Consider the following 72,089-nt stretch of genomic DNA (forward strand, 5'->3'; position numbering starts at 1 on the left):
TGTGGCATTTTCCTCTCTCCTAATTGCTCTTATCCATTAACCGCGTAAACATGGGTCCTTTGGAAAGTCGTGGAAACTCAGGTTTGGTTGTTTGCGTTTGCTGTTTGAGCAGAAAGGCTCGCTGCAGTAGCATTTCCTATGCTGCTCCATTTCATCTGTACGTTTTACACGCGCTGTTTACCCTGCTATTTTTTACTTCCGCATTCCCAACCCGGAAATGTGAAAAGGGCCCATAATGGGCTGAGACAGTGGTGCCTTCCTTCCCGAGTGTTACCTTATAAAAAGGGAAGAAAAAAAGAAATAAACAAACAATGACCACCAGCAACACAATTAGTTACGAGTGGGTCGAAATACTCTTAGATTAAACAAGTTAAAGTATTACTACAAAATCTATTAGCAGAGCTATTTCATGGGATAACGATAGATAAAGATAGCTAAGTTAGCTAGTTATAACATCTCAAAGCTAAGTTGGCTAGTTATAACTTACAACTTAAAACTATGTTAGCTAGTTATAACGTATAACTTAAAGCTAGATTAGCTAGTCATAACTTATAACTTAAAACTAGGTTAGCTAGTCATAACTTATAACTTAAAGCTAGGTTATCTAGTCATAACTTATAACTTAAAGCTAGGTTAGCTAGTTATAACTTATAACTTAAAGCTAGGTTATCTAGTCATAACTTATAACTTAAAGCTAGGTTAGCTAGTTATAACTTATAACTTAAAGCTAGGTTAGCTAGTTATAACTTATAACTTAAAGCTAGGTTAGCTAGTTATAACTAATAACTTAAAGCTAGGTTATCTAGTCATAACTTATAACTTAAAGCTAGGTTAGCTAGTTATAACTTATAACTTAAAGCTAGGTTAGCTAGTTATAACTTATAACTTAAAGCTAGGTTAGCTAGTTATAACTTATAACTTAAAGCTAGGTTATCTAGTCATAACTTATAACTTAAAGCTAGGTTAGCTAGTTATAACTTATAACTTAAAGCTAGGTTATCTAGTCATAACTTATAACTTAAAGCTAGGTTAGCTAGTCATAACTTATAACTTATAGCTAGATTAGCTAGTCATAACTTATAACTTAAAGCTAGGTTAGCTAGTTATAACTTATAACTTAAAGCTAGGTTAGCTAGTCATAACTTATAACTTAAAACTAGGTTAGCTAGTTATAACTTATAACTTAAAGCTAGGTTAGCTAGTTATAACTTATAAATTAAAGCTAGGTTAGCTAGTTATAACTTATAAATTAAAGCTAGGTTAGCTAGTGTTAAGAAATAGTAAATATTAATATTAAAGGTATTTTTCAGCTGATCAGACAAAATGACATTTAATCCAAAAACCTGAGTATGATTAAGAGAATGAAGTGTCATGTGAGTGATCTTGTTTGGGCTGACTCAAGTGTCTGAAACTAGTGAGTTGTTTTTGGATATTTGACCTGAACTGTGTATGTGGGTGAGTGTGCAAAGGACAGTTAGGCTGACACCTCAAAACTGAATGGCCAGCATGTAGTATTTAATGCAGAAGTCGGCGCCTAAGCAGCAGAGATGAGGCCGGAGGACACATAGAAAACAGTAGTAATCAATAAATGGTTTAACTCAATCAGTTAGAAACAGTTGCTGAGGAACCGCTTAACTGACCTTTGCTCAGGATGTATGGGTGGGGTTTTGGGGATATAAGGTCTTGCAGATGTAAGGATCATTGAACTTTTTCTACTGAAAAACTGTCTGAGTGGAAGAGGTTCCCAGAGCTCTGTTGTAATAAATGGCTAGTTTGCTGAATATCTAAGTATCCTGTCTCTCTATCAACTCTACTTCGGGCTTCCATCAAAAGAATCAAGGGGAACGCACTGGAGCAGTTGAGGGTAGTGCTGATTTCCCAACACTAGTCATAACTTATAAATTAAAGCTAGGTTAGGTAGTTATAACTTATAACTTAAAACTAGGTTAACTAGTTAACTTAAAGCTAGGTTAGCTGGTAAACTTAAAGCTAGGTTAGCTAGTTAATTTAAAGCTAGGTTAGCTAGTTAATTTAAAGCTAGGTTAGTTAGTTAATTTTAAGATAGGTTAGCTAGTTATAATCTTATAATTTAAAGCTAGCTTAACTAGTTAACTTAAAGCTAGGTTAGTTAGTTGACTTAAAGCTAGGTTAGATATTAAAAATATTAATATTACTCTGAAATGGACTTACATAAATTTGTTTTATCACAAACAAACAAAAAAATATTAAACTCTTGTTGTATAATGACAGATTTACTTCCTTGTATCTCTGTATTAGATTAGGGGGACTCTGGAGAGGTTTTGAACCCTTTGGAGACGCCTGGTGGACACCAGTGTAACTTCTCAGTGCTTACATGTAATTTTTAAAAACTTTGTAATTTGTTAGTCAAGACCCTACTGAATCAGGAAATGTAGAGAATGACTGATTTTTCATGACCAACATCCATACACACATTGTAAACTCCAAATATAACAGGCGCTTTGTGTTTTTTTTTTTTTACATTTTCTTCTGCATTTGATGTTCTCAAATGGAACCTAAATAATGGAAATTAAAGTCTGTGAACTATTGTTTTTAGTTCCAAGTGTTTACTTCAGTTTAAGCCCTAAATGGTCATTGTGCTATATGTAAAACTTAAGATATCCAATGTTATAGTGTAGTTGTCACATATTAGCCTGTGTCTGTCCTGTGTTTTTCCCTCTTTTGGTTTTCTGTGCTCCTGCCCTGTTTTCCTGTCTTGTGTTTCCAGCCATGTGCTTTTTTGAGCACATGGCATTGTTTTGTTATTGTTCTGTCTCCGCCCTAGCCCCGCCCTAGCCCTGCCCAAGCCATTAGTGTTGTCACCTTGTGTCTCATTTGTAACTCCGCCCCCTCATTACTTCCACAGGTGTCCCTAGTGTGTGCCTGTGTATAAATACCTCATGTGATCCATTGTTCTCTGTCGCGCTTTTTGTTTGACCGTGTTCGTTAATCTTTCCAGATCGTGTTTAAATGTTTTGTTTAGCCTCAGACCTGTTGTGTTGTTTGTCCTCAGTGTCTCAGGTTTGCTTTATTTATTTTGTTTCTTTGTTTGCTTAGTTTGCTTGTTTGGTTCAGTATTTTAGTTTATCCTCTGTTTCATAGTGTTTTGTTTTAGTTACCTTTTCTTTTTATACTCCCTAGTGTTCCTTTCTTTGTTAGTTTAAATATGGATAATAAAAAAGACTTGCACTTGCATCCTGCCTCCTCCTCCATGTTACAGTAGTAGTGCAAATCGCATGAAAATGAGCATAAAATTGAATCTGCAGTAAGAGGTTAAAGCTAAGTTAGCAAGTTAAATTAAAGCTAAGATAGCTAGTTATAACATATAACTAAGTCATAACTTAAAGTTTGAGGCCTAAGCAATTTAGCAAGAATGTACACCTCACTATAATTAAATTAAATTGCTAAAAAAAAAAACACTTAGCCTTATTATCAGCATGTGGATCATTTAAACTGTTATGATTAGCTACTGTTTGAATTAAGGACTCACCTTACCTGATAACTGTAGAAGGACTGTGTAGAGGTTTCTTTGGGTCAGAGTAAGTTATCTAGCTGGTTGAAACAAGGATCACTGCATTTTTGTCTGGTCCCTTCGTTCAAGAAAGGAGGGCATAAGTTACCAAAACCTGTACATTTTATTCAGTTAAAGCTCCACTAGGTAGGATTGATATTTTGTGCTTGTGGGCTCCTCCTACAGTTGTAGAGTGTAATAAATATATCAGGCAGATTAGTTTCTCTTTCCATTCTGTCTCTTTCAAGCTTCTGCCAGAGTGTCTGTATGTTAGTTTGTAAAGAATAAACAGTAGTCCTTGTAGAACTGTTAGAACTAAAGGTCGGAAAGCAGGTCGCAGTTCTCGCGAGCGTTGGTCGTTGCCGCCTCGGAAAAAATACAGAGTCTGGTTTGAGCTCAGAGGAGCCCGGCATAGACGCGAGAGCACCGCTATTCCAAATCCTACCTAGTGCTGCTGTAATTCAAACTGAGAGACAATTTTAGCGTCCTTTCCCCCAACATAATCTAAAGAACAGTCCTGTCCTATTGCTCTGTAACTGATACTTGTTTGTCTAAGTCTTCTGTTCTTAAAGTCCAATCACAGATTTTTCCAGGTTTGCGGTATTCCTGCCAAATTTGGCTTGTCTGAAAATCGTGGGTACATTTTTGCTTACTCTTTAAAATGAAAATGTAACACTTCCGATCTAAGAAGAGGCAGGATCTATTCAGCAGGTTTTAACTGAGAGAGAGCACTGTCACGAATGACCCAGGCAGGGAGACGAGGAGACGGACGCAAGTGCAGGTAGGGTGAAATAAATGAAATAATTTAATAAATAAATATAAATAAACAAAGAAACGAGAAACAAGTAAACACTTAAACATAAAACAGGGAGATATATACAAGGAACAAGGGAGTGAACTAAATAAATGAAACTACATAAACAAATAACCAAAAACCAAAACAAACGAGAGAAACCAGAGAACATAAACAAACTAGATAGATACGAACAAACCGGGAGTAAATAAACAAAGAAACAAAGGGACTGAATAAATACAAAACTAAAAACGGCAGGGATATATATACAGGGAAATAACAAGGAACTAAACACTAAGCAGGGAACTGGGGAAACGAGGAAGAAACAAGAAACTAGAAAACTAAACAAGAAATAAACACGGAGCAAGAACTAGGGCTATGAAACGCGGAGAACACAGAGAGACAAAACAACAGAGGTTAGTGCAAAGACCGACGGAGGACAAGTGACAGAGGAGGGCTATTTAACCAAACAGGACACAGAACTACTGTCAGGAGACACAGAGGGGCACAGGTCACGTGGGAATAACACACAGAGACATGAGACAAGACCAGGACGTGACAGATGCCCCCCCCTAAACACGCAGCTCCCGAGGCGCGTAAAAACGAACCCCGGGGGCTGGCGGCAGGGAGAGGCCGGGGAAAACAGGAGTCGAGACCGGGGACTGAAACGGAGACAGGACAGAGGACAGAGACTGGACCGGGCTTGGAAACTGAGCATGAGACTGAGACTGAACAGGGAACTGGACAGTGGACGGAGACTGAGGCTGGTTCGCCTCATTAATAATCACGGAGCACGGCTGGGTCGCCGCGGAGAGAGTCCCAGAGCGAAGCTGGATTGCAGCTGCGGAATCCACCTCTGCAGCCGCCATGAAAGCCAGCTCCTCCGCCTGAGGAGATTGCGCTGCAGCTGCGTGGCTTGAGAGTGCAGGTGCCGCAAAAACCCGGACTGGATTATTACTCTCTCCGGCAGAGTCAAAGTCTCTGGTCGCGGCTCGGCTGCTACCGCAGCAGTCTCGGAGCGCGGTTCGGCTGCCACCGCAGCAGTCTCGGAGCGCAGTTTGGCTGCCACCGCGGTAGTCACGGATGCACGGTTTCACAGCCGCCGCAGAAGTCACAGAGTGTGAGACAAAACCAGGACGTGACAAGCACATTTACAGGAACTATTGTATGTGGTGATATACTGACACTGACCATAGCAAATGTTTTTTTCTTGTTTTTTTTGTATGCCCTTATATACAAAATGAATGATAAAAAACTGTATAAGTGTAATACACCTAAATGTAGTTCTAGTAGTTAATAGTAATTTTTCCATTTATACAGTTTCCTTCAAATGTCTGTGACAAATTTAAGATTTTGACTAGGTTTGTATAATGTATGTAGCATCTGGGCAAAAAAACATACTTGTCAATCTTTGTCTAATTCACATTTTTAATATGCAAACATAATTATGACCGCTTTGAAAAGCAATTGTTGATTATGCAAATGTAAATATATTTTTTTCTTGGGTCTGCAACTGTGGACCTTTATTGGCATATTCAAGATGTATTTTAAATCATGGTATTCTTTTGTCTCTTTTGTGAAATTATTTACTAAGAAGGCAGTTTAGAGATTTTGTCCTTATTGCATTATATGTTTTTATTTTTACCAATATAGAGACATAAATGGTCCATGTATTATTTAACTATAATGTATTATTTAACTATATTTTCCAATATATTGCCATATATTATGGTTTCAAAATCTGTCAGGGTGTAGCGCTCCTGTCTCTCCCTGTCTTCCTACAATCTCAGAACATGCTGATGTCACACATCCACCTGATCTCAGTACACCACCCGGAAGTCTGGAATACTAATTTTTCACAATATATAAAACCCTTTCATACGCACACCCTTACCGAGTATTGTTTGGTTTACCCGTTTTACAAAGCGTATCTATTTTCCCCATGTTTCCTACTTACGACCCCTGGATTGTTTATTCTCGACTCTGATTTTTGCCAACCCTCTGATATTGGATTTTTGGTTATTACTTGGACTGTTTATACCGTTGCTGATTTTTGCCTGCTCTTCACTATTGCCTTGCTGTGTATGACCTCAGGACTATCCCTCGTTTCTGGTATGTATTTTTCTCTCTGGCTGCTGTTCACCCCTGTTGAAACTTTTCTGTATATTGACTACCTGTTTTTTTTCTGTGCTGTATAATACATGTTTTGTATGTGCTGTTTTCTGCATCTGCATTGATGGTATATTGTGGTATATGGGGTACAAAGATAGTGGGGCCATTCTTCATCAATGAAACCATTGTTTTACTTAAAATGTACTTGAAATTATTAAGATGTTTGGTGTGTCGCATGACCCTCTTTCTATTGAAAAACATAAAATTGGATCCAAAATGGCCGACTTCAAAATGGCTGCCATGGTCACCACCCATCCCATATACTAATGTACCACAAACAGAAAGTTAATATCACCAACCATTTCCATTTTATTTAGGTGTATTCATATAAATGGGCCACCCTGTACATACAGAGAGAATGGCTATTTGCATTTGGTTTAATGTTGCATTTGTGTTTAATGATTTACGCCTGTTCTTTTACGTACTGTCTGAGCGGGAAGCCAGAAAAGGCAAAATAAGACAGAGATGAAGAAAACAAGAAATAGATTTTCTCCCCTGTTACAAGATCCTCTTTCATGGCCTGGCAATCACTTTCTTCCCTGGGGACAAAATAATCTGAATTAGTAACAGGGCATTGTCACGTCTATAGACTCTCCTTTCACACTCCCGAACTCCATTTCCCAAGAACTCACTGGCTATGACGTCACCGTCAGCCGCTCACCTTCACCCAATCGCGTTACTCTCCCTCGTTCTGATTCACCTGTGTTCTAAGAAGTTCCGGTTCATTGTAGAAAAAGGGAACTGCAAAGATTTCTAGGATTTGCCAACTTTTATAGACGGTTTATACGTAATTATAGTTCCGTAGTATCTTCACTCACAAATCTGTTGCAACAGAATTCTAAAACTTTTGTAGGGTCAGAACAAGCGCTAGATGCTTTTGCTACCCTTAAAGGGAAGTTCACTTCTGCTCCTCTGCTAAAACACCCAGATCCTACGGAACCTTTTGTTGTAGAGGTTGAAGCTTCCAGCGTAGTGGTAGGTGCTGTACTGTCCCAGAGATTTGGTTTGCCAAGTAAATTACATCCAGTGGCCTATTTCTCCCATAAACTTACTCCAGCAGAACAGAATTATGGTATTGGGGACCACGAACTCTTAGCCATCAAATTAGCCCTAGAAGAATGGAGGCATTGGTTGGAGGGTGCTTTACATGCCTTCATAGTTATTACAGACCACAAGAATTTAGAATTTTTGAAATCTATGAAATGCATGAATTCACGTCAGGCACGATGGTCTTTGTTTTTTGCGTGTTTTAATTTCACTGTAACATATCGACCAGGATCCCGAAACACCAAAGCAGATGCGCTCTCACGTATTTTTGATGAAAATGATTTGGCTCAGTGTAGAGATAAATTAATTACATGGGCTCATACTTCCCCAACTTCTGGACATCCGGGTGAGAATCGCACCTACCAATTATTGGAGGGTCGGTTTTGGTGGGAAACAATGCGCCCTGACATTCACGAGTTTATATCATCCTGTACTGTTTGCGCTCAGTGTAAAACCCCCTCTACTCTACCTGCTGGTAAATTAGTGCCGTTACCAGTCCCAGCTCGACCCTGGTCGCATTTGCCAGTAGATTGTGTTACTGACCTTCCTGATTTCATGGGCAATACAGTCATCATGACTGTCGTTGATTGTTTTTCATGTGTTTTTTCATCCCCTTTGCCAAATTACCCACAGCATTTGAAGCTGCTGAAAGTCTGTTTAATAATTTATTTCATATTTTTGGTATCCCTGAGGATATAGTTTCTGATCGCGGTCCTATATATATCAAATCTCAGGTCTGGTCTGCTTTAATGAATAGGTTGGGCATCTCCGTCAGTTAATCTTCCGGTTGTCATCCCCAGAGTAATGGTCAATGTGAGAGAATGAACCAGGAACTAGGAAAATTCTTACGTATATATTGTTTTAACAACATTCATGATTGGGCCCAATATCTCCCCTGGGCTGAATTGGCTCAAAACTCTTTAGTTAGTTCTTCGACCAAGTTAACACCCTTTCAGTGTTTCCTAGGTTATCAACCCCCTCTCATGCCGTGGTCGGCTGAACCATCTGTTATCCCTGCTGTGGATCAGTGGATGCACCGTAGCGAGGAAGTGTGGGAGGAGACTCACTGACGTATAGAAGCTGTGTTAGAACAACACAAACAGCAAGCTGATCGCCATCGTCGTGAGGCTCCACTTTACTCCCCTGGGGATCGTGTTTGGATATCTACCAGGGATTTCCGGCTCCCTGAGGGAAACAAGAAGCTATCAGTTAATTGGCCCTTTTAAAATCATCAAGAGAATCAATGAGGTTACTTACCTTCTTGAATTGCCTTCTCATTATCGTGTCTGACCCTCCTTCCATGTTTCTTTACTTAAGCCGGTTATCACTGGTCCGCTGGATGAGACCTCGCATGGGGTGCTACCTCCTCTGCCTGTGCTCATGGATGGTGGACCTGTCTACGCGGTGGAACGCCTGTTGGACTCCAGCAGGAGAAGGGGAGCCCTGGAGTACCTGGTAGATTGGGAAGGCTACGGACCTGAGGAGAGAAGCTGGGTTACTGCAGCTGATGTCCTTGACCCGTTATTGGTGGAGGAGTTCCACCGTTCTCACCCATCACGTCCAGCACCACGCCCTAGGGGTCGTCCGAGGAGGAGGTCACCTGACCCTGGAAGGGGTAGGCGCTATGGGTCAGCTGCTACTCGGTCCCTCAAGTCTGGCCGCGGCTCCAGAGGGGGTCGTCCAGGCTATGCCCGCTTCGGGTCCTCGTTTCTGTCGGTCCTCCGGTGTGTCGTCCTCGTCCTTCGGTTCTTTCGGACTCCTCGAGGGGAGTACTGTCACTTCTATAGACTCTCCTTTCACACTCCCGAACTCCATTTCCCAAGAACCCACTGGCTATGAGGTCACCGTCAGCCGCTCACCTTCACCCAATCGCGTTACTCTCCCTCGTTCTGAGTCACCTGTGTTCTAACAAGTTCCGCTGCATTGTAATTCTAGTTTTGTATTGTGGCCGGCAGGGCTGGACCGGGGAAAGACCGCAGGCGCTGACACCAGCTCGCGGCTCCGCTTCCCGCAGGGCTGCACCTCTTCAGCACCAAGGACCGGACAGCGACCAAAACCACGTGTAAGGGGGCGGGTCCTCTAACCAACCACGGCTGGAGCGGGATGATCAGCACGCCGCCACCAGCCAATCGCGGCCGGAGCGTAGCCGCACAAAAGAGCCACCAACACCATTCACCGGCGGGCTGCCAAAGCAAAGGAACTAATGCTGTGTTTCTCTCTCATTTTCCCCCAAATACTCTCTCTATACTACCTCACAGGCTGCTGAGAACCAGTGTGGGCCGCCGGCCGTCGAACCCAGAGCCATGAACCAGCCTGCGCCAGCAGGACGTTACTCAGGAGCTCGCTGGAGGACTGCGCGAATTGACCACAGTCCTGATGTCCACAGTCCTGCCAGATCCCCGGCGCAGCGCCCATCACCTCCTCACCAGGCTACGTCCGAGGGATGATGTGGAGGCCTACTTGTACACCTTCATATGTGTGGTGGAGAGGGAGCTGTGGGATGGCGAGGAGTGGGCCGCGATCATCGCCCCCTTTCTCACAGGGGAAGCCCAGTTGGCGTACTACTCACTACCCCCGGACCAAGCTTCGGATTACGAGGCGCTGAAGAGCAAGATCCTGGTGTGCCTCGGGCTGGGTTCACCACTGGGGTTTTCGGCCACTCCAACCGCCACGACCGCAGATGACCCAACTGCTTCGCGTCGCAGATGACCATGGACCACTTCCTGCGCGCACTCCCGGGTGAGCTCCGAAAAGCTGTGGGATTGCACAAGTAAAACACCTCACTACCTCAGTCTGGCATCCCCAAACGGACGGCTTGGTGGAACGTTTCAATCAAACTCTGAAGAGAATTTTAAAAAGACTAACGAGAGAAGACCCAAGCGACTGGGACCTCCTCCTCCCCCACGCGCTCTTCGCTGTACGGGAGGTTTCCCAGGCCTCCACTGGGTTCTCCCTGTTTGAACTCCTGTATGCCCGGAAGCCCCACGGGCTCCTCGATATAGTGAAGGAAGCCTGGGAGACCCAACCCTCGCCATTCAGGTCAGTGATCGAATATATCCAATCCATGCATGACAAAGTTAATAAAGTGCTTCCTCTCGTCAAAGAACACATGGAGGAGGCCCAGCGAGCCCAGCAGCGCATGTACAACCGCCCCGCCCAACTGAGGGAATTTCAAGTGGGCGACCGCGTCATGGTGCTGATCCCCACCACCGCATGCAAATTCCTCGCGAGCTGGCAGAGACCCTACACCGTGGCTGAAAAGGTAATCCCCTTCAACTACCGCGTGGAGCGTTCAACTACAGCCCCGCACAGCGCCAAGAAGGTGGTCTTCTCCGGGTGAACCCAAGTGATTCACCACCATATCCACACTACTCCCGGCACAGTGGTCAGGCCCTACCGGCTCCCCAAGGCTCGTAGAAAGACGGTGGAGGACGAGGTCGACAAAATGCTCCGCCTAGGGGTGATAGAACCCTCCAGCAGTCCCTGGGCCAGCCCCATTGTCTTCGTCCCAAAGCCAGATGGGTCGTGGCGGTTCTGTAATGACTTCCGCTGCCTGAATGCGGTTTCTCACTTCGACTCCTATCTCATACCGAGGGTGGATGACCTCATAGATGACCTGGGGAAAGCACGCTTCATATCCACCCTCGACCTCACCAAGTGATATTGGCAGGTCCCCCTCACTCCCCAAGACCACGAGAAAACCGCCTTCGCCACGCCCTCTGGCTTATGGCAGTACACGGTGCTACCGTTCGGGGCATATTCCGCCGCATACCATTGTCCACTCAGAGACGTGGGCAGAGCATATTCTCCACCCAGACCGAGTCCTCAACACCATCCATCAGGCCGGTTTAACAGCAAACCCGAAAAAATGCCACCTGGGGCTCACCTAGGCGGCTTACCTGGGGTTTTGCATTGGGCGAGGGACGCTGCGATTCCAAGAAAAAAAGATCCGCGCCGTGAAGCACTGGCCCGTCCCCTGCACCAAAACCGACGTCAGAGCTTTCCTCGGTCTGGCCGGCTATTACCGCCACTTCGTGCCCCACTTCGCATCAATCACCGCGCCTCTCACGTATCTGATTAAGAAAAATGCCCCGGAAATGTTGGTATGGAATACTGAAGCCCAGGCCGCATTTACAGCATTAAAGAACAGGCTGACCTCTGAACCAGTGCTGAAAAACCCGGACTTCGAAAAACTGTTCATTCTGCACACCGACGCCTCCGAGACAGGGCTAGGGGCCGTGTTTGTGCAAGACTTCGATGGGGAAGAGCACCCCATCCTCTACCTAGCCGAAAACTCCTCCCAGCCGAGACCCGTTATGCCGCCCTGGAACGAGAAGCCCTGGAGATAAAGTGGGCCGTCGAGGAGCTCCGGTTCTTCCTCACCGGTAGGACCTTCATGTTAGTTACTGAACCTAGACTCTAATGCACGTGTCACACGCTGGTTTCTGTCCCTACAAGAATTCTCGTTGGTGCGGCATCACCCCGGCTCAGCCCGAGACGCGGATGCCCTGTCCCGGAGGCAGCTGAGGGGGGGCGTTGTGGTCAGCGGAGGCCAGACCGGGGAAAGACCGCAGGCGCTGACACCAGCTCGCAGCTCTTCAGCACCAAGGACCGGACAGCAACCAAAACCACGTGTAAGCGGGCGGGCCCCCTAACCAACCACGGCTGGAGCGAGATGATCAGCATGCCGCCGCCAGCCAATCGTGGCCGGAGCGGAGCAGCACAAAAGAGCCACCAACACCATTCACCGGGGGGCTGCCAAAGCAAAGGAACTAATGCTGCGTTTCTCTCTCATTTTCCCCCAAATACTCACTCTATACTACCTCACAGGCTGCTGAGAACCAGTGTGGGCCGCTGGCCGTCGAAGGCAGAAAGATGCTGCCGCTGAAGCCGAGCCTCCACTACTACCCAGCCGTGCTGCGAGGGTTTTTTCTCTCTTTTTTGTTTTTTTTGCACTTCTCTGTCTAAAAGACAATAAATACCCCCTCGGGGAAGTTTTTGTTCAAGCTCTTGTGTTCTCCGTGGTCCTGTCCGGCCAGTGCGGCTCACAGTATATATAGGTTTCAGTCAGCGTCTGTACTTTGCGAGGTATTGTCGACTCGTGTTGCGTACTGAGCATTTCTCCAAACCCTTTCTAAGCTAATTGTAGTTTAATAAACACAGGCAGCAGTGAGTGGAAATACAGAATAAAATTATTTACATTTGTACAGAAATTCCCCCACAATGCTTAATGTTTTTAAATCTGAGCACTAGAACTTTGAGCTGGTTGAATGCATCATGGGACTGCCTTAAACAAGAAGGATTCCGCTGCATTCAAAATTCGGGTAAAGTAAGGAAGCTGCCCATGAAATCAGCATATGCTGCCCACAGAAAGGGACAGTCTATTTCTCTGGAGTGCACATATGCTGCCTTTAGAATGGAACACATCTGTTATGACTTTCTCTGTTAAAGTAAACCTACCATAAAAAATATTGACTTTTCATGACTGTGTAAGGGGGGTAAACTTTCAAAATCAGCAGGGAATCAAACTATTCTTTTTCCCAATGTATGCAATAAGAAAGAAAATCCAGAAAGGGACAAGTACTTTTGAGTATGCTTTTCATGCACACATAAAAAAAAAACTGCTGCAGTAGGCATCAGTAGGCATCATTTGTTATTTTAAGGCAGCACTGCTAATGTGAACCAATATGACCCTTCCTTTTACATGTATTGATGAGGCATGTTTTCACAATACTGTCTTGTGTGTGGACTTTTTTTTTATGTGTTTTAAAGATGACATCAGCAGAGCTTGGTTTGTTAGAATTTAGCTCCTACATTAGGAGGTGCTCTATCCAATAATTTGAATAAGTTTTATTGTCCTTATCTTTTGTATTACATTGTAATATATAACTCATACTGTATATTGTAAAATGTTCTGAATTTGTTTTTTGCATTTGTATTTTATTTTGATTTGTGATAAACTGTTTTACATTCTACTAAAGGTTCAAATTTCTATTACTATTCTTTCTTACATTTTATGTAAAATTAGTTTTCTTCTGACATGACCTCTGTGGTGTATCTTAACAATGCATAATTTATTCACCCTCCCACATTCTATATCAACGGATTTTACAACATGCCACATGCAAAGTATTATTATATATTTCTGTGCTTTGTGTACGCTGTGACTATTTTAGGTAATTCTTTTATAATGGGCACTATTTACCTGGCTCGTGCTCTTCACACAGCAAAGTATATAGCTGTATTCAATTTGGCAGTGTCTGATTTGTGTGGTAGCTCTGTTCTTATTCCGAGGTATGTAGACATGTTTCTGTTTGATAAACAGTATATATCTTATGGAGAGTGTCTGTCAAGCATGTTTTTTGTTTTTCTCTTTACGTCCATGCAGTCTTTTACTCTGCTCGCTTTGGCCTTTGATAGAGTCATTGCTATATGTTTTCCTCTGAGGTATCATGCTATTGTCACTAAATCTACAATGATGATGATCATTGGGGTTATGTGGGTTTTGTCTGTGTTTCTTGTCACTCTTCTCGTGGCTCTGATCACCAGACTCACCTTCTGTGCATCTATAGCCACAGTAGACAGCTATTTCTGTGATCATGGTCCTGTCATCAGAATTGCATGTAATGACAATTCCATTAATTGGCCTTTGTTTATGCTAATATTGTGATTTTTATTCCATTTATAATAATAGCATTTTCATATGCTTGTATTGGTTTCGCATTGCTTAAGATCTCACATGGTGGTGATCGAATAAAAGCTATGAAAACATGCACTTCTCACATTATTTTAGTGACTATGTTTTATCTACCAATCTTAACCTTATTTCCTTGCTCTTACAACATATTTACATCCAAATACTAGAATACTCAACTCTGTTTTAACACAAACTGTTCCACCTATGTTAAATCCCATCATATATACTCTGAAGACAGAGGAGGTGCTACAGTCTATTAAAGTACTGTACAAAGGAATGAAGGTGAACAATATAAATGACCCTGTGAAAAGAATGAAAAGTTAAACTGATATGATAACCATTTTAATTTGGCCTAAAAAAAAACATAAAACAACAATTCTAAAACCATGATTGTGGGCGTATTGTTTAACTTGGCATATAACCAAATAAAGAAAGAAATGTGCAAGTACTCTTTTGGCTGTTCTTCAGATAACATTTGTTGCCTTATACAGTATATCATCACAGGTTTCATGATAGATGACGATAATCTTTTTTTTTAGTTCAGTTCATGTGGTAAATAAATTACCATTTTATACTAGTTATTTGAATATTGAACAACATATAATTTGCCTTAAAGAGACTTAAAGAGAAATTGTTTTCTTGTATTGCAATATGTAATAATTTTCCCCAAGGTGTTTGAGAGGTTGTCTCATATGGCGCCCTCTGCAAGACCAGTTAGAAGTTCACAGGGCTTTGGCCCATTTGAATTCTGTGTACATGTCACAATGGTTCTCCCCTGCCTGCTCTTTTTGGGTTTTGAGCCATGTGAATTCTATTTTCATGTGGACCATCATACCTCTCAAGCTAATCCAGCTAATCAGCTCTTATGTTCCCCCACAGAGAACAGCCTTATCTTGAGCCTTTATTTTAAAATGTATGACTGGTTGTAGTAGGTAGTAACATGTGATATATTTAATAACTGTATTTCTAATTTTACTTTTACATTATCTTTGCACCTCTGAACAACATTTTGGCTCTTCTTTATTCCCTATCACTGTAATGTGTTATGTTTGGTTTAATGGCTGTTATACACAACAACAAAAAATATTTTTTATCAATGGACTGCCAGAAAAGGCCTGTTTACCAGGAAAGAGATTTTGTCCAGAACTGAATGGGAATGGCTCATTTGAGAAACCCCACATTTGGCTCAGTGGTGGGGTTTCAGTGTTTAATAAAGAACAATTAAACATGCAAAAATGAGGTAATCTTCCTGTTTTCCTACATTGTATTATGTACTGGAAATCCTTTTATAGAAACTACTTGGCTTGCAGTGGCTCAAAAACTAAAGCTTTTTTTGAGACTGTATAAATACATTTTAAAATCGCCTTCATAGTGTAGTAATTAAAACCTTTTCACAGGCAGAGGTTTAGTGTGATTACTGCTATACTCCTGGGGCAGTACGTAATGAGTTTGCTCCTGGTTGTTGCATCAAGGTCAGCCCTCATGCCTCTGTCCCTCCTGCAGAAGAAGCCATGGCCAGCCATCAGCCAAGGTCACATCAGAGAGGCAGCTACTGAACAAGTGGAGTGGTCTATCTATGATTATTTAATTATTTTAACTTCTGGTAAACATGTTTACATCTGGAGACATTTATGATTTTGACTGCCAAACAAATGTTATTAAAAAATTAATATATGACATATGAGCCCATAATCTTCCATATAAGTCTTGCAAAGCATTTCAAAAAAGTTGTGATAGGGGCAAATTATAATAGGGTAAAAAAAAAACTAGTTCAAACTGATGCTGCTGAAAATAATTGCTTTGTGGTCCCCTGTCCTTATAAGACCTTCGTGTTCTTACGTGCTTGCAGACGCGTCCTCTCTCCCCACAACCTCTAGTTTGGTCCTGCCAGTTGCCCAGGGCATAGGCTCCACTTCCGCCATACCTATATGGCAGGATCTGCAAGGACACAGATGCTACGAACCTAAGCTTATGATAGGGCCTTTGCCAAAGACTTTATTACTTACATGCTATTTGTTATAACACACTCTATTATGATTAAAGTGTTGTCTCTAGAGTCTTCCTGCTAGAACTACATTTATAGTGGTGCTTGAAAGTTTGTAAACTCTTTAAAATACACATATTATATATTAATTTATCATTTATTTATTGAAGATCATGATCCTATATTACATATTAGTTCATGGACAGATGTCCTGACATTAATTAGGGTTATTCCACCACATATTTATGTCTGCTCCTAAAAGATCATTATTCTTGTTTCAAAATGAATATAAATGTTTTCTTTGCATTATATAAGGTCTGAAAGCTCTGCATCTTTTTCTTTATCATTTATTATTTTCTGCAAATAAATGCTCCAAATGACAATATTTTTATTTGGAATTTAGATGAAATGTTGTCAGTAGTTTATAGAACGAAACAACAATGTTTATTTACTCAATCATATACCTGTAAATGTTAAAATCAGAGAAACTGATCATTTTGAATTGGGCTCTCAGAGCTGTATGTCGTACCAGGTTGGCACGGTTATGTTAATAATGTTTCATATATTAATATATAACAGCTTAGCACAAGTCATGCTCTCTCACACACTACACTGTATGTGGACATTTTAGCTGCAACTACCTCATCCATGTCTGACACACTGCACATGTTTATATTTAACACATATGGGATATATTAAACTGTAAAATGAATACACTATATTTCTAATTGTATAATATTATAAATCAATTCATATTTTATCTGATTCTATTTTCATTTTATTTTATTCGATTTGTCCCACTCAGGGGTCAGTAAAGTCCTATCTTCGTCTGGGCCAGGCTTTATTTAAAAGGGATAATCTAAATCATAGTCAAAAAGTGGTACAGAATATAGGTGCTGCATATGAAAAAATAGTAAGGCTAAAAATCTGAAAAGAATCCACTTGTTCAGTACTTATACATTTAAACACTTTATGGAAGCAACAATTGACTTTCATAACTACAGTACTAAAAATAATAATATTCAAATGTACAGTGCCCTTCAAAAGGATTGCAACAGGGAGGCCAATCTCTTTATTTTAGCTGTGAACTGTTAATTTTACATTAAAAGATGAATATGAAGAAAGAGATAAACATTTGGGGTTTTTTTTAGATATTTACATGAGGATCAAAAGATAGAACCTTTTATCTGAACCCACCCAATTTTCCCAGGTACAAGATAATGACCCAAAACACTCTGCCTGCAAAAGCATCACAGAAATACTGATGTGAATGTTAGACTGTGAAGTCTTTTACAGTAAGTTAACAGAAAGAAAGTTTCCGTAAAGAATTTAAAAATTAAAGTAATTCACTTTGAAGAAAGATTACAGTATATTACTTTATAATAAATATAGTAATTTACTGTTTACTAATTACAAATTATTACAGTCTTTTTAGAGTATGTTTTAAAATAAATTAATTAATTTGAATGTTGTAATTATTCTTTACAATAATAATATGTAGCAGAAGTGCTGCAAAGTTATTGCTTTGCTTTTCTGAGCCACCATGAAGCCACACTTTGTAGTAAAGAATGGTAACTTGCATTTATTGCCCACCATACTGAGGCCAGGGTCTCACCATTACATAAAACATCACTGAATACACAAGAAAAGGTCGTCCCCGTAGGCAAAAGTCCACACTGATGGTAAGTTAGACATGGGGGACATGCCCATGATGCAAATAAAAGATGTCAGGGGCCAATAGGAAAGATGTAAATTTTATGTAACAAATATTAAATATTTTAGTGTGTCATAGCTGTAAAAATGTAGGTAATATTTACTCAAAATATGGTAGAAACCCTCCCCAAACACAGTCAGAAAGCACGTTGTTGCTTCAAATTTATTGTTACTTTTTACAGTCTATAATTGGGTACAATTTAGAATGCTTTTGCATGTGATAGATGATATGTGTTTTGCATGGTGTTTAGTCTCACTACACAGCAGTTCATTCTTGGGAGAATTTACAAAACACTGTTAAACAGTTATTTAATGTATAATTTTACTGTGCAAAATACAGCTGTTTGTTACAGTGTAGTTCAGTGATGTTTCTTAATGATCTAAACCCCAAGTATTTACTTAGCTTTTTTTCAAATAAGTCAGACTACTTAAAAAAGTCACAGAATTCCCTGTCTACCCTGTCCTCATGGAATAACCCCACACCCTTAATGTCAGTGACATTTTGCACATGACTCCAGTGGTTGCACGAGTTAGTATATGTCATAAAGGTTAAAACACTACATTTAGTACAGATAGAATTCATTTTAAATTTTAAAAAGATAAAAGGATCATGATATGTCATAGTAGCCTGATAAAAATTCATTGAGTAAAAGAAACACTGATTTACTCTATGACTTTCTATAACTTATATCACAAAATGTATAATTACTTATTTATTTTATTAACTATTGTAGATACATATCTACAATATCTATAGTTTTAGGAAGACTTTATCCCAAAACTTTACATATTATATTTTTTTATTTACTAATTTATGTATTTGTATATCTGATGATTATAACATGCCTCATCATGCCTGGGAAAGTCAAGTGTTTTCCCCAATAATTACAGGTGGGGACCCCAGATCCCAGAAGTGGAACACTTGAGCTGATTTCAGTCTAGGTTGACACTGGTAAGATAAGAAGCAAAGACTCTAGGAGTGATTTTATTAGATGAGTGAAAAAATGATGAAATCCTGAACATCCTGCACCCTTCATTTCTCTTTGTAAGTAATGAGTTAAGGATTACAAAATGTGTGTACTATGATGTGCAATTGTACAAAGTGTTTAATAGACAGGAATTTTACTGTTATGTGTATAGCCTTTTTCTGAAGGATGTCAGACAGACTTAACTGCCCTATACCAGTGCTAAGCCTCGCCACTGCCAAGTGAATTTACAGCAGGGCGGGCTGGTGGTTTGGTGTGGTTGTTCCCCCCCTCTCAGCACCGGGCTACTGGGTTTAAGTACGGTTTACTTATAATGCAAATGTCATTCTGCAAAAAAATATATTTAAGAAGGGCATTCATGTTGTTTTAATTACAGTTGTTTCTACAGACATCTTTCAAAACAGTTCCCATACAGTAGTATGAGATATGTGAATAGTGTAAGCCAGCCACTTTCAGTTTCCATAGTAGCTGCACCTTTTGCATTGTTTGATTTACAGCAATAGTCATGTAAAATTAAAATATCATTTAAGAAAGAAGTTATTTTTTATGAAAGTACACTAATGTATTTACTTTAATATATCACACTGAGTAGTCTATAGGGGGTTTGTTTGGGAAGTGTAGTCGTGGATGTATTTGTGGATGACGTAAGCATAGGTTCATTATAAATGTGTTAGATCTTCCTCTCCAGCTGCAGGGAGTATTGGATTAAAGCAGTGTATAGATTTTAACACCTGGCACTACTGGTTTTCCAGGGTTTATATAGAGAGATTAATTTTGTAATTTTGTTACTGAATTGTTGTGTCGGGTCAAATGATCACATTGCTTTTATTTGCATTCAAACTTTAATACTAGTTAGTTACCTTCTACAACTATTCTTTCTCACACTTTAAGTAAGTAATTTAAACATGAATTCTGACAATGTAACATTTATTTTCCATCCAACATTTTACATCAATGGATTTTACAACATGCCACATGCAAATTATTATTATATATTTCTGTGTTTTGTGTACGCTGTGACTATTTTAGGTAATTCTTTAATAATGGGCACTATTTACCTGGCTCGTGCTCTTCACACAGCAAAGTATATAGCTGTGTTCAACCTGGCCCTGTCTGATTTGTGTGGAAGTTCTGCTATTATTCCAAATTACGTGGACATGTTTCTGTTTGATAGGCAGTACATACCTTATAAAAATTGTCTGTCAAGCATGTTTTTTGTTTTTTTCTTTATGGCTATGCAGTCTTTTAATCTGCTTGCTTTGGCCTTTGATAGAGTAATTGCTATATGTTTTCCTCTGAGGTATCATGCTATTGTCACCAAAACTACCATGACTCTTATAGTTGGTTTTATGTGGCTTTTTTCTTTGACTATTAATTCAATCCTTGTTGCTCTGATTACCAGACTGTCTTTCTGTAGATCTACAAAAGTTGACAGCTATTTTTGTGATCATGGCCCTGTCCATAGACTAGCCTGTAGTGATAATTCTCTTAATTATATATGGAGCTATGTTTGCATAGCTGTTGTGCTATGCATTCCATTGATTCTAATAGTTATATCATATGGTTGTATTGGTTTTGCATTGCTTAAGATCTCACATGGTGGTGAACGAATAAAAGCAATGAAAACATGCACTTCCCACCTTATTTTAGTGGCCATATTTTATCTACCTATTACCAGCACTTACATCACTGCTCTTACAACATACATTCATCCAAACACTCGGATAATCAACTCTGTCTTAACACAAACAATTCCACCTATGTTAAACCCCATCCTTTATACTCTAAAGACAGAGGAGGTACTACAGTCTATTAAAGTACTGTACAAACAAATAAAGCTAAAATCTATAAAGGAGACATCTGTAAAAATCATTGTGAAGAATTAAAGTAACAAAAAAATAATTGTAACTTGGCCTAATAGCACAAGGCAGAGAATTCCCTAATGTATTTTGAGTTATAAATATATACACAATGCCTCTTTAGCTGGTGCAACGGTATTTTATGGTTAGTTTAAAATGTCATATTACTGCTTATGCATTAAATACATAATTCTAGCTGATGAATTTTAGTTTTATTTATCCTTAATGTGAATTTTAGAATACTCTAATATGCTAAAGCACTGTAAAAATGTAAATGATTTAGTGATTCCACAACAAAAGAAACGTATAAAGGTGTATTATACATGTGATAATCGAATGTGATTATGTCTATAATGTAATGCAATTTGTCATTTAATGTAAATTATATGAATATGTTTATTCTCTTAAGAACAAAAAATATATATTTTTGTTCCACTGTCATTTATAGTAGCACAGCTGTTGAATTAAAAGTATTTCCGTTAGAATCCAACTTCTATGCTTGTAGCTTGAATTACTTTGTCATTGGTGTGTAACAAACAGGCTACTTTGGAACATGCATACTCTTAAGTCTTCTGAAAATGAAACTTCCAATTGTCTTAATGACTGGGATTGGAGAGAGGGATTTCGGTGGTTTGGCTTAAGCCTTGAATATACTACATAACCTTTAAAACGCAGATTATAAACAGACTGGACATATTAGTGTAACTCCAGCTTTAGCTACAAAGGTGCTAAATCTGATAAAACCAAGTCAAAGTTACAATCTGGTTAAAAGATCCCTGAGAAACCCTTGCTGTCTGTGGGTGAGCTTTATCTTGCTAAAACATGCCAGTTGGAAACCCTGCCATGAGATACATTACATGTGGCCACAGGATGTGCTGTACATATCGCTGAGCTGTTAGTGTTACTTGTATCATAGATCCAGTGGTATGAAAAGGTTTAGGTACCCTTGTTACTTTTCAAGAGTTTATTTTAGAAATCATTAGTTATTCGGATGAGTAAATTTAGTTAAATATTTAATATAGTAGACAAACACAGTGATATTTAATAAGTGAAATTAAGTTTAGAGGATTTGCAGAAAGTGTGCAATAATTCTTTAAAAACCTGGCAGGTGCATAAATTTGGCCGCCCCAACAGGAAAATTACAATAATATATAGTAGATCCTATTTTTGCAGAAATAACAGCCTCTAAACGCTTCCTATAGCTTTCAATGAGGTTTTTGAACCATATATTTTACAAAACATCTCCAGTTTAGTCAGGTTTGATGGTTTCACAGCATAAACCGGAATCTCAATAATATTCAGGTCTGGGGACGGAGCAAGATATGTATACATAGACGCAGCATCGACTGATGCCCTCTATTGGAGCCGGCCACTATATTGGAGGAGTTAACCATGCGCCCTCAGTGTATTTATTAGTACTGTACAAGGTGTGTAATACATCTTTACTAATCACAACTCTACTGATACAGGACGCTCTTACACATTACAAATAATTACTTTCATACTGAAATACTTTGTATTATGCTTTTCAACAAAGATATACATATGATACGGCATATTCATAAGTGTATAAATAAATTAATTTATATTTATATGTACATGCATTATAAATACACATATTATACACACACACGCATATTTTCTTGGTTGTTGATTGGTTGATTGATTCTATGTTTTCGGTCGCTGTCCTGTTGCATAATCCATCCTCTTCAGTTGGCAGACAGATGGTCTTAAGTTTTCATGCAAAATGTCTTGATAAACTTGAGAATTCATTTTTCCATTGATGACGGCAGCAAAGTAACCCAAAACCATGATGCCCCCTCCACCATATTTCACAGTTGGGATGATGTCTTGATGATGGTGTGCTGTGCCTTTTTTCTTCACACATAGCGTTGTGTGTTCCTATGGAAGCCCATTCCCGCCACCTAAAAAAATAAATAATCCAGCATTTTTTTATTATTATTATTATTATTATTATTATTAAGTAAACTGCTATCTCAATATTTTGAGATACTAAGTCAATATTTTGAGATACTAAGTCAATATTTTGAGAGAGTATCTCAATATTTTGAGATACTATTTCAATATTTTGAGATACTAAGTCAATATTTTGAGATACTAAGTCAATATTTTGAGATACTAAGTCAATATTTTGAGAGAGTATCTCAATATTTTGAGATACTATCTCAATATTTTGAAATACTAGTAGGCTGTACACAGACAGAAGCAGGTAAGACAAAGATGCAAAATGGAGACTATCATTGAGGATTACTTCAGACGTGGATTCACAAATCATGAAATATTGGTGCTTTTAGAGGAATCACACAATATCAAAATAGGCCTCCGGATCTTGGACGAGGCTGAAGTTAGCTTCTTATTCGCCAGTGTCTAATTCAGATTTCCGTTCCACCTTAAATGCTGGCTGAACATACATGCGCCTGCCTGTAGATAGCGCATTTTAACAGTAAAAAAACAGCATGTAGACAAAGCGCTGTGCAAACGCTCTGAATAAAGGGGAGAACACAGTGCAAGGGACAGAGTTTAACTCTGAGTGAAATATAATGTAAATAAAATTAGATAATATGAATTAAAACGTTATTGCTCTCACTTTTGGCCTTATTCCCAGGTCATTATCTACAGGCGGCCACATGTATGTTCAGCCAGCATTTAAGGTATCTCAAAATATTGACTTAGTATCTCAAAATATTGAGATAGTATCTCAAAATATTGACTTAGTGTCTCAAAATATTGACTTAGTATCTCAATATATTGACTTAGTAGCTCAAAATATTGAGATAGTATCTCAAAATATTGACTTAGTATCTCAAAATATTGAGATAATATCTCAAATTTTGAGATAATATCTCAAAATATTGAGATAGTATCTCAAAATATTGACTTAGTATCTCAAAATATTGAGATAGCAATTTACTTAATAATAATAAAAGAAAAATTGCTGGAGTATTTTTATTTTTTAGGTGGCGGGAATAAGCTTCCATATGTTCCTTCCAAATAACTCAATTTTTTTTTTATTTGTCCACAGTATATTTTAGAAAGTGGCTTCCTCCGTGGTGTCCTCCCATGAACTTCATGTGCCAGAGATTTCTGTAAGTCTTCAGCTGACACTCTAGGATTCTTCCTCACCTCATGATCATTCTGCGCTGTGCTCTTGCAGTCATCTTTACAGGACAACCACGCCTAGGGAGAGTAGCAACAGTGCTGAACTTTCTCTATTTGTCTGTCTTACCGTGGAAACATGAACATCAATACTTATAGAGATACTTTTGTAACCATTTTCAGCTTCATGTAAGACAACATCTTGAATGTAGGTCTTATGAGAGCTATTTTTTGAGGCATGATTCACATCAAGCAATGCTTCTTAAGAACAGCAAACTCAAAAGGGCAGCTTTAAGCAACATATCCAATCTCATCACATTAGTCTACATACTTTTTCTGCCCTCACTGTGAATGTTAACAAGTGTTCAATAAAACCATGCAAACATATATTTTTGTGTGGTATTAGTTTAAGCAGACTGTGTTTATCTATTGTTGTGACTTAGATGAAGATCAGAACACATTTAATCACCAATTTATTCAGAACTTCACATACTTTTTCTTGCAACTGTATATAACATGTAATGATGTGGGGAGGCATTTCCTTGGAGGGCCGCACAGACAGGATGAGATCCTCAGACCCATTTTGAGACCATATGCTGGTGCAGTGGGCCCTGGGTTCCTTCTGATACAGGACAGTGCTAGACCCCATGTGGCTGAAGTGTGTCAGCAGTTCGTGCATGATGAAGGAAGTGATGCTATGGACTGTCCTGCCCTTTCTCCAGATGTAAATCCAATCCAGCACATCTGGAACATCATGTCTCGCTCCATCCACGCACGCAGCAGAGTGAAAAGCAGGGCGTGTCTGGAGAATGCATGGTCTTTTCATTAGACAAATTGATCCCATGAAATGTGACAGCAGGTTTGGAATGATTTGTAATATTTTTATAATTGTAACGAGTAACGATGCAGCACATGAAAAAAATATTGGAGCATAAGTATTAGTAAACTGGAAGTAGGAGAAAAAAAATAATACCTCAGTAAAGTACAGTTGTGAAGTAGTTCTACTTCGTTACTATACATCTCTGCATCATAGTGATCCCCAAAACACCTCGGCCTTTCCCCACACTTTTGCTTATGGGAGTGTGCACATTTCCATAAGAAAAACTTATCATTACACTACACTACAGACAAGTAAAAAAATAAATGTGCAGAATAAGTGAAAAAAAAATTAATTAAAAGCTCTGAATTCTACACTTTGAAAGCTGAATCACTATTCATGAAAAGACTGGTTGTATCAGTCCTCAACACTGTTCACCTGGCTTCACACAGAGGGCAACAGAACACGTCCTGGTTCGGCATGAAGATCCCTTGTGTAATCATAGGCAGTGTTGGGAGTAACGGCGTTAAAACTTTTTTTCAGTAACGAGTAGTCTAACTAATTACTATGACTGTAACTATAACGCCGTTACCATTTCCGACACCCCCTTACTGCACGTTACTTTAGCAGCTCTATGAACTTTTTTTTTTTTATTTCGCTTTGCCCTGGTTAACCCCTCCTCTGTCCGGTGAACTTGAGCTTCTGGCCGCTGTGCCTGTGGTTTGGCGTGGTGAAGTGAGGCACAATTGTGACGATTTGCGTGCTCTAATCAATTCAGTGATTGCCGTGGACAACCCAAGTTCCGAATTAAGGACGTTAAGCTCTTTTTAGCTGCTCCGGTTTTTGTGGTGCTGCTGCTTTCTATTTTAGAGCTTAGATTCTCTGCCCGAATCCCACCTGACCTGAGGACCGACCCGAAATCAGGCTCCTATTTTTATTTTATATAAAGCTCTGGTGTGATAATCACAATGTTGCTAAGTAACCAATTATTATTGTTCACTAAAGCGAACGAAATAGCGAAAATTGAAAGTGAAAAACATTTGTGTTAACTGAATCTAATAAAAACGGTAATTAAAAGGAAAAACATAACTATCTCGAACTGTATTTTGTGTTTATAAAACTAACTAAAACGAACTGAAATTACTGATAGAATACCCTCATTTTTGTGTTTAATTTATTTATAAGCGCTGTTGTACAGCGGAGTTGTACAGCGGGAGTTGTTGTGCCGAGCGCGCGGCACTCGTGGTCCGTTAGTTCTTGTGTAAAGCGCTCGCGCTAGCAAGCCCACCCTAAAATGAACAGAAAAAATAAAAACAAAATAAAATTAAACTATAATAAAAATGAAAACTGTAATCACGTAGCTCTGGGCGCACGTGAACGCCTCCGCGTTTGACTTGCAGCATTGTGTGTAGCTGTTCTTAAAAATCATTTAAATTAAATAATAGTTCTATGCTTCTATGTTACAGTGTTAATTAACATAATTCTGATTATATTTCGCTCATTCAATCAGCCCGAAAACAGAGTTTATGGGGCGGATCGGGTCAGGCTCATAATGACAGTTTATGGTTCGGGCTTGGGCAGAATGTGCACGGGCTCCGGCTGGGTCGGATTTTTTGGGCATGATCTAAGCTCTATTCTCTTTTGGTGAAGCTGTTATATTAATACCATTTTAACGGGCATTAAATTGTTGTTTTTGTCCATTATTTTGTTTTATATATACATATTTCTTTTGAGTGTGCTTGGTTTGTTAAATTTCATCCCCAGACGCGTTTTTCCGCTTTTTTCAGTATTACAAGTTTTAGTAATTTTCTTTGGTTGTGTGGAGAATTTCGTTTTATTTTTTTGAAATTCGTTAGATTATATTTTTGTCAACATTTTGGGTTTATTTTCGTTTGTTATTTTCTGTTATTTTTCTAATAATAATAGTAAATGCATAATTGATTTCCTTTTTTTGACGGGCGAATAATAAAAAGTAACGCGATAGTTACTTTTACTGGTAACTAATTACTTTTATAGTGGAGTAACTCCGTTAGTAACTCAGTTACTTTTTTGGAGAAGTAACGAGTAACTATAACTAATTACTTTTTCAAAGTAACGTGCCCAACACTGATCATAGGCAGACTCATATATACAATTATATACATATATAAACAAATACAATAATATTTTTCTATATATATATAAAAAATCATTTCTTACTCGATGCTTATGTCTAGTTTTTATATAATTATTTAGCTTTTAATATGTCCATATTGCTACACATCCATTCACAAAATACAAATAAACATGACCTTAGACACAACTAAATTTAAATAGTGACTTGGCGCCACCTAATGGCAAATGCAAAAAAAGAACCTCAGGCCACATGGTGCAGCTAGCTAACAGAGCTAAGATTCACCATTAAACTCTTGAAATGCTCAAAATCAATCAATCAAAATCGAAATACACAAAAATACACAACATCATAGCTTTTCTCTCTGATTTAGCAATGAGTGATATTCACCTTACTCTCAGTATCTCAGATGTAGATATAGCTCTAGATCACTTTTGTAAATCATTCTTAGCAGTTGTAAATAAACATGCCCCCTATAAAAGATAGGTTGAGTCCCTGGTTTACCAGTGAAATCTCCTCATTGCTTCAACAGAGAAATAAAGCTTGGAGTGTTGCAAGACGCACAAAGACTGAAGAGAACTGGCTAGCTTTTAAACAACTGAGAAATAAATGTACTGCTGCAATTAGAAATGCCAAATCCAATTATTATCTCAGTCTGTTCACCAACTCCTCCAGCACCAAATAATTCTGGAAAACAGTAAACTCATTCAAAAACAATACTTCCAGCATACCATCCAAATCCTAGTTGATGACCACAAAATATCTGACCAGAAAGAGCTCTGTCATGTTTTTATGTAGATTTTGGTACAGCTGGTCATATATTTAAGAATGCAAACATAAACATGCCTATGATTGAGTGTGACCTTACCTCTACTGCTAACCAGAACCATGGTGTTTTCAGACTCCAAACCATCTCCCCGTACATAGTGTCTAATGCTCTTGCTACTATTAACCCTGGGAAAATGACAGGTGCGGATGGTTTGGATCCCTACTTCTTGCGTCTTGCAACCTCAGATATTTTAGAGCATATTATGTATATGTTTAACCTTTCTTTTTTTTTGGCAGAATTCCCAGTATCTCGAAAACAGCTAATGTTATTCCTAGAGGTGGCGGACATAAATAATTATAGACCCATCTCAAAACTTTCATGTTTAGCAAAAAATTTAGAATCTTTAGTAAACAGACTACCCAAATCATTTCTTATTAAAAACTTATTGAAAAAATCTTGTTTAATTTCCAGTCTGGTTTTAGAGAAAGACACAGTACCATCTCTGCAACCACACTGGTTTTAAATGACCTGTACACCGCCTTAGACAGAAAGAAGCACTCTGCTGCCATTTTTATTGACCTAACAAAAGCTTCTGACACTGTTGACCACAGTCTTCTTCTGGCACACCTGCAAAAAATGCAATGCAGTGGGCCCAAATTACCTTTTAGATAGAAAACAATGTGTGATTCTGGTTAACCATAAATCTAATTTAACTGCCATTGACAAAGGAGTACCACAAGGTTCAGTCCTGGGTCCAGTTTTATTTAACATATATATAAATGATCTTGCTGCCTCTTCCTCAGACATTGAGGATGTCACAGAGTATAAGTATCTTGACATCTGGCTGGATGAAAAACTCTCATTTAAAACTCATATAAATAATGTTAATAAAGTTATTAAGTTCAGACAGAGACTGGGTTTTCCTTATCGCAATAAATCTTGTCTGCTTATGTTTGTTTGAAAAAGAGTGGTAGAGGCAACTTTACTGTCAGTATTGGACTACGCTGATGTAATTTATAGGCAGGCGTCTGCCAGTGCCCTGAAACCTCTGGATTCAGTATATCATTCTGCTCTAGGGTTCATTACTGGTGATCCTTACACTACTCACCACTGCAGACTGTACCAAAGAGTAGCTTTCATTGTATTACTGTGTTACTGTTGGAAGTTTTTTTGTATTAGTTTTATCCATATAAAATATCTAGTAGAAAATGGAGATAGGACTGAATTTTAGGCCTCAGTAAATAGCAGGAACATCCCAGGTGGAAGAAAACTACTTACGACCTAATGAGAGGCACATCCTGGGGACGAAGACTGGTTACGACCTACCGACCGAACTGTTGTTACCTATATGTGTGTGAAACCATTTGTTGCCTATGTGTGTGTGTCATCTGTGCTGTATAAGAGGCTGGTCCAGAGTTGGCCAAGGAGTTCGACTCTGACAGCTGGCCGAGGTTGATCGAACCGAAATAAACCTGCTTTTCTCTGAAGCTGAACTCAGAAGTATTTGAATTGGTTGATAAAGAATGACAAAAGAAACCACACTGTTGAGGACACCGGCAAAACAAAACCCAACATTACCCTCACTTCTTTTTCCTGATGATCTAATTTTCTGTTTCTGTTTTCCTCCCAAGCTAGCTGCTGTTAAAAGTGTTATTTTTATGGAGGGTTATTTGTGACAATATTATATTGTCACGTCTGCTGCTCCTCTTTCTGCCTCTCCTGTCATTCCCTGTGAGCCAGGGATACATGAAATGTGGGGGCAATACGATATTGAGCAGGAAGTTCTAAGCGATATGATACAGGTTTAACTTGTTGAACAATCTTGAATGGACCAATAAAACGTGGACTTAACTTCTTTGACGGTAGTATGAGCTTTAAGTCCCTGGTGGACAGCCAGACCCTTTGCCCGACTTGAAATTGTGGAGGAGAGCTCCTTCTGCGCGTCAGCTTGCATTTTCATCCTGCGAACTGCTCGTTGTAGTCGGACATGGGCTTCGTCCCAGGTTTGCTGGCTCCTGTTCATCCACTCGTTCACTGTAGGTACATTGCTGGGTTCAGTGTCTGTGGGAATAAATGGGGGTTGGAACCCTAAAACACATTGAAAGGGCGTGAGTCCAGTGGATGAGCTAGTAAGAGAGTTTTGCGCATATTCTGCCCAGGGAAGGAAGGAGCTCCAATCATGCTGATTGCGTTGGCAGTAGGAACGTAAAAAACATCCTATTTCTTGATTCAGTCTTTCAACTTGACCATTTGAATTAGGATGGTAGCCAGAAGTGAGACTCACATGTATGTTGAGTACTTTGCAGAACGGCCTTCACATTTGTGAAGTAAATTGTGGGCTTCGGTCTGACACAATGTCCTCCGGCAATCCATAAAATCTAAACACATTTTCAAATAGTGTCTCTGCCATTTCCCAGGCAGTGGGTAATTTGCAAAAGGGAACCAATCTGCAGGATTTAGAGAATATATTGATTATAACTAGGATGGTCATATAACCTTTAAGGTAAGTCAGTAATGAAGTCAATACCTAGCTGTGAGCAGGTCTAGGTATTTGTAGTGAAACCAGTACCCCAGCAGAAGATGACTTGCTCTGAGCACATACCTCACAGTCTTGCACAAACCGTGTAGCATCCTACATGGAAGTGGGCCACCGGTACTTGCGATGTAACAGATCAATGGTGCATTTTATCCCCAGGTGCCCTGAGCTGGGAGAAGAATGCACCAAATTAAGTATACGGTTACACATGGTCGCTGGTACATAGGTCTTACCCACTTGACAGTTTTGGGGAATGGGGTCACTGTTTTTTCAAGCTGGATTTCGCTGTTAATATCCCACATGACAGGAGCTACTACTCTGAAGGGGGGAAGAATTGGTTCAGGGTCATTAATGTATACATTGTTAGAGACATGTTCATACGAGATATGCATCTGCTTTCCCATTCTTGGATCCAGGTCGATACTTCACTGAGAAGTTGAAACAACTGAAGAACAACAACCACCAAGACCTAATGTACTTAAGGTTGCGATGATCCGTAAAGACCAAAAAAGGATGTCCAGCACCCTCTAAACCAATGCCTCCACTTCTCCAAGGCATACTTCATAGTCAAAAGTTCTCTGTTGCCCACGTCAGCAGGATTCAGCTTGCGAGAGAAGTAGGCACAGGGGTGTAACTTGAGTGGTGTTCCCAACCTCTGAGATAAAATGGCTCCAACACCAGTGTCTGAGGCATCCACTTCTACCTCAAAGGGTAGTTCTGGTTTGGGGTGCTAAAGAATGGGGGCAGTGGTGTACTTGTCATTCAACGCAGTGAAGGCTTGGTCTGCAGTAGTGGACCAATCCAAAACTTTGCTGTTACCCTTGAGTAGCTAGGTGAGGGGAGCTGCTACAGAACTAAACCCTCTGATGAATCAACAATAAAAAATTGCGAAGCCCAAGAAACGTTGTAGTTGCTTTATAGTTCTAGGTCGTGGCCAGTTGACCACAGCATTTATCTTGTCCAAATTCAAACTCCCCCTGGGCTTTTGGTGTACCCTAAAAAGGAGAGTTCCCAGACAAACTCGCATTTTTTCTGACTTGACAAATAACTGATGGTTTAACAGTCTCTGTAGCATGGCTCCTACACAGCTCATGACATGATTCTACAGGGAAGATGAGTAGACCAAGATATCATCCATAAATACAATTACCCATCTGTCTATCATGTCCCTAAGGACTTCATAAACGAAGGCTTGGAAAACAGATGGTGCACAGGACAGGCCATACGACATAACCAAGTATTCATAGAGCCCCCTTGTGGTAACAAAAGCAGTTTTCCATTCATCATCTTCTTTGATCCTGATTAAGTTGTAGGCACTTCTGAGGTCGAGCTTGGTGAACCACTGAGCGTTTCTCAGTTTTTCCAGGGCAGATGGAACTAATGGCAAAGGGTAGGGGTTTTTAACAGAAATGGCATTAAGAGCCCGGTAATCTATACAAGGGTGAAGGACCCGTCTTTCTTTTCCACAAAAAAGAATCCAGCAGCACAGGGTGATGTGGAGGGTCGAATATGGCCCATATCTAAAGCTTCATCAATGTATGTTTCAAGGGCTTGGGTTTAGTTTGAGACAAGGGGTACACTCGGCTGCGTCGGGGTGTGGTGTTAGGGAGAAGGTCAATGGAACAGTCCCAGGGCCTGTGTGGAGGTAACTTTGTGGCACGTTCCTTACTAAATACCTCCATGAGATCCTGATAGCAGACAGGGAAAGAAACTGGGTTAAACTGGTCAGGGCTCTCAACAGTAGTAGAAAGACAAGGCATGGTCAGACAGTAGTTTTGAAAATATTCACTCCATTTAAGAATTTCCCCTTGCTTCCAGGATTTTATGGGATCATGCTGAGCTAACCAACTATAACCTAAAATAACTGGGTGATCAGGGAACTCAATAATAAGGAATGTCAAAGTCTCCTGATGAAAAAGGCCAACCTGCAGAGACACCTCCGTTGTCTGTTTGAATACAGTTCCTTTTCCCAAAGAATGTCCATCCAGAGCTTTAATCTCTTTGACGGCTAGCCAGTCCTGCATCCATAAAATTTCCAGCACAGTTACAAACCCACCTCTTTCCGGCAGCAGGGTGGTCAAACACAGCTTTAAACTGAGCTAAAACTGAGCCTCTGAACGCAAAATCTCACTGTTAGCTGTATCCATGGTCAGGTGACGTCTTATGTTCCAAAACCAGATGTATTTAAACAAGAAACAGAAAAAGTCCAGGCAAACACAGCAGGCAACAAAAAATACAGATCGCTTCGAATTGCAAGTATAAACCAGACAAGACGTCGCAGGTGTCCAGGTGTGGTGTCTATATATACTAACTATATGTGAACTAAAACTGGGGTCAGGGCAACCTCCTGGGGATTGGAGGTGCACATCCCTGGGTCAGTGGTAACAGTATTGCCCTCTGTGCGTACAAATCGTTATTTTCCTTGTGTTGTTCTCAGCCATTTTTTGTATCTAACCCTTTTTTCTGTTTATTGACTTTGATTTTTGGATAGCCCTCTGATATTGTTGTTAGCTGGTTTCTGATCTCTGCCTGCACTTTGTTACATTCCTTGCCTCCTATGCGTTTGGTTGCCTGGTTTTCGTCCCCATTCTCTGGTATGTTGTGTTATAGCCACTGGTCCTGTTGTATATTTGTATATAGTGTAAATAAACTCCCTTTTGCACCATATCTGCATTTGTCTTGCCTGGCCCTTCTGACATATAAATAAATGAATAAACAAATAATTACTTAAAACGTTAAATAACTATTTTAGATGAGATTTAATTAATTAAATTATTAATGAGTAATTAGTTTCCCAGTTTGCGCATACACTAAAGATTACAAAAGCTCCCATCTTCTCAATATCAAGTCAGTCTGTTGTAGTGTTGCACTAAAAGGAATCCACCTGTTATCACAGATCAATTTCACTTAGTCCTGTATATCCCTTAGTATAGTGCCTCTCACTTAATATCAGGACACTGATGTGTAAATTCAAAATAAATGCACTTTAAATTCTAACAAAAATATTTTACTCTAGGATTAAACTGTTATTAAAATGAATACACAGGTTAAAATAAATACTGGTCAAAATAAAGGCCCTTTAAATTATAACAACAATATTATTTTCACTCAATATTTAGACTGTTATTAACAACAATCCACTTGTTATCAAAGATCAGTTTCACTTGCTCCTGACAGTACAACACTTATGTTTGTCACTTACTTAAGAACCGATCATCATTATGTCTATTTTAAAAATAAAGACAATTTAAATTGTTCAATTATTTTATCTCTCAACTTTTTTAATTCGTCATAATAATATCATCTCACAGTGCCCCCCTGTTAATATTAAGACATTATGATATCAGCATTTATTATATATATCGGCTTTCATTATATATTTCCTGTTTTAATCTCTTTTTCAACTCAGTGTAATAACACATATATTTAACTATTCCAAACATGTATTTGCCAATCTCAATTTTGTTTTTAATCCAAAGATGGTTAAATTTTCTTCATTCCTGTTACCAAAACTCATGTGACATTTAAAAAGCATGTTTAAAAGCAAGTTCTCTAATTTCTCTCAAGAAAGTCTTTATTAGAAATAGTTGACTGCATTTTTCAATAATTTATATTTATGACAAAAAAAATCACATATATGCATGCACATTGTATTTTTTCTAAAATATGAAAGGCCATTTTTATCATTTCAAGAAGACCCAAACCTGCAATTGATAAAATTTATTATCATTTAATTTATTAAACAAATGTAGTAAATAAATAAATAAATGATAACCCAAACATAATTTTAAAAAGTGGTTAACATTACCTAATATTCACTTTGTCATGCACAGCTAAAAATGTTATACTAAAAAGTGAGCATAAAAGGGAGCAAAATATTCTAGGTTAGTTAAGTGTCTGAAGTTGTTGGCTTGCTTACAGACTCAAAATGGCCAGAAAGAAATGCGAGATATTCTTACAGTGTGCAGTTTAAGAGAAAGACGCCTCACAGGCTGTGAACTGACAGCTGCACTAAATGGAACCTGTCACAACCTGCAACACCAGTGTCTGCATCATAAATCATAAATATTTATTATTCATTATAAGGAATAATGATATATATATATATATATATATATATATATATATATATGAAGGCTGCACATTGTTGGAGAAAGCCTCTCCAGCACCACAGACATCTACACCTTCAGATGCAGGAAAAGAGCCACCCACCCAGCACACTCACTTTTTGTCCCGCTCCCTGCGCAGCATTAAGTGCAAAACAACCAGATTCAGAAACAGCTTCATTCCACAAGTTGTAAGACTCTTAAACTCCACCTAAACAACATACTGCACTGATACTTTACAAGGACAATTACTGTTTATAAAAACACTGTCACTTTAAACCGCACTGAGACACTTTATTACACTTTATCACATCTTTTACTTTCATGTTACTGATATGCATTCAATCATCATGCATATGTAGCAATTTGCACTTTCGACTGCATGATGCTACTTCCCTTCTACTTTATATTATTCTGTGTATTTATCTTATCTATTTTATTATTGTTTTTTTTTTTTTCAATTTTAATTTGTCATTTTTATTATTTCAAGAAGACCCAAACCTGAAATTGATCAAATGTATTATCATTTAATGTATTAAACAAATGAATAAATGATAACCCAAACATAATTGAAAACAAATGGTTTACATTAATAATTTAATTCCACCTCATGTACCATATGTGATGTGAATTACAATTAAGTCTTCTTGAATCCTTAAATCCTTGAATATACCTTTACCAGATATACCAGATTTTGTAATTTAAACAACTTTTTATTTTTAAATTTAAAACATGTTTTATCCAAATTCCCAAGAATAAGTGAGGAGTATTACATTTTTCTCATCACAAATCATCACATTAGCATTTAGGGCAATGTGTTGCTCCACAGCAAAGGCATGATTTAGGCCCTCATCATGGGCCATTCATACTCAAACTCGACCATTACCAGATCCCAAAATGTCTTTAAACAAGTGTTTTGGAGTGCATCATATAAACACTTCTAGCAGTCTATCTCTTACCAACAGGTTCACTATCAAAAAGTAGCTTGAGACAGTGGTACTCTCTGACAAAGAAAAAACTGTAGATTTTCCTTTTTTTAAGATGCAAAAAAACTAACAATTGACAGAACATGCTCAGCTCAAATATTTGTGGTTTAATATTTTTTCAAAAACGATCATTTTTGGTTTTGTTATTGTCAGTGTAAAAAAACATCTTTTGGTTTCATGTACTTTGTGGGCATTCAAAAGAACTGTTAAAATTTGACATTGTTTTGAGATGAGAAAATGTTATGTTAGTTTTGGGTCTTTTTTACATGGATTCACATTTTTAAATTAAGCAATATTGGTTTATTGTTGTACATTAATATTACTTTTGTTATTTAAGGATTTTAATTACATACATTAATGTAAAATAATCAAACTGAAACAGTGTTTTAGTACTTTATAATAAATAATAAATACAATACATTAATGTAAAATGAATGACATTAGCTTGTGAGTCATATAGATAATATTAGGGAAGACTCTATTATAATTAAATATATTGTGGCGTGGAAGAGGAAGGAAGACCCGTGAGACTCATGATGAACGCTCATAAGCTCTTTTATTTAACAGGCTTGCCACTCACTTACATCAGTCGCAAACAAAGTCACTAAGGCGGGCGGGCGGCCTCCGTGCCCGCAGCAGCCTGGAGGGGCCAGGCACGGCACCGCCCGCCAGCGGCTCCGAAGAGCCAGAGTTAAGATCAGGCACGAGTGCAAGGTTGGCAGGCTCCGCACCACCGTCCACAGTGTCCGACAGTCTTGGCCTATAGGGGACCAGCCTATCACGGTGCACAATCATAGTGCGTCTGCCCCACCGGATCTTATACACCACCTCCCCCAGCCTGGACAGCACCAAGCACGGACCCACCCAGGCCGACTGGAGCTTCGGGCACAGTCCCTTCTTCCGCTGAGGGTTATATAGCCAAACCCTCGCCCCCACCGCCAACGGGTCCCCAAAGCAACACGTGTCGTACGCACGCTTCTGCTTCTGTCCGGCAGCAGACTGGTTGGAGCGTGCTAGACGGTGTGCTAATTCCAGCGAAGACATAAGGTCCGAGACAAAAGTGGGCGTGTCCGAAGCGTACCCGCCCCCGTCAGGAGGTGCCCCAAAAGCCAGGGAGACCGGCGTCCTCAGTTCGCGCCCGAACATAAGCAGAGCCGGCGTGAATCCCGTCGTCTCCTGCACAGCGGAGCGACAGGCCAGCAGCACTACCGGCAGGTGCCTGTCCCAGTCACGCTGGTTCTTGTCCGACACCATGGACAACTGCGCCGCCAGCGTGCGGTTAAAATGTTCCACCAGTCCGTCACTCTGCGGATGAAGGGGCGTCGTCCTGGTCTTATGGATTCCCAGGATGCGGCAGACCTCCGCCATGACCTCCGACTCGAAATTTCTCCCCTGGTCGCTGTGCAGTTCTTCCGGAACCCCGAATCTGCAAAAGAACTCCTGCACCAGGATATCCACAGTAGTGACCACCCCTTGGTCCGGCACCGCGTAGGCCTCTGGCCACTTCGTGAAATAGTCCATCACCACCAGAACAAAGCGATTTCCAGAGTCCGTCACCGGAAAGGGGCCCAGCACGTCCACGGCCACCCGCTCCATCGGGCTGCCGCACTGGTAAGGGTGAAGTGGGGCGCGGGGCGCCCTCGAGGGGCCCTTCTTGGCAGCGCACACATCACAGCAGTGCACGAAGAGTTCCATGTCGGTTCTACACTCAGGCCAATAGAAGCGTTGCCTCAGGCGCTTCAGAGTCTTGGTGACACCAAAGTGCCCAGCCCCAGGTGACCCATGAACTCCCCGTAGGACCGATCCCCTAAGCGCCCGCGGTACCACCACCTGAAAAACGCGCCACCCGTTCGCCGGATCCTCCCAGGTATGGCACAGCACGCCGTCGGACAAACTAAAACTAGCCCAGTTGGAGCGCAACGTCTTAGCAATCGGGCCCAGCGGCACCACCTCCCCCCACGACGGTGTGACGTTCGCACTGAGCGCGTGTACTGCCCACGATAATTCGCGATGCGCAACGGGCGGATCGCGAATTATCGGAGCTGCTCTACGGACACCTGAGCCACCCCGACAGCGCCAGTAACATCCCCGGAGATTGCAGCGCAGCGTGCAGTCTCAGCAGATTTCTCCTCAGCACAAGCACAATGTTTGCAGTCGGCAGCCACACACGGCCGGCGCGACAAAGCATCCACGTTACTGTGGCCACGGCCCGGGCGGTGCACAACCTCAAAACGAAACTCCTGGAGTCTAGATAACCAGCGCGCGAGTTGGCCCTCGGGCTCGCGGAAACGCATGAGCCACTGTAGCGAGGCGTGGTCAGTGCGCAGCAGAAAGGGCACCCCATACACGTACGCTCGGAAATGTTTAAGGCTTTCGACCACTGCGAGTAGTTCCCGGCGCGTTACGCAATAGTTGCGCTCCGCCTTGTCCAGGCGGCGGCTATAGTACGCTATTACGTGCTCGGAGCCGTCCTGAACCTGCGACAGGACTGCTCCGAGGCCGTGGTCGCTCGCATCAGTATCCACAATGAAACTCTCAGACACCTTCGGATACGCTAGAATCGGAGCATTGCACAGGCGGTTTTTTAGCTCCTCGAATGCCCGCTCCGCCTCGTCAGACCAGCGGAATTTCACACTAGGCTTAGTCAGAGCATGAAGCGGCGCTGCCACGTCCGCGAACCCCCTAATAAACCGCCTGTAATACGAGGCGAGCCCCACAAAGCTGCGAACCATTTCAGCATCTCGCGGTGTGGGCCAGTCACGGACCGCTACATGGCCCAGGAAGCTCACGCGCTGCCTTAGCAGATTACACTTTGCCGGATTGAGCTTCAGGTTAGCCGCCTGAACCGCCCCGAGCACCATTTCAAGGTGAGACAGTGCGGAGTCGAAGTCGGTTCAGTGCGCCAAGACATCATCCAAATAAACGACGCAGCACGACCGCGGAACCCCGCATAAAACACGCTCCATAAGACGTAGCCGGCGAAAAGTAGCCGGCGAGTTACACAATCCGAACGGAAGCACCGTGAAATGCCATAGGGCTGAGCCGAGCGAGAAAGCGGTTTTCTCCCTATCCCCCGCCACGAGGGGCACCTGCCAATATCCGCTCCTCAGGTCTAACGAGCTGAACCAGGCTGAGCCAGACAGCTGGTCCAGCGTATCGTCGATCCTGGGGAGCGGGTAGGAGTCAAGCTTCGTGACAGCGTTAAGTCGCCGATAATCCACGCAAAAGCACCAATTTCCATCCTTCTTTTTCGCAAGGACCACCGGGGCCAACCACAGGCTGCTCGAAGGCTCAATAATGCCCGTACTCGCCATCTCGCAGACTAACTGCTCCGCCGCTATGCGCTTTGCTAACGCCAGACGGTGCGGCCTCAGCCTGATGGGCTGGGCGTCACCCGTGTTTATCGAATCAACCGCAAGGCTAGTTTTAGTACACTCGCGCTCAGACACAGCGAAACTCGTGCGAAAACGGCCGATCAGTTCGCGCAAACGGAGTTGTTGGGGACCAGATAAACCCACACAACTGCGCTCCAGCATCTCCTCTATCGGATCTACACTCAACCCCGCATCCAGCGGACCCTCTACTGTATCACGTACCGAATCACACACATTCCCTCCCACCAGTTCACTTACCCCTAACTCGTCGCGTATCTCTACGGGGAGTCCAGTCACCAGCACCGAGCCCTGTGCACAGTCAATGATAGCTCCGACGCGTGAGAGCAAGTCCTTGCCCAGAATGCACGGGTCGTTGATGCGTCCTACCCAGAACTGTTGTTGAAAGGGCCCCTTGCCGACATCAATCGTCAACTCCGTTAATCCTAGGAGACCTATAGGATCCCCGGTGACTGAAGAGAGAGCGATGCGCTGGCTGTTGTCAGTCACAAACTCGGCCGCTACCTCCGTCGCTAGCTCGGGCCGTATCAGTGAGACTGACGAGCCCGTGTCCACCAGCGCGTTCACCGTCACTCCATTCAATGTGCATTTCAGGAAATAGCCGCTGAGTCCGGCAGTTCCGGAATCAGATCCCGAGGGTAAGCATAGCGTTCCTGGGGCCACCGTAACCCTCACTGGGTGGTCCCGGCTCCGTTTCCCGGCCGGCTGCAGTGCGCTCGCTTGTGGCCACGCCCCCCGCAGCGCCAGCACTCCAGTTGGGCATCAGACCTGCTCCGACCCCACCTCTGCGAATCACGGGCAACCGGCAACGCCCCCCGCGGTCCAGGATGGCTTGAGAGGATGAGTTCGGACCGCTCCGCCACCTCCACTGCGGACTCCAGGGTCTGCGGGTCGGCCAGCCTCACGTGTTTGCGCAGCTCGCTCGGCTCGAGGGCGCACAGAAAGTGATCCAACGCGAGCCTCCTCTGGGCCGCTCTCGGAAACGTTGGGTAAGCTTGGCGGCTGAAACGTGTTCTCAGCACCCGCGTCAGTTCAGGCAGCTCGCAGCGGCACTCGGCGGGGAGCTCGATCAGTACCCTCAGCGCATCGCCCCGCAGCGCCAGGCAGAGGTTGGCTGCCGTCTCGGCGTCCGTCCAGCCCGCACCGCCCGCCATGATCTCAAGCTGAGCTTCGAAGGCTGTCCAGTCAGCGCTGCCGTCGTAGGGGGTAAGGTGGGGTTGAGCCGTCAAGCCCGCCATCCCGGAGGCTTGCGCCGCCATCATCGCGCCGTCCGTTCCGCGAGTCGGCGCCGCTGTCCTTGCGCCATCCGCTCCATGAGCCAGCGCCGCTATGATCTAAGCTCCACATACACTACTCAAGAGCATGAACAACCCAGAATAAATCACAAAATAGACAATCTTTTGACAACTACTTGCTCCCTCATCTCACAAAATATGCCTTTCAGAACTGCTCTTCACCCTGCACTGACAATGAATTGGACCTCTTTCTTCTATGAATGTAAATATATATTTTGTGATTGATTCTGTAATCAATAACAATGTACCTAACAGAAAATGCTATGTACAAATATATGGATTATAATTACATTTTCTTATGGCTACAATGCAGTGTTCTGAATGATATATGTTCTGCCTGAAGTTTCTGCTCTATTTGTGGGACAGTGGGTGGCATTTAAAAGCATAAATGGCCATATGAACATATGAATTTAATTACATTTTCTATATAACACTTTGCAAACAGAATAAAAAAAGTAAAAGTAAACGATTTTCTGTTCATTAAAAATATGGCAGCAGAGATCCATGTAGACACTTGTTTTTATTGTTTCTTTGGCATTCTGATGAGGTACAGTCATGTAGGGAATGATGTCACTAGAGACCAAGCATACATTTAAATTATCTTTCCAGGTTTGCTGTCATTCCAGTGGATCTGCAGAAGGTACAGTATCAAAGCAATAATGGCTCTGCAGCGTTACTCTTTTATTAGTATTATGAGGGCATTATAGAACATTTAATGTAACAAGAATTTAAAATAGATGTTCCAGCATAAATCAAATTATTGCCAATTGTTTTTACTAGATATTTTTAATAGGTATTTCCAGATGGCTGCTAACATGACCTCCATGCAGTCAGTTTCTTCAACCAACACAACATTTATTCGTCCCTCCAGCTTTTACATTAACGGACTTTACAACATCCCACATGCAAAGTACTACTATGTGTTTCTGTGCTTTGTGTATGCAGTGACTTTGTTGGGGAACTCTTGTATAATGGGCACCATATACCTGGCACGAAGCTTGCATACAGCTAAGTATATAGCCGTCTTCAATTTGGCCTTTTCTGATCTGTGTGGAAGTTCTGCTCTTATTCCGAAGCTTCTGGACATGTTTCTGTTTGAGAACCAGTCCATTTCTTATGAAGCCTGTCTAACAAACATGTTTTTTGTTTATTTTTTTATGACTCTGCAGTCTCTCACCTTGCTTGCTATGGCCTACGATAGGTTAATTGCCATATGCTTTCCTTTAAGATATCATGCAATTGTCACCAAAACAACAATGACTTTGATCATTGGTGTAATGTGGATATTGTCTATGAGTGTCAATGCTCTGCTGGTAGCTCTGGTTACCAGGTTGTCCTTCTGTAGATCCACTACAGTTAACAGCTATTTCTGTGATCATGGGCCTATCTATAAGCTAGCCTGTAATGATAACTCTATTAATTCCATAATGGGTTATGTCTGTACTGCTGCACTTCTTTATATTCCATTGATACTAATTGCTCTTTCATATGTTTGTATCGGTTTTGCACTTAAGAAAATCTCACATGGTGTTGAGCGAATCAAAGCTATGAAAACCTGCACCTCCCATCTCATATTAGTAGCCATGTTTTATTTACCAATAATTGGTGTTTACACTGCAGCTCTAACAACATCTTTAAATACTAATATCAGAATAATCAATACTGCCCTAACACAAACTATTCCACCCATGTTAAACCCCATCATATACACACTAAAGACGGAGGAGGTTTCACAGTCTATTAAAGCTCTCTACAAACGAAGCAAAGTGAACTCTGTAATGCAAACAGCTGTCAAAAACAGAAAGGGCAAAATACCTGTGACCTCATGAGAGACATGAGCATGGGATGTCCCACAATAGTCCATATATTCATCAATTTATACATTGGTGCTTGTTAGTTTTATTGTACTGTAACATTTTTGTGTGTAATAGTGATTTCATAAATGTGTAATCAGCAGCTATTTTCATAGACTATAAATCAACACAAGGTAGCTACTGTTTAAATAAATAAATAAAAACTCATCACATATCCTTCTGCCAGCAACAGTTTGGTTGTGTGATTGTAGTTGTGGAAAGTCAGAAACAACATGTTTTAAACCTAGCAATGATGGAAGCATTAAATCACTACTTTGTTCAACATTGTTGCATTACTTATGTTTACAATTCATTCACTATATGGGGGGGGGGGGATTTTTTAAAACGCAAAAACTTGAATTTCTGACAACTGTTCAATCAAGAATCTGAATTTTTGTAGGTTAATGTAGTTCATGTAGTTGGAAGTAAAGTTTGGACTCCACTTTGTTGAAGTGAGAATTAAGCACAAATCACAAATTCAACACATTTTACTGCGCAGTTATTGCTTATTGGCAGAATTCTACTAGGTTGGACGATACAATTAGAACATAAAGTGACATTTCTGATTATTATGAAGGTGTGCAAAAAGTTTAATTATTATTCTATAGAAGATTTTTACATAGAAAATCAACAGAATGTGTAATTTAAAAAAGGGTTGTCCAAATCCCAAAACAATATCTGATTTTATTTTTTTTATTATTATTACATCATGCAAAAAATGGAACAGTACAAACATAAATGACACATTTGCTTCAGCCAGTCCAAAAGAGCTGACATTTTGGCACACCTTGACATATTCCACACAGTTCAAGGGTTAACGTAACAGAATCACATATTGCTTGGTAAAGTTGGATTGTGCATAGCACTAAATGTGTTGAGTTCATAATGAAGTGCTTAAGAAGGGTCGTATGAACGATTGTTTTGACACTTTTGTATAAAAAAGGTGATAAATATGATATATATATAATTATAGACACCTTACACTCATGAATATTGACTATAAGATAATCCAAAAAAAAAAGTTTTAGACACAATTATAGAGAACGAACAGACATGTGCTGTCAAAGGACGCTTTATGTGGGACTATTTGAACACATTGAGAGAATTAATTTGTAGCACAAAAGAGATTTTTTTTTTATATTGTAGCCTTTCATCAAAATACAGCCTTTTCTGTATATGTATGGTTTCCCTGACGGTTTTATCAATGATTAAGTGCATGTATTTGGAATATGGAAATGTAAAAGTAAATGTGAATGGTCGACTGTCCGATGCATTTAAAGTTCTGAGAGGCCCTTTCAGTGTAGCGCTGTATGTCTTGGCTGTAAGTCCATTAAAAAAAAATTAGATGGTAGGGTTTTGCTAAATGATTCAAATTGGTTATTTCTGCATTTGTTGATCACCTTATTTATAAAATCAAATGAAGAATTGGGTATTTTATATGATAATTTTCTAAACTATAAGTGTGCTTCCAGAGCTGAATTAAATATTGATAAATCAGAATATTTATGGGTTAGAGCTATAGAAAGGAAATGTGATATTAATGTTACAGAAAAAGTACAAATTAAGATTTTAGGTATATATTTTGGTAATAAGGGTTGTTTAGAATATAATTGGACTTTTTACAATGATAAAATACATAATTAGTTAGTATTCAAATTTTAATTTAAGTTATAAAGCAAAAATTCTAATTAATAAAACATACATCAAAACAAACTACAAAATATGTTGCAACTTTACATGGAATGCCACTAGAGAGGTGACAGAAAGAGAAATTCTGTTTAAAAGTTCTAAATTGGGGGAAAACTAAATTGGAAAGAACAAAAAGGGGCACAAAGATCTAAGTTTCACATTTTAAAATATTATATTTAGATTTTATAACAAAATGCAAACATCATAATATTGAATGGGTAAATAATGATAGGAAACAAATATACAAAGTAATAATTTATTCCGTATATGGTAACATGGTTACTTATAGAGCCATGCAACCACATGAAAATAATATCGATATAGCATCTAAATAGTATATAGATATAATTTCTGCGAGAAGACTACCTGTACAAAAAGTGGTAAATTGGTAAAGCTGCTACGTTAAATGTCCTATGCCTAATTGTAATCAAGACGAAACATTAAAACATTTCTAACTAGAATGCAACAGATCTAAAGAACTTTGGGATCAACTTAAAAACATAAATAAAAATTAATATGAATACAATAGATTATTTAATAGCTCTAACAAAACAAGGACAAGAATTAATGTGGTTAATTATATGCATAGTGAAAAGTCAACTGTGGAAAACTAGAACAAGACCATAGGCCATTATTTTGTACCAACTGACATTATTTTTACACAAATTGTAAGAGAACTGAAAACATAAAGGACTACTGACAAGATAGATTTTGACTTTTTAACTAAATAATTATACTAATTTGATATGTGATAAATGTAATGAAATGTAATATTTTGTACTTGTATATTTGTAAACAATTACTTTCAATCAAATTTATTTATTAAAAAAAAAGAATATGTCCCAGTCAAACTTCAGTTCACACGCAGATGCTGTCTTGATGTTTAGTTGATGTTTATTTAAGCAAAGCACAACATATGAAAGTAACAAAAAAACTCATAATAAATAAACAAATCAATTACAGCTTGCGGTGGAAAAACTGTTTGCTCTTCTGACTGGGCACTAGCTAGGTCTACCTCATTCCCTTACAAGGACCCGATAACCCTGAAAACTTGGATGTATTGACCGGTATGCATGAGGGAGACATTTATTGGGTAATGAACCATAAGTGACCTAGGGATAGAATGGCTAAAGATAAAAATGGCTCCAACGCCTGGTCCCTTATTGTGTATCTCACAATAATAGCATGTAAATAAAAGGAGCCAGAAAGCATATTTATATAAACCATTCACTCTTATTTCCAGTACTACATCTGATTATATAAATTGCAGAGCAAACATCTATATCCATAATTCATAATCAATCATTCATTAATTCATCAGTCCTTAGTTGTTTTCTTAAAGTTGGGGGTTAGAGGTTACTTACACATAACCCACCATCGGGACTCAGCCTTTACTGCTAGTCCATCATTGTTGTAACGTTTCCATCAGCAAGCAGAGCTTACTGACTGGTCTTTGCAGGACTGTGTTCTTGGTCTTGATCAAAGCTACTCAGACAAGACCTTGTTTATCTGGAAAGGTCTTCAGAATTCTTCCTAGCAGCCACAAATTTCTTGGTGCTTTATCATCAACGATGACCAGTAAGTAATTTGGCAGGAAGTTCCTTTTGATCAAATTCTATTTGGATCTCTTTTGCATAGTTGGAAGGTACTCCCTTATCCACAGTTTCCAGAATAGGTCTGTGATGTACTGTACCTGTTTCCATCTTCTTCGTACGTACAAGTCAGTGCTCTGAAAGATCCCAGGTGGTATGACTGGATGAACTTTCATTCTTGGTAGATGATTAGGTGTCAGGGGTTCCCAGTCAAGTGGATCATCTGATACATATGTTAGTTGACGTTCATTCATTATTGTTTCAACTTCACAGCGTGCTGTTAACAAACCATCATCATCAAGGGTTTGCTCTCTAAAAAGTGAAAGAAGAGTTTTCTTCAATGACTTGATTAGACATTCCCACACACCTCCATGATGAGGTGCAAATGGTGGATTGAACATCCACTTGATTTCATCCTTTGATAAAGTCTCATGGATTTTCTCATGATCTACAGTTTTCAAACTGTTGTCTAGTCCTCTGTGACTACCAATGAAATTTGTACGTTTCTTATAGTAGCAACTGGCCCTCTTCTGCAGATGAATCGCCGCAGGGCGTTAATGCAGGAATCTGTATTTAAAGGAATTTGCTACTTTAAGATAAATGGCACGTGATGCCAGACATGTTAAAATCACGCCATATCGTTTTGCAGTTCCGCGACCTTTCTTGACTTCTATTGGCCCAAAGTAATCAATACCTACATGGGTAAAAGGTGGTACGTCTGGGGTGATTCGTTCTGGAGGGAGATCTGCCATCTTCTGTTCTCCCGGTTTCCCTTAAAGACGACAAATAATCTACTAGGTGTGCTCATGCGATTCCATCAAGAACACATAGCTTTAATGGCAGATATTAAAGCTGTTTCATCAGGTGAGAAAGTCTACATGTTTTCTGTGGACTCTAACCTGATGAAACACAGCTTGAATATCTGCTATTAAAGCTATGTGTTCTTGACAGAATCGCATGAGCACACCTAGTAGATTATTTGTAGTTGCTCTGATGGTATCTTCTCAGCATAGTCCTGTTCCAACATTTTGTCCATGAATTGTTTGTACTTTGCTTGAAAGCTTTTATCCTTTTTTAATCTTTTTACAAGGTTGGCAGCACGCTGGATTGCCATTTCTCTGTTTTTAGGCATGGTCATGTTGTCATTGCAAAACGGAAGAGGCAGGTAATAATGATTGTTCTCATAAGTCACTTGTTCTGAGAGAATCTTCATTAATTTCTTATCATCTAGTGACATTTCTCTATTTTCAAAAATGACACTTTGATACAATGAAACATAGTCTATTTTAGTCTTATATAATAGTCTTATTTTCCAGAACTGCCTTAACTCTCCTGGGAATGGAGTTTACCAGAGCTCCACAGGTTGCCACTGGAATGCTTTTCCACTTCTCCAAGACGACATCACGAAGCTGACGTCCAGACATATGAAAAAGTTTGGGCACCCCTATTAATCTTAATCCTTTTTAGTTCTAAATATTTGGGTGTTTGCAACAGCCATTTCAGTTTGATATATCTAAAAACTGATGGACACAGTAAATTAAAATTAGTATTAAAATGAGGTTTATTGCACTAACAGAAAATGTGCAATATGCATTTTACTGACTTACTGAAGCACAAAATTGGTTTGGTAACCTCATTGAGCTTTGAACTTCATAGCCAGGTGTATCCAATCATGAGAAAAGGTATTTAAGGTGGCCAATTGCAATTTGTTCTCCTATTTGAATCTCCTCTGAAGAGTGGCATCATGGGCTCATCAAAACAACTCTCAAATGATCTAAAAACAAAGATTGTTCAACATAGTTGTTCAGGGGAAGGATACAAAAAGTTGTCTCAGAGATTTAAACTGTCAGTTTCCACTGTGAGGAACATAGTAAGGAAATGGAAGATCACAGGGACAGTTCTTGTTAAGCCCAGAAGTGGCAGGCCAAGAAAAATATCAGAAAGGCAGAGAAGAAGAATGGTGAGAACAGTCAAGGACAATCCACAGACCACCTCCAAAGAGCTGCAGCATCATCTTGCAGCATCATCATGCTGCAGATGGTGTCCAGACATCTCAAGTTGCAAAAGTTGATTTCAGGGAGGTTACCCCCCAGCCAAAAAAAACAGAACAAAAAATACTTGCACACACACCAAAGGATAATGAAACTTTACTTTTATTTTAATTAATTTTACTTTTTTTTAATTAAATTTAGAGTACTCAGAGGTGAAATGAGTTTTATATATATATTTTTGGAATGCCCTGCCTCTAATTTCCCTGCCTCCGACATGATCTGCTTTCTCTCACTCACCGTGAGGGGGGAAAAACACTGCCCGCCCACACTAAAAACTGATTGGCTGTCTCACAGACTCTTTGCAGAGAACAGGCCAATCAGAACCCTCTCTGTTTTCTTTCTCTCCTTCCCACACGCAATTAGAGAAATGTGGGAGAGTCCCACAGCTTCAGGGAGAATTGGTTTGTCTGGGTGTCACTGTGCATCAGTCAACAATACAGCGCACTTTGCACAAGGAGAAGCTGTATGGGAGAGTGGAGCGAAAGGAGCCATTTCTGCAAGCACGCCACAAACAGAGTCGCCTGAGGTGTGCTTTTGCTTTTGCATACCTCAGGCGACTCTGTTTGTGGCATGCTCAAATAGGAGAACAACTTGCAATTGGCCACCTTAAATACCTTTTCTCATGATTGGATACACCTGGCTATGAATTTCAACGCTCAATGAGGTTACCAAATCATTTTTGTGCTTCAGTAAGTCAGTAAAAAGTAGTTAGGAGTATTCAAATCAATAAAATGATAAGAGTGTCCATACTTTTGCACCGGTCAAATTTTGGTTTAATGCATATTGCACATTTTCTGTTAGTACAATAAACCTAATTTCAAACCTGAAATATTACCGTGTCCATCAGTTATTAGATATATCAAACTGAAATGGCTGTTGCAAACACCCAAATATTTAGAACTAAAAATGATTAAGATTAATAGGTGTGCCCAAACTTTTTCATATGTCTGTAGTAACACTAAATGACAAGCAGTGCTAAAGTTGGAAATTTTGGAGTGTAGTCCCTTAGGGGTATACTCACTTTTGTTGCTGGTGGTTTAGACATGAATGGCTGTATATTGAGTTATTTTGAGGGAAGAATAAATGTACACTGTTATATAAGCTGCACACAGACTATTTTTAATTGTGTCAAAGTGTCATTTTGTCAGTGTTGTCCCATGAAAAGATATACTTAAATATCTGCAGAAATGTGTGGGGCGTACTCACTACTCACTACACTCACTACTAGTTCTCATTATATCAACAACTGGTTTGGTTAATTTGGCTTGCTGAGGGCATCTAGGAGAAATCTGGAACTACACTCTGTTCTCCAGATTGGCTCACAGGATATAACATAGTTAAAAATGAGAATTCTTTGTTGCATTTTACTGTATGTATTTTTATTTGCATCTGTTCAAATCATATGTGGTGCTCATATGTGGTGCAAAAACACTTATACTGCTGAGATAAATGGATTAGTGTAATTTACTTTAGTGTATAAAACTTTTGCACAATACTCAACAGAGGAACAGTTTGTTACATAGCTCATAACCTGTCCAAACATGGTCCAAGACAACTATACTAATAAATGTTACTGAGGAGTAGTCCTTTAGGGAATGATGTCACCAAAGACCAAGCATAAATTTGAGTGATCTTCACAGATATGCTGACATTCAATAGTGAACTTTTTCCTTATTCAATAACTGACACACTTTCACTGATTCTATCCGTTACATTATAACAAAAAATTGTGATATAACAGAATGCATTCTAAAACAAACAAAACTTTTCTTTCTCATTGGTAAAGGCAGATGGCTGCTAACATGACCTCCATGCAGTCAGTTTCTTCAACCAACACAACATTTATTCGTCCCTCCAGCTTTTACATTACCGGACTTTACAACATCCCACATGCAAAGTACTACTATGTGTTTCTGTGCTTTGTGTATGCAGTGACTTTGTTGGGGAACTCTTTTATAATGGGCACCATATACCTGGCACGAAGCTTGCATACAGCTAAGTATATAGCCGTCTTCAATTTGGCCTTTTCTGATCTGTGTGGAAGTTCTGCTCTTATTCCAAAGCTTCTGGACATGTTTCTGTTTGAGAACCAGTCCATTTCTTATGAAGCCTGTCTAACAAACATGTTTTTTGTTTATTTTTTTATGACTCTGCAGTCTCTCACCTTGCTTGCTATGGCCTACGATAGGTTAATTGCCATATGCTTTCCTTTAAGATATCATGCAATTGTCACCAAAACAACAATGACTTTGATCATTGGTGTAATGTGGATATTGTCTACGAGTGTCAATGCTCTGCTGGTAGCTCTGGTTACCAGGTTGTCCTTCTGTAGATCCACTACAGTTAACAGCTATTTCTGTGATCATGGGCCTATCTATAAGCTAGCCTGTAATGATAACTCTATTAATTCCATAATGGGTTATGTCTGTACTGCTGCACTTCTTTATATTCCATTGATACTTATTGCTCTTTCATATGTTTGTATCCGTTTTGCACTTAAGAAAATCTCACATGGTGTTGAGCGAATCAAAGCTATGAAAACTTGCACCTCCCATCTCATATTAGTAGCCATGTTTTATTTACCAATAATTGGTGTTTACACTGCAGCTCTAACAACATCTTTAAATACTAATATCAGAATAATCAATACTGCCCTAACACAAACTATTCCACCCATGTTAAACCCCATCATATACACACTAAAGACGGAGGAGGTTTCACAGTCTATTAAAGCTCTCTACAAACGAAGCAAAGTGAACTCTGTAATGCAAACAGCTGTCCAAAACAGTTCAAGTAACTAAAATGATTCAGTTGCTGTAAAACTAGTCTCCAAAAAAAAAGTAATTTGCCATCTTATTCATTTGGCATCTTAGTTTTTCTTTTTGTGCAAGCCAAATATCAATTATTATAAAAAAAATAATGCATCTGTTGGTTAAAACAGATTTGGGCCATCTGATTTACTATTTGAAATTTGTAAAATGTTATAACAGTACTGTAATGTATGATCAGTGTAGTAGTATGTAATAATTTGGAAGCAGTTGTTAATCTTCTAGTTTGCAATTGCACATTTTAAATGCTGAATGCAAGCTTTCAAAACTGGTAAAATGTTTTTTCATCAGGACATACTGTAAAATAGGGTCCATCATGCTCATCTGAATTTTAATGTGAATGTATTTTAATAATAAAACAAATATCAATGCATTTATTTAGCAATTAGTCTTTGTGCATGTTTAACATAATTTTTTTAGCAGCCACTATCTGCAAGTATATATGAATTATATATATGAATCTTAGGTAAATTACTTGTAACAGCATATAATTTGATATCACAAAAATTGTATATTGGGGCAACTGATTATTGATCTAGTAAATGGATTTATTACAATTAAAAGACAGTCAAGCTGATAACTAAATCTTAAGGAGAAATGTTTTATTTGATGTTCCACAAGTAAAGTAAATAACATCAATGGTGAACTGTCCACAATGTAAATTTAACAGGCTAAAGTTACATCATTATGCATTAACAATTTCTTAATCAGAGGCTGTCAATTGACTTTTTGAGTCCGACTCTGATGGTCTTTGCTTCAACAACCGAGCTTTCTGAACATTTTGGTATGACGTCATGCAATCTTTGAAGTCCTTGACCTGTGTTTGGCATTTTCTCCAGTCTTGGTGCTCTGCCATACAATCCTGGAGTGCATAATGCAGGTTTGCACAGCCTGTCCTTAAAATCATCTGTTCCACTGGATCATTTTCATCTTCTGGTCTGCTGCGGTCATGGGGTGAGGGTGTAGGGGGAGATGCCATTTTGGTTCAGATCTAGGTTGGAGAGAGGAGAACAAATTATTCAACTTTAAAGTTGTACAGCAAATTCTGCCTTTTCAGATAAACTCCCTGTGACTATTTAACAGATTATGATTGTAAATGTGTGACCACTGAATAGACTCTAGGGGAGAGTTAAAGTGACACTGTTCTTTAGCCTTTTGTGTCTGTAATTATAGAACTACAAAGTGCTTCTATATGTTCAGCAGGACTGAAAGAATGGACAATAATTTTAGAAAGAATAATTTGTAGTAACAATATTCTGACTGGACCGTGAATATTTAATGCAACACAGAACAACGTAATTTTACAATATATGTAATTGTTTAAAATAAGATTGTAGCCAGATTGTCATTTCCGCTAATTACACACACTGCGTATGGCCACACAAATTAAAGGGCCCCATCTGACCCCTACAATTGCATTAACTATGTAACTATGTAATGTAAATTAGTTACTTCCAAGTCCACCTTAAATCCTGTTGCTATATTCATACAATCACACTAAGACTGAGACATTTGTGTTACATAGTAAAGTACAGCAGCTATTAAAGAATTAGTGCTCACATTCTGCTTATTTAATTTTTCTGATCCACCTTAAATAGTCAGGTGCTACAACTTGGTTCCTTCACGTTATTTATTCTACATCTGTTAAATACGTTCATATTCTCATAAATGTTAAACATAAAATGAAACTTATTATACTCTATAAATACTGTTTGTTTACACATCAATTTAGTATGAATACATTTATTTATTCTTAAGCTAACAAACAAGGGATTGCAGTATTGTAGAGTCAGGAGCAACTGTAAAAAAATGATCACATGCTGAAGATCAGGGCTGGAGGGCCCCTTATCAGAACTTTGCTTAGGGCTTAAGGGAAGAGTAGTCCAGTGTTCTGTTGATTTTAGCAGCCTTGTCAAACTATGCAACCTTAGCGTATATTTAAAAGTAAAACACAAAATTCTGGTCCTAAAGGCCCATTGCCCCGCACTTTTTAGTGATCACACCCACCCCCACCCCCCACCAATACCACAAATAGGTGGATTCCTATTTATTCCTATTCCTAACTATTTAATTTTCAAACTGTCCTAATTTATTAATTTAGGATTGCAGGATTTACTGTAAGCTATAATAACCGAAAATTAATTTAACTAACTAGTTATGTAGTGGATATTCAGAATTAAGTACAATACTTTATATTATTAGTTTAAAGCAGTTTCTTATCTCTGGTCACTGCCCTAAAGTTGTTGTTTTTTTCACCTAATCCAACTGATCAGCTAATAAACAATCCTTTATTGAGTTTACCTGTTAAAAAAATCTATGTAGCCCCCTATGGACCATACATTAATCATTATGTATATCCAGCAGTGAATCAGACACATCATACCACCACTTACCTTATTAAGTGCCTTTAAAGCAGAGAAAGCACTAGAATATGCGGAACAGTGGGAATATAAAGTAGAATATGCAGGAATAGGGTTTAGAAACACTGCTCTAACGCTTCTGTTCGTTTGTAGTTCACAGAAACAATGTCTTGTTCTGCTAACAGATTAGAAGGGTTTGGGTTATGTAAAGTTAACTACTGCCAAAAATCTATATGAAACGTCAAGTACATACTTTTTCATTAGTGCTTTCAGTAGTGCTTTTTATTTTTAGAATGGAGTAAATGTAAATATACAAACATACAACATAATTATCTATTAACCAATTTAACCTAACTACCATCTTACAGAGCACCTCGCTTCACACACTACAGCTTTAGGCTAACTTACATCTGCAGATTCTGACTCACCGCGCTGAACAGCTGACTGAACAGAGCACCGACTCAGTGAGAGGTACTGTGTTAATAATAACGTTCAGGACATTAATTAGCTAGGCAGACATCCACATGTATAAATTGACCTGGGGTCCGAGTTTACCACAACACATATATAACAGAGTCAGTGGGGAAGAATTTCAAGTGTGGACCGGAAGCTCAGAGCCTTCCCACTTCCTATCTCCCCCGTTATAATCAGTAAATGACTTCAGCCGCTAGAGGGAGCCACGAGTGAGTCCACTATTAATGGAGAATAATAGAGATAACAGCTAAAAGCTCTACATTAAAATAGTAACCAACTACTTTTCCGAAATATTTTTTTAATTTTAGAATGTATAACAAGGTATATTTAGCTTATCTGTATATTTCCATTTTTCTACAGCAAACAGCTTTAAGTAAATGCGCTACTACTACTCTCCACTGAGTGGTTGGCTAATAGACCGCTGCTGTTGTGCTTAATTCTGTAGTCCTCGAATGCCCATGTTTAAGGTTCCGTGTCTAAGATTAATTTCTGTATGGTCAGAATGAATGGGCTTTTTAAAAACTTGCCTCTATTAAAGTCTGTGGCAAATAAGTATGTTCAGAAGCCAGTACGTTTTATTCTGTTATTCTATTACATTTTCCTTCTGACACATCAACAAATCCTCTGAATGATTAAATCGTTTAAAAATTGTAATTAGATTAGTGCTAGCTTTTAGCCAATACTACAGCGCACTGACCTGACGTCGCGGCACAGTGGCTCAGAACCTGAGCAGAGTCGATTTGGTTGTATTCTTACAGCATATTACAGCACACCTAAACCAACTAATAAACTAACTGCCCTCCGAGTTTCCTGTGCTACAGCAGGAAAACACTAAAACAAGCAGCACAGTGTTACTCCAGAACCAGGCTTTAAACGCTGTAGCACGCTTCATCAGTCTAGCTGCATTGAATGTTATTAGTTAGCGTGGTTAATTAGAGATGGCTGTTCTACGTGCTTTTACAATCTCTAACACACTACACTGCTCAACATCACCAGACTGAAAGTGGGTTTAATAATAATAATCTTGATATGACCAGAGCTTTACAGCCGGTGTCATATCTCTGCCTGCTTGCTCTCGAACTGAGCCGCTGTGCCATGACGTCAGTTCAATGCGCTGTAGCATTAGCTAAAAGCTAGCATTATTCTATTTATGACTTTTAAATGATTGTGTTATTCAGAGGATCCAGTGATGTTCAGGAAAAAAATGTAAACAGAATGAAATGTAGAATATGATAGAGGTGAGTTTTTAAAAAGTCCATCTATTCCACCCATTCAGAAATTTAGATACAGAACCACAAATATGGACATAAACATATGGCGTCGACTACAAAATTATGATATGCCTGCAGTGGTCTATGCTGGATTTAGGGCCAAAGCACATGAAAATGCTTATACCAGCAGTTTAAAAGCTTAAAATTGTCTTTAATGCTGAACATTAATGATTAATGGTTCTGTGCTGATAAATTAGAACATATTTTCAGTATAAAAATCATCAAATGTTTATAAACTCTGCTGTTGCTCAGTTGCTTCATAAATGACCATTTATTTTGGACTCACTCACTCGAGGAAACCTTATTAAATGGGTATCACTCTAAAAGCTCTCTGGACTGTTTTTTTGGACGTTCCCACAGCCCTGTGAAAACACTAGATGGAAGCGTTGCAGCGTTCATTTATCAGACCTACAGGACTCTACAGTAAACAGTGTCTGAAGCTTAAAATACCAAAACAACGACCTAGAAACACCAATCTTCACTCTTTTATTACTCTTTATAAGAGTAAAGAAAAATAATACATTTTACATTACATTATTTTCATTCCATTTAAATGTATTATAAAGAAAAAACTCAGCGTGGCTTAATATAAAAACAACACTTCACTCACACCACATTTGACTAATAAATTACTTTTTATAGTCATGTCTGAATTGAAGTTTAGTATTTAATTCAACTAGTCTTCCCTTTTATTGGGTGAAAAATGCTAACAGCTGACAACAAAGCTAAACGCTCATATCTAGCATTGAGGTGTCTGTTCTTGGCATGAGGAATGAATCTGTGAAATGGCTCACTTATTAGCTGACTCTCTATATAGCATTTACTACCATATAAAGTTAACTGATTAAGGAACAACCAAACAACAATCTATATATATATAATCAGTTTATTGCATTGTGTTATAAACTGTAGAGTCTAGTTACATAGGGTGACCATATTTTCATTTGGGTAAACCAGGACACCTGGTAGCGTTGTGTGTGTGCTCTTCCTGTGAGACTGCACCGGAAGGGGGGGGAGGGAGGGCTCCATGTTGACAGTCACGCTGTCTACTGCTCTCTGGTCCAATGAAGGTAATTTAAAAACCAGGACATTTCCTCACTTTCTGAAAAAAAGTTACATCATCTGTACACAACATTTTGCAAGGCATTTTGGGTGTTTTATTGTGAACTATATAGGGAATAAAATTTACTGCTGAGATTTCAAATAGCACTACTACCTGACTTCACTTCAATCCAATTCAATTTTATTTATATAGCGCTTTTTACAACAAAGGTCCACGCCTCTTATGAGCAGCAGCACAGAGATGCCAATTTTATGGTGACACAGTGGCAAGGAAAACTCCCTTTAAGAGGAAGAAACCTGGGAAGGAACCAAGACTCAGTCCGAGGAACCCATCCTACTCGGGTCGACCCGGGGTACGTTTCCCAAAAGCATAGTTGCTAACTACGTAAGCAACTTACATAGTCTGGACGATGCAGCTGCGACGCAGGTGTTTCCCAAAAGTGTAGTTGGAACTATGGAGGTAACCACGTTAGTAACTTACATAGTGCGAACCTTAGTTAAGCTACTCAGGTGTTTCCCAGAACCGTAGTTCCAGCGAATGTTCGCAACTACCGTGGTTCAGCTGCGTCGTTCCAACTACAGCTCTAGACTAGACCTGTCATAGTTCCTGGTGATTAGTGCAGACGATGGACGGTAGGATTCAAAAAGCTGATAAATCACATTAATATTGCTGCATGAGGATTTAAGATGTCAAGTGTACCTCTTTTTTTTTTTTTAATGTTTGTGTTTATTACATTAATTGAGCCACTTCACTTTTACCCATGTGAGCCCAAGGAAAATAATAAAATTCAGTGCTCAAATGTATTTTGAAAATGTAAAGTTAATTGCCCATTTTTAATGTATGTCTTTAACATTTAGCTTTATTTGGAAAACATGAATTTAGTGTAGTGAACAAAGTGCACTGAAGTGCTCTTTAGCTAAAATGTATTTTACAGTGTTGGAAAGATGCATGTCAATTATTTAAGCAGGCATCTCTTGAGTAAAGATAACTTGTGCTGTGAACATTTATGAATTAGTTAATAATTATTTTTCAAACCCTATACAAATGTTATCAATTAGTCTTTGTTAAATAATATATATCACAGGAAATAAGTAGAAATATGTATGCTACATTAATAGATATTTTTAAAAACAAGAACATTAATTGCCATTATGAAAAAAATATTAAGAGAATAAAACCACGACTGGGATTCGAACTAGGCGTCCATCCGGTGTTCTGTCGAGTTTTCCTACCCTGTCAAACCATACTACCCTAGTGCATATTTAAATATAAAATTGCTAGAAAAAGCCCCATATTTAAACATGCTTTAGGTAGGATATTTGGAAAGCATGAATCAAAATATCAGGAGACAGTTTTTTTTATTGCTTAAATTTCATGGCACTTATTATTACTTTCATTATTATCAACTGTCATTTACGCATTTTTAATACTCAGACAAATAATGGCAAGGAGTTTCTGGTTGTTTAATGCACCCAAGAAGAACAGAATTACCATAAAAATAATAAATAAATAAATAAACATTTCCACGCATGGGCGCTGGTGTTAAGAAGCACATCTCGATGGGTTGCACAATTCGACAGAACACCGCCCGCTGCACCATCGTAAGTGCTCTGCTGAACCACTCAGTAACACACCTTTCTCAGGTCTCATATAAATAAGACTAATTCAGAATGGTGATGTATATATATTTTATTAAAAAATATATAGCAATAACAAATATATTTATGTTTTTTTTTTAAGTAGCACTGTTACAATTAATAATTAATATATAGCAATTATTGTGTGGATTTTACTTGCAGTTCATTGTTATTTTATTAATAGTATTGTTGTCGGTTCATGTTGTGGTGATATTACAATATAAATAGGCTAAATTATAAATTATTAACATATTTTTGGCATCATATTTTAATAGACTGTGAGTTTTGCAAGATTCCTGCTGGGAAAGTCTGGCCGAACACATCTGAAAACACCTTAGTTAAGGCCACGGTGGTTCAAACCAACATAGTTCAGACTTCTGTGGTACCAACAAAGTACGTTGGTTTTGGGAAACGGTCGTACTTCAGATGTTAGTTAGTTTAACGATGCAAAAATGTGATGGGCACAAACTATAGAGCTATGGCTAATATAGAAACAGATTCTAAGTGTGTTAATGTTAATCAATGCAGGGTTGCAGACACAACACAGCGGGCAGTGGAGAGCCAGGCTGGGAACATCAGGAACAGGGCATCTCCATACATGTAGAAGAGATAGATAGAGGAAACAGAAAGGAAATAAAGAGAAAAAAGCAGGAGTTAGAAAGGTTGTGTAATTATTCTGATGAGGACAGGGCTGATTCCTGAAAGCTGGAACCACAAGTGAACACATCCAGGCAGACCGGCCGGGCATCTCCGTACATGTGAGAGAAATAGAGAGAGAGAGAGAACAGAGAGGTTATTAAGATTATTATTTAGATTATTTATCACAATCTGTGGTAAATAAATGTCCAGGACTCATTTTGTTCTGTGTATATATTTTATAAAATGACAACACAGCTGTAGTGGTCTATAGGGAGTGACTGTAAGTGAGTATGGGCAGCCAGGCTTTAAGTCAGCATTTCTTGTTTTTTGGGCATATAGAGTTGTACCCCAACTGCCCCCACAGCTTTGGTGCCTCCCTGCTCCCAACACACCTGATTCAAATAATCAGCTACATTAACCCTTTCAGAGCTGTAGGGATGTGCCATATGCTGCCCGGTTTAAAAAAAACAACACTGCATTAAAATATTATACTCTGATTACTTTTGAATTACTTGTCTTTTTAAAGCCAGATATTGAAAAAAGACAAAAGAAACTTTACATATACATTCAGATAAAACTGTTTTGTGTCTGCACTAAATACTCATGTCCACATCAAACGTATTTCAATAGTAAATGGTAAATGCTGTGTATCCATACCTCTGTAAATCTCACAGAAATTCTATATAAGCACACAGGGGCTGTATTCTGAGTTTCCTGTTTACTGCATATATGATGAATGATATCATGTCTTGAGGGAAATGGGCAGTGCAGTAATGAGGGCACCAAAGTGGTATAAAACGGTCTAACCCCGCTGCAATGTTGATATGTTGTCTTATCTACACAGACGCAGGTTTAATCCATTGTGTATCACTTTTCATCATTTTTTACTTTTAAATCTATGTAAATAACTGCAGTAACATAGACCTTTTTGAAATACAATCTTCTAGACAGATGGATGAAAGAACCTCTGTGCAGTCTTTCTCCACAATAAATGAAACTTTTATTCGTCCCAGCACATTTTACATCAGTGGAATTTCTAATATTCCGCATGCAAAGTATTACTATGTGTTTCTATGCTTTGTGTATGTTATGACAATTTTAGGGAATTCTTTCATAATGGGCACCATATACCTGGCACGTTCTCTCCACACAGCAAAGTACATAGCTATCTTTAACCTGGCTCTGTCTGATCTGTGTGCAAGCACTGCTCTTATTCCCAAGCTTTTAGACATGTTTCTGTTTGAGAGGCAGTACATTTCTTATGGAGAGTGTCTGGCAAACATGTTTTTTGTTTTTGTCTTTATGGCCCAGGAATCTCTTTCTCTGCTTGCTTTATCTTATGACAGACTAATTGCTATTTGTTTTCCTCTGAGGTATCATGAAATTGTGACCAAAGAAGCAATGACAATGATCATTGGTGTTATGTGGCTTTTCACTGTGTCTGTCTTTGCTCTTCTTGTATCTCTCATTACCAGACTGTCCTTTTGTAGATCCACTACAGTTGAGAGTCATTTTTGTGACCATGGTCCTGTCTATAAACTAGCCTGTAATGATTATTCTGTGAACAATTTAATGGCAATGGTCTGTGTTGCCATACTAATTTTCATTCCATTAACATTCATAACTCTTTCATACTTTGGTATTGGTTTGGCTTTACTTAGGATGTCACATGAAACTGAACGAACAAAAGCTATGAAAACATGTACAGCCCACCTTATGTTAGTGGCCATAGGTTATCTACCAATTTCAGGTGTCTACATTGCAACTTATATAGCACCTATAGATGCAAATCTCCGGATTTTTAATACTGCCATGACGCAAACTATTCCACCTATGTTAAACCCCATAATTTACACTCTAAAGACAGAGGAAGTCATGCAGTCTATTAAAGTACTGTACAAACGTACCAAAGTAAAGTACTTTTCAAAATGACAAATTGTGGTTATTATCACTGCTCTCTTTGATATACATATTAAGTTTTATATAATTCATGTTTTTTTCTATAAGTGAACATACTGAGAGCTGGTTCTAGCTTAGATGTTGAAATAATCTTTGTACATGAGGAAACCAAAAATGTTTCAAATATATAAAACAAAGACATAAGGCAAAAGACATTTAGATATGTGTTACTTTACATAAAATTATGAAAACTTCTTGAGATTTTTTTTTAATATATAAAATAAGGTAGCTAGTATAAAACATTCTTGTGGAGACTGCAATATCATTAAAGGTATCATGTTTGTGAGTGTATGAAATTACTTCAAACTGGAGTAAGCAAATAAAAAAATGATAATGAAACATTTTGCTTAATGTATTATTGGATGTATATTCAAACTGGGTTCCAGCTTTTTTATTTAAAATGTATTATTTTTTTAGGATTAGGCCAGTGTATTATTGATATTTCTTTCTGGCACATTATGATTTTAAATGGTAGATTTAACATTACTGAAGTAACCAATGTTAGTACACTGAAATATGACTGAACTGCTCACATTACACTTACAAACTTTCACTTCCTCTCAGGCATCTTTCTGTTAAGCCAGGTGACGCAGATTTCAAATCACTCTGACTCCTCCAACCTTGTCTCAACGTCCAGCAGCCCTGGATATTTCTAAGCTGCTGCTGAACACTCTAAATGAACTAAATAAAAATAACAACGACAGAGCAAATAAAGACTGTAACAAGAAAGCAAAGTGATTTCAGGAAGTTGTTTGCTTAGATCAAAATGTAATAAAGAAACTGCAGTTAACATAAACATAAAAAAAAAAATAGAAATCCTAATTTAATTTAAAAGTATATCAGATGCTACAGTGGTGGTGCACTTATCAACTGTATGGGCCAAGGCCGTTGCCATAAACTGAAAATTGAGAAATTTCACTTAGAGATGTATTTTAAGTTTAATGTATTCTATGAAATACCAGAAAATTCCAAAAACAAACATTAAACTGTAAAAAAGCTGAAAACGAAAAAATGATGAGTTATACAGCAGGATAATTATCCACAACAGGCTGCTACAAAAAGTGTGTACAACTTGTGAACAATACCAAAAAAATGTGCTGACCATGCATACATTTTAAACCTGTAAAAGGTGAAATAAAAAGTATCATCTTTTATTCAGCTAATATGTAATAATTCAGCTGTATTATTTTGATCAGGGGTACAGAAACCTTGGAACTGCAATGCTATGGAACATGAAATACGGAGACCAAAAACAGAAACACAGATCACACACACACACTATAGATTTATAGAACACTCTACCTGGAACACTATACACAGTATGCAACAAAAATGAGCACATCCCTCACACTTCAAATATTTTATTATATCTATTCATGAAACAACACTACAGAATGGAAAGATTTACTGTCTTCTGGAAGTAGCTCAACACACAACCATTATTGTCAAAATAGCTGGTACCCCTCACGGTGAACATGTTTGAATGTTCTACTTATGACTAATCATAAACAGTATTGGCAAAAAGATGATTTGTCTACTCATTTTTTGTTGAATATTTTAATAGCAAGGAAAGTGAAGACAAAAATAAAACATATGATCACTTGGTCAAATACAATGTTACAATGTACAGCATATACCCATAGTTGACTAATTGCTGGAAATGATTGTGAATTATTAGTTCTTCCTCACCTCTTCCATGACTGTTACAGCCCTACATCTCACTGCGGAGACGCAGCCTCCTGCTTTCCTTTCAGCCACTGCTTCACCACATCTGCACCACTAGAGGGAAGTGCTTGATCACAGTGCTGGTGTGTCTGACCACACTGAGTAAACACGCATCCCATTCCCATCCCACTCTTTTCAGCTACAACAGCTTAAAAACTCTTCTGGGAAAGCTTTCCACAAGGTTCGGTAGAGTGTTTATGGGAATTCTTCCAGAAGCTCTTTTTGTGAGGTCAGACACTGATATTGGAAGAGAAGGTCTTGCTCCAAGTCTCTGCTCTTATTCATCCCAATAGTGTTCTAGTGTTGAAATCAGGATTCTGTGCAGACCAGTGAAGTTATACCACACCACAACAACTTGCTCATCCGTGTCTTTACGTACTTTAGCTTTGTTCACTGGTGTGCAGTCATGCTGGAACAGTAAGGGTCCATTCATAGACTGCAAAGCTGAGAGCATGAACTGTATCACATTTTAATTGAAAGCGCTGGAATTATACTATAATGAAAGTATGATTACACTACTAACTAGTATCACAACTAATTAAAATAGCAGGACCTGTACTATAGTTATAGTATGACTACTGTATTACAATTCAATTCAAAGGGAAGAAACTGAACTATAGTGAAAGTATGGGTTCTGCATTACAATCTAACTCAATTAAAAGAGCAGTGAATAAACTATTATGACAGTAAGATTATGACACTATGTCACTGTCACTATTATGACAGTAATCAATTTTTAAAAGCAGGACTCTTACTATACTAAAAGTAGGGTTACTGAAAGGGTTAGCAGAACCAGAACTAAAAAAAAAAAGGTTTTGTCTAAAACACGTTCCATATACCATTGCAATAAAAAATGTTTAACCTCCTTTGCAAATTAGGTTTATTAGCATAATAAAAAAAGATTACAAACAGTTTCTGTTGTTGCAATAAACCAATCAAAATCTGGTTTCTCCAAGTTTAACAGAATTGCCTCATGCAATCAACCTCAAAATTAGTTAGGAATTCTTTATAAGAGCACATATTTGAATATCTGGTGGAAAATCAATGACTTGTATCAGGTATGATTAAGATGAAACACATTACATTGCTGGACTGGCACAGGGAGTAGTTGACTATGGTGTTTGATTGCATGTCAGAAACAATTCAATAATCCAAATATATATACAGTACTACATTGGAAAAAATGATGCGGAAAACTTACTTTAAAAACGTTTTGCAACTTTCTGCATTTGCATTTTTTAAGTAAATTTAATTTAAGGCAAATATAGTTTACATCAACTCTGAATCAATCTTTTCTTTTAGTGACATTTACTTAATTTCTGCATACAATATTACCTAAATACAATTACTTAATTTATATTACTCAAATAATTTATAATACATAATATATTATAATTCCTGAAATTTAAATATGTTAAGTTAAAACACACATATTACACTGTCTCAACACATGGATGGCATGTACATTCTTTTTACAATATTAAAAAGAATGTATTTCATGTCATCCATGTGCTGTGACAGTGAGTCTTGGTCTATTTACGAAATAAATATTTAAGATTATGTAAACATTTATATGTGTGTTTTAACTAAAATTATTTCTAATAATATTGTAGAATTATTATATATATTAAGTAATTGCAATTAGGTGATATTGTATGCAGAAATTAAGTAAATGTTACTAAAAGAAAGGATTGATTCAGCAAAGATAAATTAAGTAAAGTTTACTAAAAGAAAGGATTTTGAAACTGAGTTGAAGTTTTGAAACCGAGTTGAAGTTACTTTAATTTACATGAAATTAAATTTACTTTAAAAAAGCAAATGCAGAAAGTTGCAAAACTTTTTTAAAATAAATTTTACACATCATTTTTTTCAGTGTAGTCAAAGTTTGGAAACAACTTATTTATTGTTTTCTTTATATCTTATTTGATTTATTTTTTACATGTTAGATTCATATTAAAGGCATTAAAACAATTAAAACATAATTTAATACATTATTATGTAGTAAACATAATAATGTCCTCCACAATTCCCTGACTGAAACCCAACTGAGATGGGTGATTTAGGATCAGCACAGCGTGAAGGAAAAGCAGCAACTATTGTTCAGCTGAGGAAACTATTCCAGGTGCCTCTTCCTTGTGAAGACACTGAGAAAATAAGAGTGCAAATCTCTCATCAAAGCTAAATGTTGTACTTAGAAGAATCTAAAGTATAAAACATATTCTGGTTTGTTTAACACTTTTTGTGTAACAAAGTATTCCACATGTCCTCATGTATAGCTTTAATGTCTTCAATATTAAATTTGCAATGCAAAAAATCATAAAACGAAAAAGGATGCATACACATAATAACTAATAATATTACAGTACTTTCTAGAAATGTGGTACTTAACAGGAAGGTTGAAATCACACAGAAGTGTAAAACCCTAAATTAGGAATGTGTAATGCAATGTGTTTACAGTAAAATGTACAGTAAATATAAATTAAGTAAATAATTCATTTTTAAGTAAATTTGTTTTAATAACCAAAAAGCAATAAACAGATAAAATGATTGATTCTGTCACTATTATACAATTAATTAATATATAGGTGAAGTAGGTATGAAAGCAAAAAAATAATAATTTAGCATTAATTTAGCAAAGGGCTCTTTCTGCATTCTGTTGTTGCTCAAAAAAAAGTGGGCTACTCAGCATGGATCTTTGAGTAACAGTGACTTCATTGATACATATATGTCTTATGTGTGAGAGAATAGAAAAATAAAATAACCCAACAACATTAAACCTGTCCCAAGGTGTAATTAAATGAATATAAAACATATGTATAACATTACAATTGACTTCAGTTTTACTTATTCAAAACTATAAATCTTTACACCTCTGGAAATTGATAATTGTTCATGTCTTATGAAGTGGATGAACAGAACGTCTCTGAATATGAAATGTTCTATTGATCAGAAAATAAACTCTGCTCTTGAGCTCTTTGGTTTTTAGTGAATAGATAATGGGGTTTGTACAGGGTGTGATAAAGGAACAAATAGACAAACCAACTATTCTCAGATCCTGGTTGATTGGAACTCGAAAAAGTCCAACCAGGAAAATGATACACATAGGAATATAGAAAAAGGCCACAAGAATAAGATGTTCTGTACATGTGGCAAGAGCTTTAAATCGACTTTCCACACTTTTCATTTGGAATACAGAAATTAAAATACACGTGTAAGACAAAACAATGAAGCTCAGAGGGACAATATTGCACAACAAAATCAGAACTGTGGCAAGGGTCCACTGTAGTGAATTATCATTACAAGCTAGTCTGAAAACTGGTCCATAGTCACAGAAATAGCTGTTGACTTGAACTGAATTACAGAAGGACAGATACGTCATAGCTGCAACAGCTAAAATTGTGACACCGTGGCTAAGTGTCCACATTGCAGCTACAATAGCAGTCATGGTGGTAGGCGTGTTAATGGTGTTCTGTCTCAGAGGAAAACATATTGCAATTAATCGATCAAAAGCGAGAATGGCAATGGAAAAGGCTTCAAGTGTTAAAAAAGAATAGTATATGTACATTTGCACCAAGCACAATTTAAATTCCACAAAATTGTCTTTGAACAGATAGATCTTAATCATAGCAAAGATGAGAGATGAACTGAGGATCAAATCCACCACTGCTAAGTTCCCCACTCCAATGAACTTGGGAACATGCAAATGGTGATCCATGCAAATAATGCAGATTACAAAACAGTTACAAATGACAGTTATGACATAAAGCAAAGTTAAGAAAATGACATATACATTTGCAAAAGGCATAGAGATAAGACCAATGATATAAAAACCTGGAGGATGAATAAGAGAATTATTCTGAATTGAATCTGTTGGGCTTTGCATACTCATTGTCTTCCTTTTCAGTTTGCTTATGTTCTTTTAAGATATGATTTGAAAAATAATGGTAAACATAAACTGCCTATAGGTTAGGATAAGATACGTTGTTATTCATTATAATTTCCATACTTACAATTTTTTTAAGGTTTTGTTATGCAGTGGGTGATGATCAGGAGCTATAGTGTACCATGTTACAATAATGTATTCTTCTTCGGAAATTTATAGTTCTTTATGTTCTCCAGAGGTGTCATTATATTGCAGATAACTTTTATTAAGCTAGTTCTCTCAGTAGGAAACACACCAATTAATGTACTACAAACCACAGTCATAATTACAGTCATGTGAGATTAATTATAAACTGTAAATTCCAATTTACCAGTGACTTGGTTACATCTTTGTTTTTACATCCATGTTTTAATTGCATCATAATATGCAGTAGGCCTTTTCTCTTTATTGTGTACATCACTTGTAAACTCTTGAAAAAATTCTATGCATAAACAAACTATCACTCAAGTGAAAAGATGCCTCATTAAGGTGTAAGAGCTAAAGGTCGCAAGAAGGCAACATATCTAACGGAAATAATATAATTGTTCTCATAATTTATCACATAAAAATAGTATCATAGTAGGAAAATAGCAAATAAAGGAACGTATCAACCGTTTTAATGCAAAAAAAAAAGGATTTACATTTGCATTCAATTAGAATTTTGATACAGAAATGATTATTTTCTGTACTGAAAGCCTATTTTCAAGCTTTAACATGAAAAAATGTCTGCAACATTGTCAACAGTTTTCGGTTAAGTAAATCACCTGTTAAAGTGATACTGCAAATAAAATCGAATCAGTTTTTGATATAATAAAAAAATAACTAGCTAATGGCTTGCTAAAGAACTTATACGTAGTCTTTTTTCTTAAATATTCCATTCACTTCCATTCATCTCCACCGACAGAAAAGAAGCCCATTGTGTTTAGTAGTTGGTGCATTTTTGTAGTGGTTGTGGACATTAAATACAGATGAATTATTATGTGTCACTGCTGATCATGTAGGTGGTAGGGCATTTTAAGGTACTTAAACCTAAGCATTTATAGTTGAATGCCATTTTTGATGACTTGTCTTACAAAATATATTGAGGATCTTCAGATTTTGTCCAGTTTAAGGCATGGATTCCACAAGACGTTAGAAGGTGTCCTGTAGTCTGTGGCACCAAGATGTTATCAGTATACTTTATGATCTTTAAAGTACAAGCATTTGACCCCATGTCATTGGACGTCCTTCGTTGAAGAGCATTTGATTGGTAAAGTTGTCTTATAAAAGAACACCCCGAAAAACTCATTTTTTTTTCTGAAGACAAATGAATATTCCGCATTTTCATTCCAAGACAGTATCAATAATTCTGAAATAAGGAACACCCCAGAGGAAAGAGAAATCAGAAAGGAGAGATTCTTTATATTTCTGTAGTTTCTCCTAGAGAACAATAAAATCAAATGGAAACACGAGAAAAATACGAGACTTAAGCATGAGTCCCCTGTTGCTCAAATGTGTCTCCTGAGAGCTCAGAAATCTCACGTCTCCTCTTGAGGTTTAGAATAGTCTCACATTGTGCTCAGATTTGCCACAATAATAACACAATCATTTACTAAGGACCGAAGTCTCAATTTGAACTCAACTATTTCTCACTAAGGGCCTTTTTAGCTTTGACAATACATATTGCATTCTAAAATATTTGCAACTGTTTATTTTTTTCCTTTGTAATCAGGCATGTGATTGAGTTGTACATTGAAACTCTTCAGGGTAAGAATAAAAAGTAAAAGTAATTAGATCGCTGTTTGTGTTGATTAAATTGAATTTGTTTAATTAGAGTTCCAAAGCTTTAGTTCCTAGATTCTGAATGATTATTCTGGCTTTAGGGAAGTGGTGGTCGATGTGGATTGAGCACTGGGCACATCCATGACAAGTATGTCGGTTTGATACCCAGGTTTGGCAGGCCGCTACTGTACCTTATATGTACCTTTATTCACCACCACAGAGCAGCTATTATTTGGGTGGTGGGTCATTTTCAGCACTGCAGTGACACTGATATAGTGGTGTGTTGTGCTCCAATGTTGCTGGAGTTTTTAAACAGCTTAGTGTCATGTCGGGATTAAAATTAGTCCACAACCTAGAACTATTCAATATCTGGGTCAGCATCCTATAACCACTGATGAAAGACTAGAGGATAAACAGCACAAACTGTGCAGCAACCGAGCTTTTGTCTCTGACTTTACGAATAAGAGATGGACCAGATAGGTATGAATGTCTAATAGAGCAAGTTAATTAATCTTAGACAATCTAAGTAAAAAAAAACCTTCCTTTTCTTCTCACATTAATCTTCAAAGGGAAATAAATATATTGGGCCCTATCATACACACTATGCAAGGCTCAAATCTATCTTAGCTATATAGGAACGCTGTGTGCATTGTGCGCGCACAGCAGCTCTATATGCCTGCTTGTTACACACACATATAAACATGTTGCATTGTGCAAATCCAGCTTATACATCAACAATAAAAAGAATAAAGTATAAAATATCATGGCTCTTCCCTTAACCTTTGGGCGTAACATGAAATCATGTTTATTTCATGTTACGCCCAAAACACACCCATGATTAATTAAGAGAATTAGTACATGTCTTTTGCACATTTCAAGTTGTGCAAGGCGTATTTTGTGCGCCCTCACGATAACAAATACACACCGACACACCCTAAATCCAGCTGGGTGTTGCGCAATTGACCGGTGCACTATTAATCGCTAAAATAAGGTCCATTGGGATTTACAACATGTAACAAAATACAATTGCCCATTTAAATTTTACAAACATATATCACACTTCACACATATAACAGACCTTGATTATTTATGTATCTATTAAACTGATTACCTCATCTTGATCTGTCTATATGGAAATAAAAATGTGTTTTGCATTTCACTTGATAACAGCATGGGCGTGGTAGTGGGGGGAAAAGTGGACCTGACTACCCAGGGCCCAAATAGGGAGAGGGGCCCATAAAAATCCTGATTTATTTATGTTTTTGTGATATTTTTATTATTGAATTGGGCCCTCCAATTAACTATTTAATAATTAATCAATCAAATATATTGATAACATCAACTGAGAGAATGAACTTTAGTCACAGTCCTCTCAACATATTGGACATTCTGAGGGCCCCCTCCTGGAGGCGCAAAAGGGTTTAGTCCGCCCGAGAACGGCCGGCTGCAGGCGTACCGTCAGTGAGCCCAGATTGACCTGGGGGCTAAAGACATCATGCTGCCTAAAAAGCAGAAATCAGGTTAATAAGGCAGAATGAGGGGAGGCAGCTGTTGGTGTCTTTCTTTTCCAAAGGTGAACCGAGTTTGCTTGTTATGCAAAGTCCACTCCAGACAGCGACTGCTGATGTTTTTAGGCTCACGTGAAGTCATTAGCTTAAGAGACTTAAGAGACTTAAGACTTGAGACTTAACAAATGATACACCAAATAATATTTCTGCTGCATATATCAACATGTTAATTGCCTACCAATATCACTGTAGGCGCAAGTACACACTAGTAATATATTAAGCAATAAAGCAATTTATTATTCTTGTCTGGTAAAAAGTCTTAGCATTGCAGTGCAGTGCTGTGCTTAAAAGCTATTGTCAACCCTCAATAAATGCATGAGGTTATTAATGAATGATCATGTTAAATAACTGTGATCTCAATATTAATCAAAAATAATTGTGTGATCCTGATTTTTGCCATACAATTTTGCCAGAGATTGTAGCTTAAAACTTTATTCATGCTTTTTATTTTAGTTTTAGTTTTTTTTATTTTAGTTTTTTTTGCCTTTATTTTTGCTCACGTTCTTCATGTACTGGCATTGATAGGGGCCCACTGATATTGCGAGTGTACAGGGCCCAGAATTTGCTGCTACGCCCCTGGATAACAGGATAACTGTTGGGGGTTATTTAACAAGTGGCTGGAGTCATATTCAGTTGTGCAACCCCCATTAGGGATTTTACTTTTCCTAGAGATCATTTGTTTAACAGTAAACACATTGTTAAAAAGCCCTAATTAGAAAAGGAAAAACAAACATTGTTACTAATATATTTTACCATGCACAGAAATGTCTTATTGCTTGGAATAGTGGTTAAGTGATGCCAAAACATCACTGACAAAATAAGGACTCCAGGGCATTGTTATGATTTTCAGCAAACACAAATATTGCCTGCAACTCTGGAAGAATTAGCCGTAGTATGTATAGATTAATCTATTTAAAGTCCATATAACACAGAAACCCAGAATAACCCAGCAGTTAAGCATTCTTTATGTGGTAAATTATTTTCAATAAAGCAGCCTTGAACAGCAACATAGTAGAATAAATGAACGTAAATGACCTTGCTGGCACTGCAACATTTGAGGCTTTTTCCTGGCAGAAACCACATTTAATGTGTTTCAGCTGCTTAAAAGATAATGTGCAATTGCACTGACAGGTTGACCCAGTGCTGTTGTGAAAGAGCTTGCATGAGAAGAACACAAAAAGGCGGCAGTCTAGAAATACAAAAGGGCTAGAATGGGCCAGTATGAGAGAAATTAGCCCATTTTTATGGATTTTTATGGATGTTCTCTTCATCTTGTGGCTTTCTTTCTGTTTTGCCTGGGTTGGCATAAATTTGACTCTGCCCTCTATTAGAATCCCATTGAGTTAGGTGAAGCCATTTAAAATTTACTTCAGTCACTCTAGGACGGAGGGCACTGAGTCAAGGACTTTTTCTTATAAAGAATATTCTGTAATTTTCTTTAGACAAAGTAGTAGGGCACCTACCAAAGGAGTGGATTTTGAGAACCATAGAGATAAAAAATACAGCATGTTGTAGACTTGTAGGGCATGTTGTAGAACTGTGTTCAGTTCCATTTTCAGTTTGATTCAGAGCAGTTTTATTGCTTTATCTATGCTCTTCCCTCAAACATTAATTTCATAGCTACTGTGGCACAGAACAAAAACAAAATGTGCTGTTTCTGTGCTCTGTATGATTACATTCTAGTTGTTTATACAATAAAAACTATATGCATATTGTTATTGCCATAATGTTTGTACAGTGGCCAAAAATCACATTCATTTTTGGGGGATTTCTTTGCAAATCTACACTTACTCCACTGTATTTTATGCTAATATATTTTTTTAAATAAAACTTTTGGTCTAGGACAGTGCCATGCAGACAGAGTTGATGCAGTATATGAAAACCACTTGGCACCCATTTGACATGTATTAATAAAGATACAGTATTATGAAAATAAATAACATGTTCAGTCTATATAATTTGCTGTAAACTAGAGTATTTTCACTCTTTGGTGTCCTTCTACAGTTTTTGTGCTAAAAATGTTATTCAGAATTTAAATAAATGTTATTTGTTCTCTTAGTTTTTTTTAAAGAATGACCAATCCTGACATTTTATGTGGTCCAATATGGACAGTTTGGATTAAAGGCCATTTCAGGACCTGAGACAGCTCCTGATCTAAACTCAGTAAAACCATAGAGCAGCCGGCAGAAACACTGATGTATTTATTTATTTTATTAAGTGTTTTAATCATTGTATTACTGGTGTTTTTATGTGTTTCAGCAATTAAAAATCCATTCATGTAGTTTCCACATTGGTGTAGGCTTTAATTATACCTTGAATTGTTATAGACCTTTTTTCACAAAAAATATGTCATTTAATAGGAAAGAAAAGGTGTGTAACTTCATGATTTTATAAAATACAGTGCTGTTACAGTTTCAATTACTATATATGTTTTCAGAGCACATAATTTAATTACCAATTCAACTGACTGTTTAGTGTGTATATGTTAAACTATATACTTTTGATTTTCTAATTATTTTTATTTCCTTGTATTACAGATTCAAAGGTTCTTGTAGGATCAAAACATGAAACATGCCTTTTCAATGTTTTTATGTAAAATATGTAAACAGCCACATAAACTCCTTAATAAAAATTGAGAATTAATGTTAACATTAAATGTTCTACTGAACACATGCACAAGTCAGAAAGAAAGCATGTTTCTTTTTATTAAATCTTTTACTAATGCAAAAAACAATTCAGATACACCAAAATAGCCACACATTACACCAGGACTGCCCATTCAGTATGTTCAGCAGAGACCTTGTGTCTGTGGCTTTGCCAGTACCTGACCTTGCCATTAAAATCAAACACCATGACGCCTAGAGCCTGTTAATTAAAGACAGGCAAATGAAGCAGGAGCGGGACTGCGGATTTATAGGGCATCAGCTCGCCCTCTCTCTTAGTCACAGCACTGATGAGATTAATCCCAGCTCGCCTATAATTATGCCTCCGATTTGTCTTCAGTCTCGTCACTGTTCTTTTATTAGCAGCAAATTGTCTCCAGCCACCATCAATAACAAGGAGAAATAACCACTCACTCTGGGATATTTAAAAACCAGTGAGAGACGAGGAGGGGGAATTCTTAGTCTAGCGTCAAACTTCATCTGTGTCAAGGAAACTAACTCACAAAGCCTTGAGAAGATATTCAAGATTCTGACTTACTGTAAATGACTGCTTAGCCCTTTAACACATTTTATAATATAGAAAATTAAAAAAAAATTACACATGATACAAATGTTTAGTATTATTAAATTACTTAGTATGAGTTAGCTTTCAGACACTATTTCAGTGTATTCTCTCTGTGTATTCTTGTAGCACCTTTCTCAAAATCATCACACAATCCACAAAAAATGCCACAATACACACAAAGCTCCATAACAAGCAGCAGAAAACTCCAAAAACCAAGCTGAAAAGTCACTTAGCTGGTATTATTAGCAGGAAAAAGTCCCACACAGCTGAAAAGTCCTCAAAACCACTCAGTACAGACATCACCCTTCCATGGAAACATACCAGTAGTGTAACTTAGGCAGCAAGTCTATTAAACAACCAAGCCGCAATATAAAATTGATCTAACCTCAGGCCTTGGAAGACACTTAGCCTACACCCTGGAGCTTGGGCCTTTATAGCTGTGGTGTAGGGCCACTTTGGTAGGATATTTCCGAGCCCTGTGATAAAGTCACTTTCAGCTAATGGGGAGACATCAGAATAATCAGAAGGCAATTTTCATCAGCTTAGACCAATAAACAT

At 38.4% G+C, this 72,089-nt stretch overlaps 6 protein-coding genes and 1 pseudogene across 9 annotated transcripts; 5 read left to right on the forward strand and 2 right to left on the reverse strand.

Moving 5' to 3' along the window:
* Window positions 1-13,617: 13,617 nt before the first annotated feature.
* LOC103047635 (olfactory receptor 1E5-like) lies at window positions 13,618-14,562 on the forward strand (annotated as a pseudogene).
* Window positions 14,563-19,130: 4,568 nt separating this feature from the next.
* On the forward strand, window positions 19,131-21,270 carry LOC103021350 (olfactory receptor 1-like). The gene has a single exon (XM_015601937.3). It carries the CDS (start codon window positions 19,827-19,829, stop codon window positions 20,805-20,807), a length of 981 nt encoding a protein of 326 aa, XP_015457423.3. The 5' UTR covers window positions 19,131-19,826; the 3' UTR covers window positions 20,808-21,270.
* A 19,271-nt stretch (window positions 21,271-40,541) lies between these two features.
* LOC103042312 (olfactory receptor 1-like) lies at window positions 40,542-41,943 on the forward strand. Its single transcript, XM_007235415.4, has one exon. It carries the CDS (start codon window positions 40,649-40,651, stop codon window positions 41,738-41,740), a length of 1,092 nt encoding a protein of 363 aa, XP_007235477.3. The 5' UTR covers window positions 40,542-40,648; the 3' UTR covers window positions 41,741-41,943.
* A 6,726-nt stretch (window positions 41,944-48,669) lies between these two features.
* On the forward strand, window positions 48,670-49,920 carry LOC111195046 (olfactory receptor 1-like). Its single transcript, XM_022681077.2, has one exon. The coding sequence runs from the start codon at window positions 48,887-48,889 to the stop codon at window positions 49,895-49,897; it is 1,011 nt and encodes a 336-aa protein (XP_022536798.2). The 5' UTR covers window positions 48,670-48,886; the 3' UTR covers window positions 49,898-49,920.
* A 585-nt stretch (window positions 49,921-50,505) lies between these two features.
* Window positions 50,506-52,895, reverse strand: LOC103044870 (cytochrome c oxidase assembly factor 4 homolog, mitochondrial). Of its 4 annotated transcripts, none has more exons than XM_022681078.2 (3): window positions 52,713-52,895; window positions 52,318-52,348; window positions 50,506-50,915 (listed from the first exon to the last, which is right to left on the reverse strand). In XM_022681078.2, exon 3 carries the CDS (start codon window positions 50,901-50,903, stop codon window positions 50,628-50,630), a length of 276 nt encoding a protein of 91 aa, XP_022536799.1. In that variant the 5' UTR covers window positions 50,904-50,915; window positions 52,318-52,348; window positions 52,713-52,895; the 3' UTR covers window positions 50,506-50,627. The 4 variants fall into 4 exon arrangements, with proteins under 4 accessions (XP_022536799.1, XP_049325007.1, XP_015457422.2 ...); XM_049469050.1 differs by having other exon boundaries at window positions 52,693-52,895; XM_015601936.3 differs by lacking the exon at window positions 52,318-52,348 and having other exon boundaries at window positions 52,693-52,895.
* Window positions 52,896-58,194: 5,299 nt separating this feature from the next.
* On the forward strand, window positions 58,195-59,608 carry LOC103021665 (olfactory receptor 1496-like). The gene has a single exon (XM_007235436.3). It carries the CDS (start codon window positions 58,320-58,322, stop codon window positions 59,298-59,300), a length of 981 nt encoding a protein of 326 aa, XP_007235498.3. The 5' UTR covers window positions 58,195-58,319; the 3' UTR covers window positions 59,301-59,608.
* A 4,173-nt stretch (window positions 59,609-63,781) lies between these two features.
* On the reverse strand, window positions 63,782-64,947 carry LOC107197005 (olfactory receptor 2AT4-like). Its single transcript, XM_015601938.2, has one exon. It carries the CDS (start codon window positions 64,939-64,941, stop codon window positions 63,943-63,945), a length of 999 nt encoding a protein of 332 aa, XP_015457424.2. The 5' UTR covers window positions 64,942-64,947; the 3' UTR covers window positions 63,782-63,942.
* Between the last annotated feature and the right edge of the window lie 7,142 nt (window positions 64,948-72,089).

This window comes from Astyanax mexicanus, chromosome 20 (assembly GCF_023375975.1).
Source record: "Astyanax mexicanus isolate ESR-SI-001 chromosome 20, AstMex3_surface, whole genome shotgun sequence".
In the NCBI taxonomy this organism is placed as follows: domain Eukaryota; kingdom Metazoa; phylum Chordata; class Actinopteri; order Characiformes; family Acestrorhamphidae; genus Astyanax; species Astyanax mexicanus.

Bases quoted from the DNA above. Each gene is read 5' to 3' on its own strand.
- LOC103021350 (XM_015601937.3), top strand. From the start codon at position 19,827: ATGAATTCTGACAATGTAACATTTATTTTCCATCCAACATTTTACATC.
- LOC103021665 (XM_007235436.3), top strand. From the start codon at position 58,320: ATGGATGAAAGAACCTCTGTGCAGTCTTTCTCCACAATAAATGAAACT.
- LOC103042312 (XM_007235415.4), top strand. From the start codon at position 40,649: ATGTTCCAGCATAAATCAAATTATTGCCAATTGTTTTTACTAGATATT.
- LOC107197005 (XM_015601938.2), bottom strand. From the start codon at position 64,941: ATGAGTATGCAAAGCCCAACAGATTCAATTCAGAATAATTCTCTTATT.
- LOC103044870 (XM_022681078.2), bottom strand. From the start codon at position 50,903: ATGGCATCTCCCCCTACACCCTCACCCCATGACCGCAGCAGACCAGAA.
- LOC111195046 (XM_022681077.2), top strand. From the start codon at position 48,887: ATGGCTGCTAACATGACCTCCATGCAGTCAGTTTCTTCAACCAACACA.